This window comes from Quercus lobata, chromosome 5 (assembly GCF_001633185.2).
Source record: "Quercus lobata isolate SW786 chromosome 5, ValleyOak3.0 Primary Assembly, whole genome shotgun sequence".
NCBI classification, from domain to species: domain Eukaryota; kingdom Viridiplantae; phylum Streptophyta; class Magnoliopsida; order Fagales; family Fagaceae; genus Quercus; species Quercus lobata.
This window is the reverse complement of record NC_044908.1, coordinates 82358469-82430557: the sequence shown is the minus strand read 5'-3', so window position 1 is coordinate 82430557 and position 72089 is coordinate 82358469. Positions and strand designations below refer to the sequence as shown.

The window sequence follows — 72089 nt, the reverse complement described above, 5'->3', positions numbered from 1 at the left end:
TAATATTGGTAATTAGGTATTTGTGAAAGAAGACTTATTAGTTCTTTATTTTTTATATATATTTTATTTTAAGTATTAGTAATTATGGATTTATTAAAGGAGTAAATTAAGGCTATCGTATTTGGACTCTATAAGGAGCATAGGCGGAGGAATGAGCAAGATGAATAAAGTTATTTTTGGATTTTTTTTTTGGGTACCAATTTAAGTTTTGGAGGTTTTCTAGAATAGTTCAAAAACTTTGGGGACGGTTATAAAATTTTAACATTGAGGTGGTCGAATTCTGAAATTTGAAGATGGATCAGTAAGCAAATTTTTATTTAATTTTTTATTTTATCTCAATCACTAAAGATAAATTTTAAGTTGCTAGAAGAACCCTTGCTCTCCTAACTTTCCCACTGGTTGTATGCAATAATAAACAAAATACTTTAAGAGCAAGTATTTGAATATTCCTTGGGTATATGTAGTCCTTTTATCTCTCACAACACATACTAAGTGATTAAAGGGAGGAATTCCGTATGGGTGGCCCTAAGATGTTGATTAGAGGTATGAAATTGAGAACCTTATGAATTTTATGGATTTTGGGAATTACTAAGTTAACCCCTTGTTGTTGCCATTAGCAAGTTACATGCAGCTTATTGTTAACAATGTATAGCCCAAGATGCTATCTTTTATCATTTGAAGGTAAAGAAAGAAGCATGCGAGGAATCATTTGTGGCAAGAACTTTGTAGTTTGATAGTGTAGTTTGTTCTAATTAATAAGGAGAACTAGGGTCAAATCCTCCCTCCTCATTGTTATAATTCTCAAATTATCATCACCGAAAGAAGAGAAGAAGAAGAAAAAATAACTCGTTGGAAGATACACAGAAAAACCGAGCAAGTGAACTTCACGTTATAGGTAAATAGCTGATAGAGACAACCGGATACGGGTCAAACTCAAATGCCCTCCTCCTCAAGTTACTTGGCAATTGGTTCATCTTTTATGGTTGGTTATCTAATTTTATTTAGTTTATGTTATGTTGACGTTAGTTCTCTTAGCCCGGTCGCACTTTCAACATGCTTATTCTGTTAGTAATTCACTGCAGCCAAGTCATGTCTTTGACATCTCTCTAGTGTTCTGATTAAAATAACAATGTGAATCTATTCAAGTGTATAGTTTGTCCTTGGGCTTATGTGGCTGCCATGACAAGTTAAATTCACAAGAGCAATCAATCGGGCCCAGTTTAAGAAGATAAGTATTATTTTGGCTAGGACTTAGGTTGAACTCTTGAACTATAAATATGCCCTATACTTCATTTATTTTAAATCTGAACAAACAAATAATTCTGGACACCAGAAAAGAAAAAAGAAATATTATATAGGATTTCTAACCCAATTGACAAAAAAATATATGATCTTGAAAATTTATTGTTGCTTTATTCATGCTAAATTGCCAATTGCATGGTTTTGAAATTGCTTACTGCACATAAAAACAGAGAGAAGAATAGCATGAACCATGAAGAGTTAGTTTTTAACACAATTTAATAACAATTCAATGGGCTTTAAATTTTTTTTCTCTCCACCCTGCTGTTTCCATTGTGATTTTATTGTGTGTGGCAATGTTCTGAGTTGAGATGAATTTTGCATGAAATAAATTGATTCAACAAGATAATGACATTGCAGCAATCTCATCCTAAGGGCATGATTATTTTTAGTAAGTTTTAAAGAACACAAATCATTATTCATTCTCCGCCATATTGCAAACACGAATCTCTCATTTTTCTCCTTACCGCGCAGTACAGACCCTCAGGAATATTCTGACTCTCCAGTGGTATTTTTCTACTCCATCAACTTCACGTTAAAAATAAAATATAAAAATCTATGGCAATTAAATTTCCTTCTTATTTTGCTAATTTATTACTATTAATTTTTAAACTTTCCTTTTTCATGTTTTATGCTTCTCTATGTTAGCTGTTAAACCGTATTAGGAAACAATTCCAACTGCTGCAACAGTTGGGTGAAGTAAAGTTACTATTACACAATGACTGAGCTAAAATTTCAACGCATGGAAAATTTTTTAAATTAAATTAATCTAAAAAATATTAATCAATATTAGAATTCTAATACTAAAAATTGTCAAACTTAGGACACAATATGCTTGAGCCTGTAGGAGGCAAAAATTTGTCAAGTCAATTACAATATGCTATGTCAAAATTTAGTGAAAATTTTCAAATTTATGTCTCATTAAATTAATTAAATCAAATGATGACATATGTCATTCAAATTGACATCACATTGGCATATTAAAATTTGTCATATATCATTTGGTTCACAAGATAAAGATAAATTTTTTATTAAAATTTATGGATAATTATCTTTATTAAAATAAATAAATGAAATAAAGATAAATTTTCTATTCAAAATTGATAGATAACTATCTTTATTAAAATAAATAAATAAAAAATAGAGATAATTATTTATCTTTGTTAATTATTATCTTTATCAAAATATGATCTTTATAAAAATAGATAAATAGAGATAATTATCTCTAAGTAAAATTTGGGCCAATCAGAATCTACTACATATCTTCAAGCACATTAATTCAAAGTGGAGTGTATACTCTAAAACCACTATAAATAGAGAACATCTCCTCTCATTTTCAATGTCAAGTTTTCCAGAAGTCAAAATCCTGGAGAAATGTTGCCTTAAGAATGAATGAATAACATTCAAAGAAATTCACTTGAATCATTCTTTCAAGACTTGAAGTTCTATGGGAATCAAGCTCAAGAGCCTCCATAAACTTCAAAAGTTCTAAATCATTGAAGTTCAACGGATCAAGCCTCTAAAGCACTAAAGAATTTCAACCAAAAATTAAGAATCTTCAAAGAACTTGAAGAACATTTGAAGGACTTGAAGAACAACAAATCTCTAACAGCTAAAAGCCAGATATTCTTTGTGAAGACCATTTGATCAATCTTCCAATCATAGTGAAGAAGATTTACGTGTTCTAATATGGGCCTAAGAATGCTGCTAGGCGGTTGCGAATGCTCTTAATTGTTTTTTTTTTTGAGATTTAATGTGTGTTTGGCAAAAATTAAAAGCCAGCTTATTTTACTATTCAACTTATTTTTGCTATTATTTATGAATCCTATTTCACTTTTTGATATTATTCATAGGTTCTACTATACTATTTCAGCTAACTTTTACCTTTATCTACAATACTTTCAGTAAAAAGTTTTCAATTTCAGCAAAATAAGTGGATCCCAAACAGACCCTTAAGATCAATAAATTACTAATGAGTAATGTTACAGTCACAAAATATTTTACAACATTTTTACAAATACTGATGTGACTAATTTTAATATGGGCCTGCCATTAACATCACACTTTTGCTTACCAATAATTATTTGGAGAATGTTAAATTAAGTCACATTAGCTATTTGTAAAAATGTTGTAAAAAAATTTGTGTTTGTAGCATTATTCAATTACTAATTTTTGTTATTGAGCTTTTTATTTTTTTTTAAGTCAAGGTTGATGGTGAATTGGTTTATTGTTGAGCTTCTTTTAGGGTCTTCAAATTTTATTTTAGAGTGGTCAAAAGACTCGAAACAAAAAAATTTTAAAAATGTTGTATGAAAGTTTTTCTCCTCCAAGCGAGGGGGTTCATTTGAACCCTCTTGATACGATGTGGTGCCGCCACGGCTTTTAGAAAGCCGATTAACAAAAGAGAACCTCGTTTTTCTTTGACTTCATTCGACCATGACTTTCTTTTCCACAATCTCGCAGTTATTTTCGCATGAGAACTTTCCGAAGCCATTCGGGAGAGAATTTTGGAATTTGCTTTGCTTTGGGATGACATTTGACGTAGTTTCATCTTTCTTTGGACTGAACCCACTTTTCTCTTTTTAATTTTTATTCTTCTAAATTTCCGTGTAAAATTGTCGGAAAGGCTACATTGCTAGTTTCACCCATATTAAGTGACGTTTGCGCGGATCCACGTTCACATTTTCAGCATCTCTCATTTATTTTCTTTTCTTTTCTGTTTTTTTTTTTTTTCAACGTATAAACAATAAAATCACATGAATTTACTGTACAAGAGACAAATTTATTTTTTACACACTATTTATGTACTGTTTACGGGTCCATAGCATTATTCACATATTTAAAAATTATTTTGCGTTCAATTTTCAGTTTTTAGTTTTAGCAAAAATAAATTGTATCTAAACAGACTATAAGAAAAGGAGGGTTGCGTTTTTTTATTGGATATTGTTAATGTGTGCCCTAAGAGAATCTTTAGTAGATTAGGTAAATTTTTGTACTATTTGGAGAATGAACAATGACTTTTACCTTTTAGCTACTCATTTTTTCAAATACACTTTCCAACAGATTTTCTATCTCATTTAAATATTATTTCTTCATCTATTATTATTTTTTTAACAACTACACATCTTCCAATATTTTTTTATTCAATACCTTATTATTATAATAGAAAAAAATATTTGAAGAATGAACAGTAGCCCATCAGACTTGCTGAGCTACTGTTCATGAGCAAAAAAAAAATTTTTGGTATAGAGAGTTTGTTGGAGAGTCATTTTGTGGGTTTACTCTCTATAATAAAGAACATTTTATGTTTAGAGAGCCTATTGGAGATGCTCTAAGGGTACACAATAATTAATCATTTTTGAGAAAATTTTCTTGGGAATTGAAAAGGTATTGACAGTTTTTTTTTTAATTTCCGATAAAATATTTCCAAAAATAAATGGTTTAAACATTAACCGGACCCCTTTTTATTTTATATTTTGAGTAAGATTTAGGTACAGTACTTATGTGTTATTCCTTAGATTCTCTTCTTAAGATTTTGCCATGTAAATTTTTTCTCATGGGATACAAGTGTATTTTTTAGTTAAGTGGCCATAGGACTGAATCTTAAGAGAGGAAGCTAAAGAATAGCATCTAAGGTACTGTACCTAAGTTTTGCCTTATTTTTTGGTGGGGTTTTTATGTTCTTTTTTTTAGATTTGAGAGAGAAAGAGGAAAAAATATTTTGTATCAAATGACACCACGTCATCCGTATCAAAATCCAATAAACGAGAGACCTTTGTGCAAAAATAATTACCTACTAATACATGTCTTTCAATTATTAGTGGGTTAATTATTTTATACTAATATGTTTAACACTTATTAAATTTTGATATCACTGACATAGTATGTGGGAGAGATTTAACACTCCCGCATCCACACCATAACTTAAAAGAAAAATGGTTAGAGTATAAATGCTTGTGGAGTGTGGTGGCAAGGGTCAGGGTTCAAATCTCCAGGAGGGAGTTTCATATACATATATACTTAGATTAAGTTAGAGTAAAAATTCTATATTGTATTAAAAAAAAAAAAAAAAAGGCAAAAAGGGTCTCTCCACCTCGATTACTCGTTTGAGTTTTGAACAAACTTTCTTCATTATGAAACTCAGTATACTTCAACATGTTGAACTTTTTTTTAACGGTTTACGCATGGTTTTAAAAACCAATATGGTGAAAGAACCAAAAAATGGATTGAGTACCGGTTTTTTGGTCGAACCGGGATCCAACCGATGGTTGAACCGGTGATGTCATAAATAATTTAATTAATAATTATAAAAATAAATAAATAAGTTTTTATAACCGGTCATTTTAACGCTATTTTATATATTTAATATATATATATATATGTGTGTGTGTGTACGTGAGCGCGCTACGTCCACAATATTTTCTTAACACTTTTATAAGAAATCATATATTGGCTATTTTTTATTAGTTCTAAGTTGAACCTACTACTAAAATAAATTTTTTACCCCACCAATAAAAGCTCATAACAACCTAAAACTTAAAACTTGTTGTAAAAATATTATAAAAATATTGGGAAGATTTTTATTTTTTATTTTTATTTTTATTTTGGGTACATGTATCTCAATTTTCAACCACCTCTACCAACAAATTCTTTTTAATAACTCACTTTTTTCGCCTCTACTCATTCTCTTTTACTTTTACAATTTATCTTTCTTTATTTTTATCTTGATTTTACCTCCTCCACATGTTTACCTCCACCGAGTCTTATCTCATTTCAAATTTCAAAAAGCTAGTCTTATCTCCTAACCTTTGGTCAGTCATCACATAAATAATCGAAGAAGAAGAAGATTAGAGGAAAACAGACATTACAGAGACCACGAAGAAAAATCGAAAGCTAAGCAGAAAAGAGACTGAGATACAAGAGAGATGCATCAGATTGTGAAATTTGTTGAGAAATTATCTTAGGTGAGTGAAAAATTACAAAGAAATCTGTGTACCGTTTGTTCGGTTTAACTACGCCGGTTTTCAATTATGCTGGTTGAACCAGTGGTTTGTACTATTTATCTAGTTTTATTTTTATATTTGGTTTTAACTAATAACCAGACCGAATTAAGGTCCGGTTCGGTTGTTAAAACCATGGGTTTAAGCCCTTCATAGACGAGAAAACTAGATGGCAGTTCTTTTCCACTTCAACTAATAAATGGCCACTTTCCAGAACCCATCAATAAAATCAGTTCTTTCTTTCTGGTATAAGAAAAAGGTTGGGGACGTCTCTGTCTTCTAAGACTTGAGATCTGAGGGTCATATATTCAATTCAATCTCACACCACAAAAAGTCAAGCAAACTTAATATGTTATTCATTTTAGCTACCATAATATAATCTTAATGTGAATTAACAAAGATGCAGTGTAAATAGGACTATTGTGAGTCTTTGCCGCCAAATCCAATGACCCAACTGAACCTGAAATGGCAAAGATGCAGTATAATAAGTAGGAAAAAAGGTACTCGATTGGATTTGGATCCACCACAACACAAAAATACAGGGGAGCATTTGAAAAAAACGATGAATCATTTGTTTTTCAGTGACTTTTCGGGAGGAATAAGTATGGACACACACATATATAGCTGCATTGATTCATTGACAGCTGAGAAGAAAAAGAAAGCAACAGTCTGGCCAAATGTTGGTTTTTTTTGGCTGAATACCAACAGTTGGATTCGTGTTGAATAAAGAGGAAGATAATATTTTCTATTAATTCCATAGACACAATAATTTTAATGATTTTTTTTTTCAATTATTAATATGGTCTGATGTAATTGGGAGCAATATCATTTCTGTATGAATCCAGTGTTAGCATTACTTTTATTTTGCATCAATTATTGTTTCCAAGCTACATCATCAAGTCAGCGGTCAACCCATTTAATGTATGTAATTGGTCAATTCTCTCTTTTATTTATTTTTTGGATGAATATTCCATTCCGTACATTTGAAAATTAATCCAAATATATCTTCTAATGTTAAGATTTTTCAGAAACATTTTCACAACTTAACAAGTTTATAAAATATGACTCAAGCAATATCACATTCACATGATTGTTTTTTTGTGAGATAAAAAAAAAAAAAAAAAAAAAAAAAAAAAAAAAAAAAAAAAAGGAATCTTGGGAACAGTAGTCTCTTTCCTCCATGACAAGTTATACCCCATACTTTTGTTTTTATTTTTTGGATGAATGTTCCATTCCATCTGTTTGAAAGTTAGTCCAAATATATCTTCTAAAGTTAAGAACTTTCAAAATCATTTTTTCAATTGACTAATTTTATAAATTATGACTCAAGTAATATCACATTCACTTTTTTTTTTGGCTGAAAAAAAAAAATTATTGGTAGTACACTTTCTTCATGACGAGTTATACCCCTCCCATGCTAGATGACCTCACCAACCTTAGTATTATTGTGTCCCCGCATGACACGAACCCAAGTGCTAAGACAAGAAGGACAAGGTGCTTGACCGCCAGACCCGACCATCTTTACTATTCACACTACTCTTATTAGCCACTAATAAGTAATGACCAGTATCAATAACTATAGTTATATATTTCTTTTCCTTTTTACTTCCCCAAATATACTGCTCTGTATTATTTATTTATTTGTTGAAAACAACAATACCTACCTTCATTTTATGATGTAATCATCAAAATCCAATAGAAGATTTTGCTTTTCCAAACTTTCACTGAAGCATGGTTGCGTGGGGACCGTGGGCTATTAACAATTGGGTCCTTGTTAATGTTATGACTTCAGAGCAAAGCAACATTAGATTCAAAATTTTGAGAACTTAAAAAAAAAAAAAAAAAAAAATTGTGGGAGTGTTTAGCATAGTTTTAAAAACCAGATTAGACCAATTGGTTCAACTAATTCAAATAAGAAGCGGACACTAATTCGGTCTGATAAAAACCCCCCCATAACCAATCAAAATGGTAAAATTTGGGAACCAAGAGCTTTTTTGGTTCTTTGATTGTATCAGTTTTTAAAATCATGATAGTTAGGGATTGGTATAGGTATTATTATTAATATTATTATTATACACCAATAATAATATAAAAACACTAAAATTACTATAAAATTTATTATAAGAATGATAGAATGTTTATGATATCATTTCAATATCTAATGAATAAATATTTGAACTAATTTTATGTGATCGGTAATGAATTTTTTATGTCTCCATACTTTGCCACAATTTTTTGAAGTGAACAATTGTGAGTAGTGGACAGCTAGAAACCTGAACACTTCATTTGGAGTGTCATACAAATGTTGTAATTGTTGTGTATTATGTCAAAAATTTTAAGAATTATTTGTGTTGCAGTGTCGTACTTGTACTGGTACTCTTATTCGTGCCTGTACTTTTAGGTGGACAATCAATTTCACTTAAAGTCACTCTTTTTTTTCTCTATCATTTATAGTCGATTATATTGTAAATAGATTATATTAAAGTTATAACGTAATAGTTACTTTACTAATAGTCTGTTTGGAAGTTTAGAGAGGGAGGGGAGTAGAAGGGAGGAGAGTAGAGGGGAATGATTTCCCTCCACCTTTTTTTGATGTTTTTAAAATTAGTAAGGGGGAAGGGAGTAGTTAGCCCTTCCCCTTGTTTGGATGTTTTAAAAATTAAGATGGAGAGGAGAGGAAATGATTAAAATAGACAAATTTACCCCTATTTGAAAATCCTATTTGAAAATAAACTTGTAACATTGGTCTATGATTAATTTATCAGTTTTATAAAGTTTTGAACTTGATTATCATTTGTCCAAATCTTAGAATATGTTAGTAATTTTTTTTTTTAGAAGAATAAATAAAATTAAAAAAAATAAATTATATATCTAAAAACTAAAAAAAGAGAGTCAAAATCAGTCAAAATTGAACTGTTCTTTGAATGTTTGAAAACAAAGCATTCATATCAGTATTAATAAATACTAAACATTGACAAATTTAGTAGGTTTTTTAAAACTCCAACCAAAATCCAAATTCCCATTTCTTTTCCACATTTTCTGAGCAACCAAACACAGGCACAAGTAGAGGAAGAAAAGAAAAAAAAAATAGAAATTTCACAGAAACACAAACCAAATCCCCAAAACGCACACAACCAAAAAAAAAAGAAAAAAAAAAGCGAGATCCTAGAGAACAAAGAGCAAGCAAAGCAAGATCCTTGTCGTTGTTGGGATAGTTCTCCGAAATCAGAGGGGAAGAGTCGCCGTCGTGCTTCATCGGCGACGAAGTGGCTCGAGGCTCGATCGAGCTTGAGGGCCTGAGCTCAATCCTGATCGCCGCGAGTGTCGTGGACCTTTGGACATCGTCGCCGTCGAGTCGTGACGTCATCGCCGCCGAGTCGTGAGCATCGTGGACCTTTGGATGTCGTCGCCGCCGATTCGTGAGCGTCATGATCCTTTGGACGTTGTTGGCGACGACCCAAGACTCGGCGGCGTCTAATTTCTTGTGCTTTTTTCAGGTTGCAGCTGTGAGATTCTGAGAAAAATTTTGTGGCTTTAATTTCTGTTTGGGTGCTCTGAAAATGGAGGAAAAGGGAAAGGAATTGAAATTTGAGTATTGTGTATTTTGTTTGTTAGAAAATAAAACTCATAGTTACACTTTTGAAATAGAAAAGTATTTGTTTTTGGTGGCTTTTCCAATTCTGAATTTCTAAAATTGTAGCATTAAATTATTTATTTTCTCATGAAACAAACATAGATTATATGTTTGTAATTTTGTTAATTAAGAAAAGGTAAATTAGAGAATTCATTTGGTCAATAATTTATCTACTCTATTCTTCCTCCAAATCTCTCCAATTTGGGAGAATTAAAAATAAAAGGTTAGAGGTAGTTAAAACCCCTTCAAACCCCTCCCCCTCCTTCCTTAAAAACTTCCAAACAAGATAATTGGACTACCCCCTCCCTTTACTCTACTCCCCCTCCATTTTTTTAACTTCCAAACGACCATAAAAGTTTTCCTTAAAGAAAAAAACACTTTTTGTCATGTTATCGGTTTCTAATTTGTCGTTTAACTAGAGAAACTCGCTTTCTTTGACTTCGTCCGCGTATGGTTTTTCTTTTGCATGCGCAGTCCCGTGATCAGAGTAATTGCAATGTCTGAAGTCCAATTGTTTTAGAGCACCTCGGTTTCCAATCTCCTTTTTCTTCTATCCTGCGTTAAGCTACGTGTATATTTATTTGCCGGTAAGATTACGTCAATAGTTTTAATAGATAGATGTCTACATCTTTTAAATGAATGGGTAAATTAAATCTATTAAAATCTATAGCTTGTCCTTGCCTCTACCAAAAAAAAAAAGAAAAAACTGATGTCCATTTGGGTTAATTCTTTTAGTTTCTAGTAACTTTTTTTTTTTTTGCTAAATATGATCTATATAAAAATATAATTTTTAGTAGCTTTTATGTTAAATATTTTTTATTTTTTTAAAAAGACTAGTTTTGTTAAATTTTTTATAAAACAATGTGGTAAAAAACAAAAAACTTAGAGATAAAAGGGGTCATACTAATGTGTTTTTATTTATTATTTTTTTTTATAGTGCATGAATCTTATACCCATGTGGAAATAATGAAATACCATGCCTTCCATATATTAAGCCCATTTTGATATGATAAGAGGTACAATATACCATGTGTACTAGATAAAATTTTTTCCTTGAACATCTTGCTTGCATGAAAGAATAAACATAACCAGTTTTTATTTATTTTTTATTTAATTTTAAAAAAATTTTAAAATTTAATTTTTTTTGAGATAGTTACAACATGCTGCTAACTCCTGCAGCTCGAACTTGTTCCTACCTAGACCACCAGCTACTTTATATGTGAGGAGGTACTAATTAAGTTACAAGGCTCTTAACTTAACTATTTTATTACTTTTACTGAACGGTACATGATATATATACATAAAATAACATAAAATGACATTTGAGTTAAGAGTATCTAGTTCGTCCATTTTATATATTGATGAAGTAGAATCTTATTTCAGGGACCAAGTTAAACATAAAAAATTCTTAAGAAAAAATAATTATAACTCAAAAAATTGCCTTGTATTTTAAATTAACTTTGACTCAATTTGTGTCTTGTGTTATTTCATGGTACTAAAATAGTTTGTACCTGCTTCTTAACCGTAAAATAGATTATTTGTTTATTTATTTTGTTTTTAATATTGGCAATTATGTATTTGTGAAATAAGACATATTAGTTTTTTTTTTTATATATATATATATTTTTTTTTTTGATAATCAAACATTCAGAAACTTTCATTAAGAGGACATTAAGTCCAAACCAGCTACATCTTTGAACAACTGACATTCTAGGATGGGTGGAGTGTCCTCCACCCACACAATACTGTCATTTACAAGATTGGCATTTCTTGCCATCAAATGGGCAGCACAGTTGCCGGCCCTACAAACATGAGAAATCTGCCATTCCTGGACAATATGACTCCATCTCCAAAATCCTTCAATAATCATCTGAATCGAGCTTGGAGGAGCATAGCGACCAGCCAAAGCATCTGTCACTGTCTTCGCATCGCCTTCCACTATAACATTTCTTAAACCCAGATCTCCTGCCAGCTGAATGCCCACCTCAAACGCCTTTGCCTCCACTTCCAGCGCTCCCAAGGGTAACTCCAGCTTCTTACTCATAGCTCCCATTAGAAGACCTCTTTCATCTCTAATGACAACCCCTATTCCGCAGCTGCCCAACTCTTTAAACACTGCACCATCAACATTTACCTTATACGACCCTTCACGAGGAGGACTCCATCCAACTATTCTTGGCTTTACTATCTGTTTCGGAACATCCTGCTGCCCCTTAAACTCCTCAACCAGCACACTTGCTTCAGAGGCTATCTCCTTTGCTAGCTTTGTCTTGCCTTCAAACTTTGCTGCATTCCTATTCTTCCATATACCCCATGCTGTACACGCTAAACACTCCCACTCTATTTTCTTCCCCTCCACCCAAATTTTCCATATTACATCAATAAAGTTTTTATAAGGGTGACCCACCTTTGGCAAAACCAGCTTTGTTTCCTTCCACACAGCCTCTGCTACCCAACAATCCCATAGAGCATGTCCCGAAGATTCACACAGACCACAGAAAATGCATTTATCCTCCGTAGTCACCTTCCTCCTCCTAAGGCAAAAGTTTGTCGGTAGAATGTTCTTACATGCCCTCCACATAAAGAGTTTCACTTTGCTTGGACAATTTAAGCCCCACATAGTCTTCCAAAACTCCTTTTTTCTACTCGGGTTTGACACCTCACCCCCTGCTCCTCCACCCCTGTTTTCAATCAGCCACCTTACTGCTACCTGATAAGCACTTTTAACCAAGAAGTCACCTTTTTTCGACCAAGCCCAAATCAAAGCATCCTCCGGGAAACTAGGACTAATAGGAATACTCAAAATTGCCTCCGCTTCATGAGGTAAGAAAACTGTCTTCACAGCATTGATATCCCAGCCCCCTACTTCCCGGTCTAGGAGAGACTCCACTAGCTCGCCTTCAAAGTTTTGGGGTTTAGGACTTACCACCATGAAGGAGTTTGGGGTTGGGATCCACCTATCGGCCCATATTTTCGTTTTTTGCCCATTCCCAATATTCCACTTCAAGCCTCGCCGGAGAACTTCTTTTGCATCCATCAAACTCCTCCAAGTATACGACGGTTTCTTACCTATTTGGGCCTCAAGAAAGTTGGAGTATGGAAAATACTTAGCTTTCAAAACTCTATGGGCAAGGGACTCCGTGTTTTGGATGAGCCTCCACCCTTGTTTTGCAAGCAAAGCAAGGTTGAAAGCTTTAAGATCCTTGAAGCCCATCCCCCCCTCAGCTTTGGGTGTACACATCTTCTCCCAAGCTAGCCAAGCTAGTTTTCTTTCTTTGTCCCGTTGACCCCACCAAAAATTTCTAATCAAAGAATTGAGTTCATTGCACAAGGAATCCGGGAGTTTAAAGCAGTTCATAGTGTACATGGGAGTGGCTTGGGCAACCGCCTTAATTAGAATTTCCCGGCCAGCCATAGTTAGCAACTTCCCTTTCCAACCCGCTACTTTACGACCAACCTGGTCCAGGATACGTTGGAAGGCTTTCTTTTTTCCCCTCCCCACCAGAGGGGGCAGCCCCAGGTAACGCTCGTGTTGGTGGATAACTTGGGCCCCAAACATGTCCTTAACTCCCTCTTTAGCCTCCTCTCTTGTATTTTTACTGAAAAAGAGAGAAGTCTTCTCTCTATTTAGCTTCTGCCCTGACTCCCTTTCATACTCCTCAAGAATTTTTGTTACTCTAGTTCCTTCCTCCATAGACGCATTGCAAAAGACTATACAGTCATCAGCAAATAGCAGGTGAGAGACCACAGGAGCTTGCCTACAAACCGAAATACCTCTTGGTATCCCCCTAACTTCACCCAACCTAAGCATGGCCGAGAGGCCCTCAGCACACAACAGGAAGAGGTACGGGGAAATAGGATCCCCTTGTCGTAGACCTCGAGTAGGAACAATTCTGCCCTTTGGTTCCCCATTCATGAGCACTGAGTAAGTCACTGAATTCACACACATCATCATCAAAGAAATCCATCTCTCTTGGAAACCCAATTTGCGCATAATCACCTCCAAGTATGCCCATTCAACCCGGTCATAAGCCTTGCTCATGTCCAGTTTGATTGCCATCAGCCCCTTCTTTCCCATTCTTTTCTGATTTATACAGTGCATGGTTTCGAAGGCCACTAGGACATTATCTATAATCTGCCGCCCTGGTACAAACGCACTTTGGGCCTCACTAATGACTGCTGGTAGGACTTTCTTTAACCTAGTAGCTAAAACTTTTGATACAATTTTATATATAACATTACATAAACTTATCGGACGAAACTCCGACATCTTTTGGGGACAATCTACTTTAGGAATTAGGCAGATAAAAGTGTCATTTAAACCATTTGGCATTACACCCGTTCTAAGGATATTAAGAACACAATCTACCACCTGAGGGCCCACCACATCCCAATAAGATTGAAAGAAGATAGGGGACATACCATCCGGTCCTGGAGACTTTGTCGGATGCATTTGCTTCAGGGCACGCCTAACCTCCTCTTCTCGGAACTCTTGAAGAAGATCATCATTCATATCATCGGAAACTCTCCTTTCTAATGCTCCAAGACTACAGCCGAAATCAGTTGGATGGCTAGTACTGAAGATTTCCCGAAAATAATTCAGAATTATGTCTTCCACTTCTTCTTTATTCTCCTTCCACCTGCCTTCATTATCGAATAAGCCCTCAATCCTATTTTTCCGACGTCTATTGCTAGCCGTTGCATGAAAGAACTTTGTGTTACGGTCCCCACACTTAATCCACAATGCCCTTGATCTCTGGTTCCACATCATCTCTTCCCGGAGTGTGACTTCGTTTATCTCCTTTTTTAGGGCCTTAATTTCCTCCGCTGGTTCATGAAGAAGGTTCAACATTTCCAATTGTTGAAGGCGTGTCTGCTTTTGCTTCAGGATCTTGTTTACATTGCCAAAAACCTTCCTGTTCCAAGTCTTCAATCTATCTTGGCAACACTTTAGCCTATCCTGAATCTGCATATCCGGCCTGCAATTTAAAGGATCCCAAGCCTCTTCAATTACCTTCCTACAACCCTCCTCCCTAGTCCACATTGCTTCGAACATGAAACGTTTTCTTCCTCCCCTTCTACTAACTTGCCGCCTGAGGGACAAATTGAGCAGACAGTGATCAGACGCCGCCATTGCTCTATGATACACCTTTACCTCCCTAAACATATTCAACCACTCTTCATTTGCAACCATCCTATCTAGTCTAACTAGAGTTCGTTGCTCCCCAATTCTTCCGTTACACCAAGTATACCGCTGCCCCACAAAACCCAGATCAACCAAACCACAATCTGATAAGCATTCTCTAAACCCCTCCATTTGTCTTGCATCCCTATCTAACCATCCTAATTTCTCATCCGAATGAACTATTTCATTAAGGTCCCCAAACAAGACCCACGGAAGATCACACTGCCTTTTAAGCGATCTAATTAACTCCCAGGAAATAAATCTCATACCTACATCAGGATGACCATAGAACCCCGTTGCACGCCATGGCCTAGCTCCGATTCCTTCTCGAACCACCACATCAATATGGGAGTTTGAGCAGCTTTGGAGACACACGTTCGCCCCTTCCTTCCACATCAACACCAGCCCTCCACTTCGACCGTCGCTAGGCACCGTGATTCCCTGGGTTAACTGGAGCTTCCTCTGAAGGCCTTTTATTCTTCTCTGTTTTGCCTTGGTCTCTGACAAGAAAACCAAGAAAGGATCTACCTCTTTCACCAAATCGGTGAGAGACCGCACCGCCGCAGCTGATCCAAGGCCACGGCAGTTCCACGCCAAGATACTCATTGGGCTCGGCGGTGCTGCGCAGCAGCCACCGCCTCACCGCCATCCTTTTCATTTTCTTTTCCTGCTTCTCCAACACTCTGTTTCTCCACTTTTCTTCGTTTCCTCACCAGAACATTCTGATCGATCTCACCTAAAGGAGTCAAACACTCCCTTTTCTTTTCAGCTGGGCTTTCAACCTTTTCCTTACCTTTTGTTTGGCCTGCTCTCGCCCTACGTTTCCAGTGACCGCTGGTTGGGCTTAGTGATTCTGCAATCCAGCCCACATTCATCTCATAATTCATAACTATTGGGCCCTCATTCTTATTTCTTTCCAAGCCCACGTTCGGCCCCACTTCCCCAGTCTGTGGCCCAAACTCAAATTTAAAAGGTGGGTTCTCCTTATTTCCCGCCCCTACTACCTCGTGCCCATCCCCTTCTTTTACGTTGGTAGCCTGACTACTCATCTCACCCACTTTCACCAAAATGGATGGAGTGTCTTTTGGTGCTTCTCCAGTTTTACTGAGCATTCCATTCTGGTGAAACTCCACCTTGTTTCGCTCCCCTCTCTCTGACTTTTTTGTCGACATCTCCTCAGAACTCTCCCCGAGGATTTGCACCACAGACGCTTCCTTTTCTGACCCTCCCGCTTTACTCCTCGGCGTTTGGACCCCCGGACTCCTGTCCCCGGTGCCAATTCTTTTTCCCCTGATGTCTCCGCCGTCGTTCTTCTTAAAGAAGTGAGGATCCCAGCCCGACTTCTTCCCCGGATCTCCCCTCATCCATGCCCCATATTGGAGCTCCTCTGTTTTACCTTCATTTTCTACTCCCCTGTTCAGTGGACACTCCTTCAGATCATGCTCCAAAAGACCACATTGATAACAAAAATTCGGTAGACGCTCGTATTTGAAGAGCACCCACCTGTCCACCCCTTCCTCAACCTTTATTTTTCTTCCACGTATCAGTTTTTTTGTCACGTCTATCTTCACTCGAACACGGAGACATTTCCCCCATTGCACCCCTGAATCAGCAACATCCACCTCCAATACCTCTCCCAGACTAGCCCCTATCGCCAACCCTGTTTCTCTTGTCCTGTGTTTGAGAGGGAGATTGTAAATTTGAACCCAGAACGGGCACCACTTGAACACAATATCCTTTGGCTCTTTATCCCCTTCAAACTGCTGTAGCAACACCAGTTGTTTCTCGTAGTGCCAAGGACTCATCTCAAGAACTCTCTTCTTGTCTCTTTCATCATCAAACTCCACTAAATAAACTTCCTCTTCTATTGCCGAGATCTGGATGCTCTTATTAGGTTTCCATAACATTCTAATATTTTTTCTTAGAGCATCTAGCATGACCCCTCTCCTAGAGAGCACCTTCATGACAAGACAGTTTTTCCCCCTATCTTTTGTTGCTCTCGTACACTCCATACCCAGTATTACACTCTCTTCCTCCTCATCAGTAACCGTTAGCTTACTCCACATTATTTCTAACTCCTCCGCCATGATTCCCGACCGAAACGAACCTCTGAGCAAAGAAAGAAACTCGCCTGACCTCACCACCCAGAGAAACTGGGAAGAGGTCACTGAAACTCCCACAAGTGTAGAAACACTGAGGGACTCACACTGCTTCTACGTGCCAAACGGCGCGAGAGCACCCTTGAAGCACTCACAAGTTGAGAAAGCACAAAAATGACTCTTACTTTATATTTTATTTTAAATATGGGTAATTAGGGATTTATTAAAGGAGTAAATTAAGGGTATTGTACATTTGGACTCTATAAGGGGCATAGGTTGAGGAATGAGCAAGATGATTAATGTTATATTTGGATTTTTTGTACAAATTTAAGTTTTGGAGGTTTTCTAGAATAGTTCAAAAATTTTGGGGACATTTATAAAATTTTAACATTTGAGGTGGTCAAATTCTAAAATTTGAAGATGGATCAGTGAGCAAATTTTTAGTTAATTTTTTATTTTATCTCAATCACTAAAGATAAATTTTAAATTGTTAGACGGGCCCTGCTTCTCTAACTTTGCCATTGGTTGTATGCAATAATAAACTAAATATTTTAAAAGCAAATATCTAATTATTCCTTGGGTGTATGTAGTCCTTCTATCTTACACACACACAAAGTGATTAAAGGAAGGAATTCCGTATGGGAGGCCCTAAAATGTTGATTAGAGGTTTCAATTTGAGAACATTATGAATTTTATGAATTTTAGGAATCACTAAGTTAACCCCTTGGGGTTGCTTGTTAGCAAGTTACATGCAGATTATTGTTAACAACATATGTATAGCCCAAGATTCTATCTTTTATCATTTGAAGGTAAAGAAAGCAGCATGCGAGGAATCATTTGTGGCAAGAACTTTGTATTTTGATAGTGTAGTTTGTTCTAATTAATAAGGAGAACTAGGGTCAAATCCTCCCTCCTCATTGTTATAATTCTCAAAGTATCATCATCGAAAGAAGAGAAGAAGAAGAAAAAATAACTCGTTGGAAGATACACAGAAAAACCGAGCAAGTGAACTTCACATTATAGGTAAATAACTGATAGAGACAACCGGATACGGGTCAAACTCAAATGCCCTCCTCCTCAAGTTACTTGGCAATTGGTTCATCTTTTATGGTTGGTTATCTAATTTTATTTAGTTTATGTTATGTTGACGTTAGTTCTCTTAGCCCGGTCGCACTTTCAACATGCTTATTCTGTTAGTTATTCACTGCAGCCGAGTCATGTCTTTGACATCTCTCTAGTGTTCTGGTTAAAATAACAATGTGAATCTATTCAGGTGTATAGTTTGTCCTTGGGCTTATGTGGCTGCCATGACAAGTTAAATTCACAAGAGCAATCAATCGGGCCCAGTCTAAGAAGGTAAGTATTATTTTGGCTAGGACTAGGTTGAACTGTAAATACGCCCAACACTTCATTTATTTTAAATCTGAACAAACAAATAATTCTGGACACCAGAAAAGAAAAAATAAATATTATATAGGATTTCTGACCAAAGTGACAAAAAAATATATAATCTTGAAAATTTATTGTTGCTTTATTCATGCCAAATTGCCAATTGCATGGTTTTAAAATTGCTTACTGCACATAAAGACAGACAGAAGAATAGCACGAACCACGAAGAGTTAGTTTTTAACACAATTTAATAACAATTCAATGGTCTTTAAATTTTTTTCTCTCTCCACCCTGCTGTTTCCATTATGATTTTATTGTGTGTGGCAATGTTTTGTGTTGAGATGAATTTTGCATGAAATAAATTGATTCAACAAGCTAATGACATTGCAGCAATCTCATCCAAATGGCATGATTATTTTTAATAGGTTTTAAAGAACACAAATCATTATTCATTCTCCGCCATTTTGCAAACACCAATCTCTCATTTTTCTCCCTACCACGCAATATAGACCCAGGGACGGAGCTACACTTTGACAGGGGGGGCCATGGCCACCCCTGGATTTTGGAGAAAAAAATTTCTATAGGTATATTTAATGTTCAATTAGGCCAAAAGAATAAAATAAAATTGGTCATCATTAGTCTCTTCTTGCTTATTATTAGCCCACTCTTGGCCAGAGATGGAGCTGTGTTATGGTTAACTATCTCATATAATAAGATAAACTTGGAGATGAAGTTGAGAGAAAGAAATTTCTCATTGAATTAATAAGAAAAGTACAGCTCTGCTTGTATATGTAAAGAACAAAGCAATTGAATGAAACAAAAAAAAGCAATTAAAAACAAGCTTTTTAATTTTTACCCAAATCAAGTTCTCTGCTCTTTTTGGATTCTCAATATCAAAATTAGCCTAAATTCTCTCTCTTAATGACCAAAATATTAGACAAAAATCCTCCTATCACCATATGTAGGCTATCCTTTGCTCTGCACAAAGGTTACTCCTATGCTTGATGTTTATTCTTTCACTATCTTGATATTCGTTGAATCCATTGATGACCACAATGAATGAATTTTAGTTGTTTGTAACATTATCAGTGATGTTTATTTTCTATCTGAGTTACAAAAGTCAGTTATTGATATTAAAAAGGTTATAAAGTGGATAAAATTTGTCAAACCAAGTGTCAATAGAATTCAAAAGAAAAAACTCAGTGTCAATTGGGCTTTGAAATGTCTAACTAATGTGGCAAGAGCCTATGACAGAACAAGAGGCCAAATAACGTTAGTCTTAAAAACATACACAAATAGATGATAAAATATTAAATTGACCCAAAAAAAAAATTTCTTGAAGTTGTGATTTATTTATTTATTTTTACTTTTTTAATGTCCAAACTTCCCCCCCCCCCCCCCCAAAATCTTCCGCTCTGGCTCCATCCCTGACCCTCAGGAATATGATGTTGTCTAGCTGTTCATCATAAACATGGGAGGTAGAGCTTGAGCTTCCTTGAGTAGCATGACTTTCTTGCTTAGTATTCTTCTTGGTGTGACTCATTCTTGCATGGAGAGTGCAGATATTAATTGGACTTGGACTTAGATATGGATGCTCATCCTTGAGATAAGGCGACAGAAAGGAATACAATTTCTTGAATCAATCCGTTCAATCGTTTTTTCCAAAATGTGGAAAATATGAGAACACACATCAATCTCTACGTCAGTGATCAGATCATGCAAGAATAATGCTCGGCCGAGATTCATGTAACCGGTGCTAGATAGAGAATAGAGGTTGTTAAACATGATCATTGTGAGTAGCCTTAATTCGGGAGAAAGAGATGCCACACTTATTGACTTCCCATTGGAAGAGAATTCCAAATTATCTCCTAAAGCTTCCCGAAGAACCTCCTCATCCGGATTCAGTTCATCATATACCGGTGGTATAGGTAATATTGGCTGGTTGATGCGTAGGATTTCCGCCAAACAGAATGCAAAACTTGATTAGATTCAAGTTAGTTCCAAACTAAGTAAAAATAGCTTAAAACAGAGTATAACCAACTCAAAACAAAGCAAACAAACTAAAACAGAATGCTATAAGTGTTAAAACATGTAAACAGAAGCATAATGCATGTGTGTGCATGTGTGTGCATGAGCTGATGCATGTGAGTGTAGTAGATGATGCATAGTGTGTGCCTAGTGTGTGCATGGCATTGCATTGAGGCACAAAAAATTTAAAGTGTGTAAAACACACTCCCATTGATTAAAACATGTTAAACATGGTCAATCAAGAGTAAACCCAAGCAAAGGGACTCACTTGAGTCCAATTCAACACAAGAATGTCACTAGGACATTCTATCAAACACCTAACATGCAATAATGAGCAACACTTATGAATAATGCATAAACAAGATGAAAACTGCCTCAATACACACTTAGAATGCCACACGGGGCCAACACAGGTACAAACACAGCAAATGGGGCTAAGCTCAATCAAAATTTTGAAAACATTTTCTCAAAAATTAAGAATCCCAACCCAGTTTTCGAAAATCCCCAATTTTTAAAACCCTAAGCTAAAATCTGCAAAATTTAAGACAAAAGTGAAAGCAATGTTTAGAAAAACATACCTTGAAGTGATTTTTGCTTGAAAATGATGGGGTTTGAATAAAATGTGATTTTGGGCTGAGAGGGGTTCAAGAGAGGCAGTGCGAGGGAAAAACAAAGTGTTTGAAAAACTGTCACATCTGCTATATAAAACTGGAAACACGCATTTTTCGCGAATTAGACAGTCGTGATATTAGTCACGAGACACACTGAAGCTTTCACGAGAAGCTTTTAGTCGCAAAACAGTTGCAAGACAATCGTGATAGCCTCTATATGAAATTGAGAAATTTCTAGTTTTTGCCTAAAATCATTTTGCGAGAAGAGTTTAGTCACAAAATATTCATGAGGCAGTAGTGAGACTCTCTGTATGAAAATGTGACCTTTTAATTTACCTTAAGCACATTTCGCGGGAAGCTCTAAATTGCTAGCTTCTCACGAAACAGCCTCTGAACCAGTTTTTGAAGAAAAACACAAAAATGCATTTTGAACAAAAACTAAAAGCACGAAAGTATAAAATCACTTCCAAAACAAATAAAACACTCAAAAATCTTTTTGAGTTTGATCGTCAAGTGATTGAGCACACACATCACATTTGAACATGTACAATCACACAAATGAGATAAGCATTAATTGAATCAAAGTCTTGTGTGTTGTGGGTGAGTATCAAATGTGGAAAAGTCCTTAGACTAGAGTGAAGCTTCAATAATCAATTGAATCAAGTCATACATAACTGGTACATAGTCAAGTGAACTATCTCAATTATAGAAATGAGCGTATATGACACTCCCATATGAGAATGATTACAAAAACTTAGAAGCTTTTCATTTGGCTTTTGCATAAATCATAACATTTGATCCTTTTTGGATAATACATCTTTTTTTGAGATCGGTGCTTGAAATTTTTGATAATTCAACATTGAGAGTTAGCCTTTGGCTTTTTGAGCACCATACATTTCAAAACAAAAGTTGCTTTCCCTTTTTCCTAGTTAAATACTAGTATGTGCAACAGGCTTTTGCAGCTTAAAATCTCTTTTTCATTTTGAGATTTACATTTGGTGAGCTCTATAGCAAAAACATAAAAATAAAGGTCGGAAAATATATAGGCACAAGTCTATGCAAGTATTAAAACCATCAAGACTATTGACCAATCATTCATGACAACCTTGAAGATCTATTTACAACAATCACCCATAGTTTTCAAGATTTCCCACAAAGATATATGTGCATACAAAACAAGTTAAGCTCGTAAATGCACTACGCCATTAGTACGAAGGTATTAGGCTAAACTCACATGTGATATACAGAAAACAAGCGATCAAACTTTTTGATGATTTTTCAATTTTTATGGTTTTTGAATTTTTGAACACACTAAAAAACAGAACAAGAAAAGTAAGATAAATAAAACAAAGTACAAAGCAAAACTTGTAAAAGAAACATGCTATAAACAAAAAGCAATGCATGATATGATGCATGATCCTATGATCCTAAACATTGGAAGTATTAATGCATGGACATAGGAGGTGATTATGCATGAGTACCCTTCTTCACCCACACGTTACATGTGTTTGGGGTGATATCCCTATAGGATTAGGTATGAGTGTTGTGACCTTCAAACCTTCTGTTGAAGTTTGCCAAACAGGTGGTGAATGCATCAATCATCTTCATCACATCCATCACTCCGGAGTCACCATCTCGGCCTCTTGATTGTTCAATAGCCCAATTCATTTTGTCATCTCTTGGTCCTCTTGACCTTTGATCCCGTGCATTCTTTAATACTCTAAGCTTATGACGATTTGGTCTAGTGTATCCTTGAAGTCCACAATGATGGCAGAAGTGTTGTGTTCTTGGACCTCTTTGTGACTTTGAAAGTGATTTCCCTTTTCCTTTAGGTTTGACCATTGATTGTATAAGAGGCTTAGTCATAAACCGTTGGTCAGTCACATTCTTTTTCTTCTTCGGCTTCACTTTATCAGCATTTGTGGTAGCTACCATCGGTTCTTTGGCTTTCACAAACTTCATATCTTTGGTCACTTTGACACTTGAACTGCTCTCACCGATGTATCCTAATCCACTTTTATCAGAGAATGGCTTTTGATGAGCAAAGACTTCATCTATGTAGTTTGTATAAATTTACTCTTGTACCTTCTATTAGAAAAAAAAAAAAAAAAAAAAAAAAAAGTATCAAATTATATTTTTGGGATAATTACAGTAAACCCACCTGAGGTTAGGCCCGATAACACTATGCCTACCCGTGGTTCAAAACTTATCATTTTGCCCACCTGAGGTGCCTTCCGTTAGGGATCTGTTACCCACCTCTCCGTTTGCCGTTAGAAAAACACATTTTTAAAGAAAAACAAACATAACAAAGATCAAAAAGTTAGGACTTTTTATTCCTTAAGAACTTCTTTGAGAACAAAACACAGGAATAGCACAGATCAAATGCTATTCCTGATTAAAAGTGATATCATTGAGCATTTGTTTTTTTTTATAGATCTCTCCAACTTTTATTCAAACCAAACCAAACCCAAAAAAAAAAAAAAATTCCAAATCCCAGAAAACACAAGCCACAAATCCAGAAAAAAAATCACATCTCGCCGGCGCAATCTCACCTAACGTCGCGATCTCGCGACGGCGCGATCTCGCCTAACGTCGCGATCTCGCGACGGCGCGATCTTGCCGGCGCGATCTCGCGAAGGCGAGATCGCGACGTCGATCGCGATCGCGCCGTCGCGAGATTGCGATCGACGCTTCGCAAGATCGCGCCGTCGATCGCGATCTCGATCCGGCGCGATGTCATGAAGGCGAGATCGCGCCGTCGATCGCGATCTCGATCCGGTGCGATGTCGCAAAGGCGAGATCGCGCCGTCGATCTCGATGTCGCGAGATCGCGACTTCGATCGCGATGTCGCGAAGGCGAGATCGCGCCGTCGATCTCGATGTCGCGAGATCGCGACTTCGATCGCGATCTCGCGCCGGCGAGATCGCGACGTCGATCGCGATCTCGCCTTCGCGAGATCGCGCCGGCGAGATATGATTTTTTTCTGGATTTGTGGCTTGTGTTTTCTGGGATTTGGAATTTTTTTTTTTTTTTTTTTTGGGTTTGGTTTGGTTTGAATTTTCTGGGATTTTGAATTTTTTTTTTTTTGGGTTTGGTTTGGTTTGAATAAAAGTTGGAGAGATCCATAAAAAAAACAAATGCTCAATGATATCACTTTTAATCAGGAATAGCATTTGATCTGTGCTATTCCTGTGTTTTGTTCTCAAAGAAGTTCTTAAGGAATAAAAAGTCCTAACTTTTTGATCTTTGTTATGTTTGTTTTTCTTTAAAAATGTGTTTTTCTAACGGCAAACGGAGAGGTGGGTAACAGAGCCCTAACGGAAGGCACCTCAGGTGGGCAAAGTGATAAGTTTTGAACCACGGGTAGGCATAGTGTTATCGGGCCTAACCTCAGGTGGGTTTACTGTAATTATCCCTATATTTTTATTAAACTGAGATGGAGAAAAAGAGAGATTTGATTTGAGATCTTGAAGCACATATATATATATAAGGGAACCTTTTATGAAACTTAATAAACTATTTTAGAAAATTTTTTAGAAAAAAAGAAAAAGTAATTAACTATTTTGACAATTTTTTCAATTTCTTATAAATATTTTTTTCAAAATAGATGATTAATACCTACCTTAAAAGACACATATCACCATTTCCAGAGGAAGACATAAATACAGAGAAGGTAATAACTTGTCTGATTGGAAAACTTAAAAAGGTGGGCTAGAACTTGGGACACGTGAAGGTAAAACAAGTTTCCTTTTCTTTGGACTTATCACCCATTAATTTTTTTTTTCTTCTAATTTAATGCATTTTTATCAGCCAAATACCCATGTCACTACTTCAGCTACAAATTCTGATTGATTTTTTTTTTTTTTTTTTTTTTTTTTTGGTATAGGGTGGTGCAGTGGTGGCCGGCCTGGTGGCAGTGTCAAGCTGTGGTTGTTTTGTTTGGGTTTTATTGTCTTTGGTGGTGGCATGCAGTTGTGGTTGTATATTATGAGGGGAGAGAAAGCAGAATGGAATTGAAAGAGAAAAACTAAATATTTAAATGAAATAAAAATTAAAATATTGAGTTTGATGTGTATGCATAAAAAATATGGATAGCTAAACTATAAAAAGTAGATATTTTTTAGTTAGTTTAGCTAAAATTAGATTGATGTAAATGCTCTTATAGTTTTTTAAAACAAAGTAACAATAGATATGCAAAAGTTTCAAATAAGTATTGAGATGGATGTAATAATTAGGTAGAGAAAAGTTAAAAAGTTTACTTCACTACTCAGCAATTGGATCTCATTACATGAGTATCCCTTTAGACTTTAACTATGAATTACAAGGAGTCATTTCTTTAGTAGGTACAAAAGAATTTAAATCTATGGCATTTGTTCCATAATAACTACTATTACCATCAAGTCAAAATGACAATTGGTTTTTTGGTATAGCTAACATTTTAGTGTCCTTTAGTTCATGACCAAATGAGCGTAGGTCACTTCCTTGCTTTGTATACTTACTACTTTTATAACCACCTCTTCATGACCTACATTTTTGTGTAGTTCAGTAATTGAGACTTAGAATCCAAATCCCTTATTCAACATTAAAAGATTTTATGAATTAAGTTAACTGGAATTTACTACTATAATGAACAACCATTGTTATGGCTTTAGAGCATAGTAAATGTTAGAGACTGGAAAAATTTTAAAACCTATTTTTTTTACAATTTGTTAAAGTGATAACGTGTGATTGGAGAAATTTTTTTTTTTTTTTTTTTTAGCTGTTTGCTAATATCACTTTTACTGTAAATCACTCAGGTTATGTTAAGCAACTATTGTGAAAACGAAAAAAAGGAAAAAGTTCTACAACTTTTTGTCTTATTATATTTCTAATATCTCTACCTGAAAAGCTCGTTTTCTTTGACTTGCCCATTACTTTCTTTTCCGCAATCTCTCAACAATTTTCCCCTTGAGAAGGTCCAATGGGAGAATTTTGGATTTTGCTGAGGCACATTTTGCATGGGTAGGTTCATCTTTCTTGGGAGTTAGGAGACACACCTTTCTTAGAATCTTCCAATTGTTGTTAAAAGTACCTCTTCTTCTTTTTCTTCTTACGTTTATTCCGTGTAAATTTGTTGGTTATGGACTTAAGGATTGAGTAATACTGTACATGTCAGTCTCGTCACATCAGTATAGCTGCCACATCAGCTGCCCAGCCAGCATCATGCACAATAACTATTAAACAATTTCTTTTAGGGTCTGTTAAGATATAAGATAGAGGGAAGAAGGAGGGGGAGTGGAGAGGAGTAGATTAGAGTTAACTAAAATTAAGCTAATTTTGGGTCATATTTACTCTATTCTACTTCCCCTCTTTCTCCCTTATTTCAAACGGACCATTAGGGTAGATGTGCCCTGTCAACTATTCTCTAAAACCCTCTCAAATTTAAGGTGGAGGAACCTTGAGTTTATGAGGTCTTGGCTGCATAAAGTGACCAAGTATGTCAAGGAGCAAATGGTCACAATTGGTAACGATGGCTAACACCAATTGCTGAAAGCTGCGACGACAAATGGAAACGTATATCATGTGTTGCTGGCTTTGCTAAAACATGCATGACATAGTTTCTTAGAGATATCATGACTAAAGAGGCTCAAACCCTAAAACTTTAGTCGCAAAAAATTTAGTTTTAGCTTCTCCAATAATATATAATTTTTTAATTCCTTAATAGTAAAATAGTTTTTTTTTTTTTGCTAAAATACAATCACTATCGTGAATGTTTTTATTGTTTTTGTTAAGTTTTTAAGTTGAATAGTTGCTAGTTGGGTGAGACTAATTAGGCTTATTAAGGAGAAAGAGCGTCTAAGATTTTGGAAGAGAGCCTAATTACATAAATGAAATATATTATAACTATATATATATATATATAATTAAAAAAAAAAAAAATTGGACTAAGGGGTTCCGGGCCCCCTTAGGCCCCCACCTGGATCCGTCCCGGGTTTATATATATAGTTATCTAATATATAATCTCTACAATAGTTGTCTTGTTTTTTATATGTAAATCTGTCTTTGACCATAGAATCTCACTTTCTTTGACTTCTTCGGCGCATGACTGTCTTTTCTGCATTCCCATAGTAATTTTCCCATGAGAGTGTCCAATATGAAGTTACATATGTGAGAACTTTGGATTTTGCTGTGGCACTTTAAGGGTGGGTTCATTCATCTTTCAAGGGAGTTAAAGCCTACCTTTCTTAGATTCTTCCAATTGTTAAGAGCAAGTACCTCGTTTTCTCTCTTCTTTTCTTTCATATTTATTGCGTTAAGCTCCGTGTGAATTTGTCACCTATAAAATTTATTGTTTTGAGAAGAAGATCAGTCTGAAATTTTATTAAACGGACTAGCACATCAGCTAGAGGTAAAATTTTTGAAGGAACGTGCAAATAGATGTTTACATCGTTAAAATGCCGTATAGTACGTTTGGTTCGAGTTAACTTAGTTCGTAAAGTCTTTTATTGTAATCATCAAATTATCAATAAATAAATAAAAAATGACTTGTGAAAAATCATATATATATATATATATATATATATAAAAGATTGCAGGAAATGACGGCACAAATAAAATATGTTCAAGTCTATAGTTTTGGTCACCTATTCAAACCTAATATATATATATATATATATATATATATATATATCTTCTAATTGAGTAAGTTTCTTCTAAAGAGTGTCGACAAAGACAATACTTTTCATAAATATTTTGTCAAAAATCAAAATACACTGTAAAGTATTATAAGAAATGTTAACCGATGCTCTAAGAGCATTAGTTTAGAAAATATTTTATATAAATTTTTATGAAAAAAGAAAAAAATAATTACTTTTTTCATGGTTTTTTATATTTCTTATAAAAGTAGTATCAAAACTTTTTCTACAATGATTTATTAATAATTGTCCTAAGCGTACCTGTTAACAGGATTCAAGTATTATTAACCTCTAAAGTTTGTGCCTGGCACCTTTAGTCTCAAAGTATTATTAACCTCTAAAGTTTGTGCCTGGCACCTTTAGTCTCTATATATTGTCACTTCTTCAAGTCCCAAGATTTATTTAATTATAATTACATTGCTAAGGAGGTTGAAATGATAGTTGAGTGGTATCATCATCTTCTATGGTGCTTGATGTTTGGGTTTGAAGTCTGAACTCCATCTCCCCCTATCCCAATTTGCCTAACCAAAAGAAAAAAAAAAATCTAGGGTTTGATTAGATGTCTACATCTTGTTAGTTCCATACCTCTAACTAGCTCAAATAGTATAGTCTATTGTTATCTAATAAGGTAATTAATTTAAATTCCATTTATGCAAAAAATTAATTGATATATTAACTCAATGATAAGAATAACCAACATGAAACATGCATAACAAAGTCAAGTCCTGTCCTAACTTTGAAAGTGTTAAAAAAAAAAAAAAAAGTCTACATCTTTAAAAGACGTGTGGCACATTTTGCAAGCTTGGTTTGCAAGAAACGTCGGGACAAAGTAAATCTATTCAAGTCTATAGTTTGTTGACTCTACCCAAAAAAAAAAAAAGTCTATATAGTTTGTCCTTTGGCTTTAGTGGCTGCTATGAAAATTAAAATTACAAAAGCAATCAATCGGGCCTAGTCTAGGAAGTTAAGTACTATATTGGATAAAATTAGGTTGAACTATTTTAAATCTGAACAAACAAATTACTCTGACACCAGTAAAGAAAAAGAAGGATGATAAAAGATTTCTGACCAAGTGACCAAAAAAAAAAATATAATCTTGAAAATTTATTGTTGCTCTATTCATGTCAAATTGCCAATTGCATGGCTTTGAAATTACTTACTGCACATAAAAACAGACTGAAGAATAGCAAGACCGAAGAAGAGTTAGTTTTACCACAATTTAAAAACAATTCAATGGGCTTCTTCTTCCGTGTGTTTTGTTTTGTTTTTTCACCCTGCTGTCTCCATTATGAGTTGAGATGAATTTTGCATGAAATAAATTGATTCAACATGCTAATGACATTGCAACAATCTTATCCTTATAATGGCATGATTATTTTTAATAAGTTTTAAAGAACACAAACCATTATTCTCCACCATATTGCAAACACCAATCTCTCATTTTTCTCCTCCAGTGGTATTTTTCTACTCCATCAACTTCACGTTAAAAATAAAAATAAAAATCTGTGGCAATTAATTTTCTTCTTATTTTGTTAGTTTATTACTATTAATTTTTAAACTTGCCCTTTTCATGTTTTATGCTTCTCTATGCTGTTAAACCGTATGAGCAAGCAATTCCAACTGCTGTAGCAGTTGGTGAAGTAAAGTTACTATTACACGGTGCCAGAATCCAGGACTTCAACTCGGGGGGGAAAATTAAAAATAAAATTAATCTTAAAAATTTTAATCAATATTGATAACAAAATAAGTATTAGTTCATGTAAAATTCAAATATTAAACACGGTCAAACTTGGGATACAGTATGCTTGTGCCGAAATGAAAATTATAAAAATATAAGAGATAAGAGTAATCTATACAGTAGCTTCATGAAATACATACATGCACAAAAGATTACTACCACTAACATAGGCGCATTGAAAATGAAAATATTTTCATAGTTACACCTTATATCTCATATATGATATATTTATACGGCAAATAAATAAGTTGCAATAGAGATCTGGATTCTGGAGCTTGTTTTTATCATAAATGAATAAAATGAAGTAGTCTTACCGTTATAAAAATTAACTTCTTTTACTATGACTCAAAATAGTAGAGAAAATAATAAAACACATTTGCAGTATGAATAAATCACATGCTACTGCACATTTGCAATGAAAATAAAAGAAAATCATATATTCATTCAACATAAAACATGTATAGAATACTGTAATAAAATATCATTCTTATCAACACATATTTCATACAAAGTCTTATTAAGTGCATGAGTAGTGTCCTACAAAGTCTTATTAAGTGCATCCCCTTTCAAAGGATCCATCTGTCCCTTATTAGTAATATAATTGGCAAATGGCCAATGAATGTCTCTGCATTTCTCTCTTGAACTTGACATAAGGTTTTCCTATATTTTATCAACCTCAAAGCTTGCATGAAATTAAAAACTAATGGATATCAAGATTTTATATAAATTATAATTTCAAGTGACAATTTGCGAGATCCAATCATCAAAATTCATATATCCAAATAAATTTCTTAATATTTTCTTTTTAAGTTGTTATTCTTGCTCTCCTATATCAAATTCAAAACAACCATAATATAATTCACTTTTAGTGAATAAATAATATTTTAAGATTGATTTCTTCATTTCCTCTCTCAGAAAGCTCAACTTTTCATTATCTTTTTACCATTTAGCAAGGGTAATTTTTTTTTTTCCAAATAAAATAATGGTGGAGGCTGAATTCTTTAAATATACATTTAACACCTATTATATTCCAGTTCCCTCATTTTGCAATAGTTTCTGCAACTTTAGTCTCCATGTATTTTCTCCCTTGCTCAAACTTTTTTTTTTTTTTTTATATATAAAATTTTGATTTATCAAAACTATGATCTTTATCTTACTTTTGCTATTTCATAGTGTTAGATCATGTGTTTACATTTCTAAAATTGGCCCTAAATAATGTTTTGACGAAGAAGATATAAATGTATAAAATAATGTTTATTCAAATATTAAGATAACTGACAAAAAATTATTCATCCAAAAGTTTCCAATTTACAAAAATTTGTTAACCACTATGCATTTAACTTCATGAAATTTCATTTAAAAATCTAATAATTTGATATAGTTTTACATTAGTATTCTAAACGAATTAAAATTGAAAGGAGTAAATTTAAATTTCAGGATGACATGCTTATCGGATAAATATTAAACTTATTAACATATGCATAAACATATGTTTATGCGTTTATATCTTCTAGGTTAAAAAATTTTCCATGCCAAATTCATGAAATGTAAACATAAATTCGATACAATGTTTATACTCTGTGTGTTTAAATATACTTTTTTCCATTGCTCAAGCTAATTTGAAATTAAAAGAAATTTTGACTTATCAAAACTACGATCTCTCATTAATGCGATTACATAGTGTTAGAACATGTGTTTACATTTCAAAAATTGGTCCCAAATAATGTATTCACAAAGACATAAATATGTAAAATAATGTTTATTCACATATTAAGATAGCTAAACTTTCTTGTCAATTTGTAATCATTACAATGAATTTAGAGTCTTTAGTTTTATTGATTTGGAAATGTAACACAACAATATAGTGAAAAATTATTCATCTAGAAAATTCCAATTTTGTAGAAATTAGTTACCACTTTGGTATTTAACTTCATGACGTTTCATTTAAAAAATATAATTTTTAATATAGTTTTACATTAATTTTCTAAACTAATTAAATCGAAAGGACTAAATTTAAGGATGGCATACTAATAAGATAAATATTAAACTTATTAGCATATGAATAAACATATGTTTATGTATTTGTATCTTATACGTTTAAGCATTAATTCATGTAAAATTTATGAAATGTAAACATGCATTGGATACAATGTCATTTTTAACTATATATATATATATATATATATATATTGGTTAACGGAAATTCAACACCCTCATGATAAAATGCACAACCTTTCAAGACATAAGGAACGGAATGAATTGTGGAGATCGCATAAGAAAAATCACTTTTCTTGTCCTAACCTTGCATGAAAAATGCAGTAACTCAGGTTTTTATGTGGAATAATGAGATTTTTTTTAATAATAAAAAAAAAAAGATTTTTGATTTAGAATGGGGTTTAATTTTATAGGTTTAGTTTTTGAGTGGTATTTCTATTGTGAGGTTAATTAACTTGGGTTGGGTTTGATGAAGTGTTTTGAGACTTGTCATGTTGTGATTTTTTGGCTTTTTTTCTGTTTCAAATTTAAGGGCTTTTATTGATGAAAATGTTTTTATTTTTTATTTATTCTTAAATCTTTTCAATAGCAAAATTAAATGCTTTCTTCCAATCTACAAATGCAGAAATTTGAAAAACTCAAAGTCCATGATCAAATGCCCTTTCAATGTCTTCCTTTTTGAAATAGGTACATCCTAACAAGTAGTTTATGAGCAAAACAATTCCCAACTTCCCCCAAGGAGTTTCCAATCCGCTTTAAAAATTAAACACAAATTGTCTTTCCAAGTAGAAGAATTGCAATCGCTTTTGCAATTTGTAGTATGAATTGAGTAAAGAAGAGTAAGAGATTACTCACCTAAATTAATTTACAAAAAAAAGAAAAGAAAAGAAGTATGTCTTCTAGCTATTATTCAACACTTGCCTTACTACACTTATCATTTGGTACAACATAGAATGATTTATTTTTCTTTGTTAATTTCATTTTATTTAAAAAAAAAAAAAAAAGCATTTTAACTTATCAAAACTATGACCTTTATCTTACTTTTGCACAAAGTATTAGAATATGTGTTTACATTTCAAAAATTGACTTTAGATAATACTTTGATGAAGAGGAACTAAATGTATAAACCTAAGTTTATTCACATGCTTATGTTTATTTACATGTTAATATATTAACAACATTTGTCTTGTTAATTTGTCATCATTTCTTTTTAATTTAGAGTATTGAGTTTTATTAATTTGGAAGTGAATGCAACAATATCTCTAATGATTATTCTTAATATATATATATATAAAATACAAAAAAATAAGTTAACCACTTTGGTTTCTAACTTCATGAAGTTTCATTTACAAAAATCCAATAGTTAGAAAGCACTTCGGTCCCACCACATTGTATCCAATACATGAGGTATTTTTTCATAAACCAAGGGTTGATTTGAACCCTTTGGATACAATGTGGTGTTGCCACTGCTTTTCCAAAATGCTTAAACTTCTTGTAGTTTCCTTTCTTATCTTTTGTGCACTTTAAGCTCCATGTAAAATTTTCAGAGAGACTAACATCACTAAGTTTGAATGGATGTCCAGTTTTGAATATGTGTCCGTACATTAATGCACTGGATCAAAGCTTAACCAAAATGACAGGACAAATTGAATACCTTCAAATATATAGGTTGTACATCCTTCATTTAGTGGTATAGTATACAAAGTCTATGGAATAATATTTTATCTTTAAACATGCTTGTACGAAAGAATAAGAAATTTTAACCAGTTTATTGCTCAACTGGGTAAATGCATTTTTTTTTTTGACAAACTACACATGCAATTAGTGAATTTAAAACTTCAAGCTGTAACAGTTTTTATAGGAACATTAAAATACTATTTGAGTTAAGACTATCAAGTTCATCTGTTGAATGCAACAGTAACGAAATATTTTTCGTTGAGCTAGAGAGCTCATTATCAAGTTACGTTATGCAGTTCTGTATGTTTTTAGACCCCTGTAAAACTAGATTTTTTAACCTAATCAATTAACCAAGGGAATACTTAGGTTTATTATTCAAATCAAGGTTAAAACAAAACAGTCATAACATGCAAAGTAGCGGAAATATAAAGAACATAATGATATGATGACCAAGGAAAACCAAACTGGTAAAAAACCTGGGGAGGATTTAACCTAGCTATCCTCAAGGTAAAACAACAAATCCACTATGAAAGAATTGAAGTTTGTACAATAGAACTTAGACCACTAACATCATATTGCTAACTCGAGTAGAAAACGTACTACCATGACCTCATGATAGCTCCGAGTCCACGGACTACTTCTTTCCTTGGCCTTTGCAAAAACATAAACACTCATATTTGTGACTTTGAGATCACACTCAAAGGGTTAGCAACACAAACTCTCCTGTTTGTGACTCTAAGACTATCCTTAAAAGTTTAGATCAATAGCATTTTTGATGACTAGAGAAGGCAGCAACTTCTACAATAATATATCTTGAGATTCTTCAAGGAATAACACCAGTAGAAGACATGAAAGAGCTTTTGGGTACAAAACCCTAGATATAAAGAGACACACTCTTCTCTCTCTAAAATGCCTTATAAAAATGTTCTTAGGGTTTCCTTTATATACTAGGAGTGTTTTACTTGAAACCCAATACGTTTAAGTAGAGTTTGAGCTGAAATAGAATTCTGCAGAACCATATTTCGATCGGTCGAGCCTGTCTTTCAATCGATCGAACCATGTAGTTTCTGAACTCTTCTTTCTGCAGCTTACTTGTTCTTGAATCTTGACTTAAATCACCTTGATCATTGTTTAATAAAACCTATAGACTCTAGGATCTATATCTAGACAAGTTTGTGTTCATGATTTGCCGAATGTTCTAAACTTTTAGAACCTAACAATCTCCCCCTTGGCAATTTGTGACAAGACTTGCATACAAAATGAAATGCTCAAATACAAGAACAACCCAATACAATAAAATGCCCAATTACATCACAAATCCCAATCTAAGACTCCTAACCTAGAAGTTGCAAGAAGAGGTAGAAGGTCTTGATCAGAATGTACTTGTCTTTCTTGAAAACACTTAAAAGAATACATCACCGCATGTGTGGAAAAAAAGACATATAAACAATATGAAACACAAATATAAAAACAAAAATAAATTCTAACTCTCACCCTAAGTTAGATACATCAAAAAGTTTTTATATTCTCCTCCTTTCAAAAACAATTTTATCTCCCCATAAACAAGACATTTTAAAAACCTTTTTAAACAGGATTTGTACATTTCATTTGTTTCTCCCCCTTTTTGTCACATATTGACAAAGACAACTTAAACAAAGAGTAAACAGAAAACATATGCAACAAAAGCTAAGAGAAAATAGAGAAACAAGGAAACAAATGAAGAGCAACAACTCCCCTTAGGTTTTAAAAAACAGATTTCTCCCCTTATAAATATAGGAAAAACAAAACACGTTTTGGAAAAAAAACAGTTTTGGGGAAAATTTAGGAGGTGGGGATAAATAAAAAGACACAAACCAAACTCAAAAAAATGAGGATTCACTTGAAGAAAAATATTATATCTTTCAATTTATGCAAACTTGACACTATGTGACCCATAAACAGTTGCATGAGTAGAGAAAATATTTGCATATTGATTATCCATCATATCTCTTAAGAAAAATATTTTCTGCAGTTCACACATAAAAAATAGCATATACTAAAATGTACAGAACTCAAAAATTAATTAATTAATTTTTAGATCAAGTTGAGTACCCAATTTAGCAAAGTGTATGCATGTTATGTATGAAAACAATGAGAGATATGACTGCAAAACTGCAAGATGGATACAAAAAACAATGCAATGCATGTGAATCCTAAACATAGATGATGCATGAAAAATTTTTGGTAAAAACTTAGAAACTGAAAATTTTTCAGTTTCGATCAATCAAGCATCGATCGAGTACCAATCAAGTCAGGCAGAAAGTCATGATTAAAAATCAAAGGATTTTTGATTGGTCGAAAATCACATTCAATTAATCGAAATTTTGGAAAACTGGATTTTTTGAAAAACAGCAGAAGTTTTATGCAAAAAACACTCAATCTAAAGAATTTCATGGATGAAATGCATGAGAATGAGTTTAAATGTTTTCAAAAACACTTGAATTCAACCCAGAACTTCAAAACAAAGATTTTTAATCATCAAAAACACACTTTTTGCCAACCCTTAAACATATTTTGCATCAAACACCATAAAAAGTATAATCTTGGATGGCCAAACCAAATTCACACACAATTTCATGTACTAAGTTTAGCAAAGAATAACTTGTAAAGTGTGTGCAACTAGTAAAAGCATGAGATACATGTGAGGTGACAAGTAGATAGTAATCACTCACAATTTCTACATTATTCATCACATAAATTTGAAAGTGACTATCACCTAAGGAGTTACATCATATAACTTTCACATTTCTTAGAAAACAAGCTCGCAATCTTGTAATTTTTTCAGCCTCATAATGTACACACCATTTTATTTTATTGTGTTATCTTTATTATAGCCTAATAATGTACACACCAATTTTATTACTAAACCGAGGCTACACCTTATGTTCTTTTTGTGCATGTGCTACATTTTCTCAAGCACAAAATTTTATGATATGCACTAAGGTGTTCAGATTGGCTAGTAAACAGTGGTGAGATGGTTATTTATGTCTTTCTCATTAAGTTCAAGTCCAACAATCAAAGGCATGTGACTTCAAGATCAAGAAAAAATGATCAAAAACTATAAACATCTTCCCACACAACATGCACTACAAAACTCAAACTAGTAAAGTGCAATAAATAAGCTCATCCAAGCTAAACAAAGTACAAAGACATGTTATGTAAAGATAAAGTGGCCAACCTTGATTTCATGTCCAAGAAAAATAATGCAAAACATAAAAATCTTTTTGGTTTGAAGGCTGCTCAAAGTGATTTATGTGTAAAGTTGGAATCGAGTAACTATAGAGAATTACTGTTCAATTTTTACAAGGCTTGATCGATCGAAAATTAGACTCGAACAATCGAACCTTGTGCAGAATGTTTTTTTTTTTTTTTTGGCGAAAAGCCACTTTTAGTCTCTACATTTTCAAGCGATTCCCATTTTAGTCCCTACATTTTATTTTTACTACTTTTAGTCCCTATCTTGAAAAACGCTTCTCGTTTTGGTCCCTGCCGTTACATCAGAAACGGAAATTGCCCAACTGGCAAAAGGCATGCACTGTTTGCTTGACGTGGCCATTAAAATAATAATAAAAAATACCACATCAGCATTTAAATTAAAAAAATTTAATTTATTAATTTTAACTAAATAAAAAAAATTAAAAACAGAATTAAAAACTAAAAATTACATGAATTGAGATCTAAGTGTGTTTTGAACAAGAACACAAAACCCAAATCCAAGAACACAAACCCAAAAATTAAAAATCTCAAAATCACCATTTTCTCAAACCTAGCAATATCTTCAAATCCTAAAGCCTCATAGTAACAAATCAATCCAAAAATACAACACAACCAATCCAAACAAAAAACAACCCATCAACCACCACGTCTGAAGCAAGCCACGAACCCAAGGACAATCACAGTGACCAAACCCACCAATAAATCACAAACTGATAATGAAATTAAATAAAATTAAAATTAAAATTAAAAAAAAAAAAAAAAAAAAAAACCAAACCCTGAGATCAAGAACACAGTTTAAGATCTAAGAACAAAGAAAGAAAAAAACACCCACATACACACACTTTCTTTCCTTCACTCAAACTCACTCAAAAAAACAACACCCAGATCTAAAGTAGTGTCGATCCCGATCCAATTCATCCAGTCAGGGTGGGGCGTAGTTCGACTCATCGGCGTTGAAGATCCAAAAGGTGTTCCAAGGGTTTTTGGTGAGGAAGAGCATGAAGAAGATCACGGCAATCAGGAGAGAAGTCGATAAGGTGGAGAGGTGGATCTCGAGGGAGGAGGCACTGGAATCGATGAAGCAGGACCCGAAGGAGAGGCTGAGGGTGAACAAGACGCTGATGAGCTTGCTCTACAAGTTGGATTTGGTGAGAGGCATCAATTCGGGGGTTAGGGATTGCCGGAAGAGTGTGATCAAGAGGGCGATTGCGTTGCAGGAGTTTTTGGACACCATTGTTGCTGATGGACAAACCTTAACCCTAGGAGGTGAGGTTGATGAAGCTTCTGATTCCTCCGAAATCAGGGAAAAGGAAGGTAAAGTCTCTGAGTCTAAGGTTGAAATTTCTGGTGCTAATTGAGCTAAATTTGTATTTGAGCTAAATTTTTTGGGTTTATTTTGTGTTTGTTTCCTAAGAAAATATAGGTTTATGGGTTTGTTGGAGATTGGATTGTTTACTGGGTTTATGGGTTTGATTTGCTGGAGAATTCGGTGTTGTATGGTTGATTAGTTATTCAATTATGGACTTTGTGAAAATCACGTGGATTAGTGATTTGTTGGAGAATTCGGTGTTGAATGGTTGTTTGTTGGTTTTTTCTTTTTTTTAATAAATTTCTGGGTTTGTGTTCTTGGATGCGGGTTTGTGTTCTTGTTATTCTTGTTCAAGACACACACTTAGATCTCAATTCATCTTATTTTTAGTTTTTAATTCTTTTTTATAATTTTTTTATTTAGTTAAAATTAATAAATTAATTTTTTTAATTTAAATGTTGACGTTGCATTTTTTATTATTATTTTAATGGTCACGTCAGGCCAACAGTGCATGCCGTTTGCCAGCTGTGCAATTTCCGTTTCTGATGTAACGGTAGGGACCAAAACGAGAAACGTTTTTTAGGATAAGGACTAAAAGCAGTAAAAATAAAATGTAGGGACTAAAATAGGAATCGCCTGAAAATGTAGGGACTAAAAGTGACTTTTCGCCTTTTTTTTTTTTTTTGTGCAGAATTTCCAACTCAGCCTAAGCCCATATGACGTGTAGGGTTTTATGTTTTGCCTTAAGTATAAAAGGAAAAATCCTAGCCACGTTTTAGATGTTGTTAATATGCTATGTGTGTGAATTTTTTGTGAGATCTAGAGGTGTTTTTCTTCATACACACATAGGGTTATCAAGATCAAGATTGATGTCGAAAGCTTGGTGATTGCTTCAGTTTTTGCATAAAGAGCTTAAAGAAAAATACAAGTGGGAGTACTTGTGGTTGCTATGAATCTAAGAAAAAAGTAGTTCGTGGACTTGGAGCTGTCACGTGGTCGTGGTAGTAAGTTTTCTACTCGAGGTAGCAATAGAATGTTAGTGGTCTAAGTTGCTATTGTAAAACTTCTATTCTTTCATAGTGGATCTGTTTTACCTTGAGGATAACTAGGTTAAATCTTCCCTAGAATTTTTACCAGTTTGGTTTTCCTAGGTTATCATATCGTTGTGTTTTTTATTTTCCGCATTGTTTACATGATATGATTTACTTGTGTTAACCTAGATTTGAATAATTTACCTAAGTAATCACTTGGCTAAATAATTAGGTTAATCAATTTGTGTTTTAAGGGGTCTAAAAACGTGCATGTAGGAAAACAAATCAACATATCAGAAGTAATTTGTAGGAAGATATACACAAAAGCAGGACTAGTCAGCATTTTTATTGTTAAATAAATTGGAGAAGATAGAAATAGTGAGAACAAAAGCAAATCATTTCTTTGGTAGGTACGAAAGAATTTAAATCTATGGCGTTTGTTCCATAATAACTACTATTACTATCATGTCAAAATGTCAATTGATTTTTGGTGTAGTTAACGTTTTAGTGTCCTTTATGTAAGGTTAAATTTATTCAACCATGTGTTGGCCTTATTCAGTGTCAAGTTTGCTTGTATTTCAGCAATTAGATACCCTGTATTTAGGTGGGAATCATGTAAGGGTTGTGTGTGAGAGAGTGTGAAGAATTCAAGTGTATGAGCATTTAGAGAGGTTCTCACAATTGGATCACGCAAGTGACTCGCGACTGGCGACTCGCCAAAATGCCACATGTGTGAAGTATGTAGGAACTTGAAGGATTACAACAATTGGAGCACTACAGGATAAAAAGGACAGTCTAGCCTAGCAGTTATTTCACGACTCAAACTCACGCGACTCATCCCAGTCGCAAGTAAGTCACTAGAACACCCTGTTTTATAGAAAAATGACTTTTCACATTCCTTACGTACCTTACTATAAATACCCTTATACCCACGAAATGTAGAGAGCTTTTAGAAATAATTTTAAGAGAGAAACTTTAGAGAAAACCAAGATTGACTCATCCTCAATCTTAGACATTTGATTCTCTAAATTCCTCTACTCTTACCCTCTCTATTGACTTACCCTTGAGAGGTTCATTAGCCAAATCCTCTTCTTACCATACCCATATCTGTGAGGAGTTAATTTGGTGCTTGGGAAGTAGTTTGGAGACGACCATTTTATTTGGTTGATGCAATGGAATTATTGCAGGATCCGGAAAGTTAAAGAAGACACGGCTGGGCTTAACCTTGTTGGAGTAAGAAGGTTGGAGGGCTTAGATGCATTGGGTAGATTAGGTTTGGAGGGTCTATTACTATTCATGTATCCCAACTTTATTCTTTAGTGGATAATTTCACCGCTTAGAGGGCAACAGAGAGGTTTTCCGCCGTGTTCTTCGGTTTTCTCTTCGATAACACGTGCCAGTATTATCTTTGTGTTTGCATCTCTCTAACCCTTACTCTTGCCTTTTAATTGCTGCTGTGTTGTGATTAATTATGGTTTAAAGCTGTTTATTTATTTGGGTATTGCTTGTACTTATCATTCAGCACATTTATTGTTTTAGTATAAGCTTGTGTTTGTTAATTTGAAATTGGGGATCTTAACATTTATTAATGTTTTACACGCTAAGTGAGCTTTCAATTGGTATCTGAATTTCACATAAGAGCTTGTTTAGACCCCCAATTAAAAATTATGGCTAAATTGCTTTTACTTTAACTTATCTAAGTGCGGACCAAGAGCAAATAAAGTACTATAAACTGATAACTACTCTAGTGCATAAACATGAATAACAAACAATACAAGTAAAGCACAAGAGTAAGGGAAGAGAGATGCAACCATAAGAAAACACCAAGACGTGTCATCGAAGAGAAAACCGAAGAACTTGGTGAAAAACCTCTTCGCCGCCTTCCAAGTAGTAAATCGATCCACTAAAGAATAAGGTTGAAGTATACAAATAACAAAAGACCCTCCAAGCCTAGTTTACCCAATGAACTTGAGCCCTCCAAGCTCCTGCTACCAACGGATTTCTTGGAGTCATGTCTTCTCTAGCTTTCCGGATCCCGTAATACACCTGAAAGCATCCGCCAAGCCTCATCGGCTTCTTTTGGCAAATTCCCAAAGCTTCCCAAGCCCCAAAACACTCTCTACACTTTGAAAAAGTGTGGGTTGTGTTTGGTTACAAATCTCATCTAAAGGTATGACAATGGGAGAGGGAAGGAGAAGAGGCTAGAATGATTTCTCACTAAGGATGAATAACTCTCTCTCTAAAAGATGGGTGTGTGTGTTGTAGATACCTATCTAGGGTTTTTCTCTCTGAATGGCCTCCTTACAATTTTTTTGGGTAATGAGGGTATATATAGTGTGGGTGAAGGGAAAAAAAGTCACACTTAAAACTCCTCCAGGCAAAATGTTTCGCGAATACCTTGCAAGAAGGCCTTACCAGTGAGACACTCGCGAAACTGATAGCCTGGCATGACTCTTCAACTTCCAATCTTGTGCTTCTCATGTGGCTACTTCACAAGTTAGCTTCTCGTAAGTTTCTCGCGAAATCCACTTGATCTTCAATTAAGCTTGAGTCTTCACCAACTTAATACTAAACTCAATACAATAAAATCCCACAAAAATACAAGGAAACAAATATATGCAAGTACAATACTTTTTGTCATGGAATAAGCCAACACTAATGTTATGAGAAAAATCATAACTTAACAATATTAGAGCGGGTGCACTTGTCGGGTTTCTACATCCTAAGTGTGATCCTTGACCCTACAATGAATAGGTCTCAATCCTTAAATGCACCTCCCTTCTTTGATGGGAGCAATTACGCCTTTTGGAAAGTGCGTATGCGTGCATTCTTATGCTCTATTGATGAGAGCGTATGGGATGCCGTTGAGAATGGATGGACTAGGCCGAAGGCTACCAAATCTACTTGGGATAAGGCAACCCTTGCAACGGCCAATGCTAATAGTAAAGCTTTGAATGCTATTTTTTGTAGTGTCTAACTCAATGAATTCCACAGGATTTCACATGTTACAATTGCCAAGGAGGCATAGGAAATTTTGGAGACCACATATGATGGCACCAAAAAGGTGAAGGAGACCAAGTTACAAATGCCTTTGAAGAACTAAAGATGAGTGAAGATGAGTTGTCCGACTCCTTCTATGGGAAGTTAAATGAAGTGGTGATTGGCAAATTCAACTTGGGTGAAAAGAGGGATGATTCCGAGGTTGTGAGGAAGATCCTACGATCATTGCTAAAGAGCTTTCGTGCTAAGGTTACTGCCATCGAAGAGAGCAAAGACCTTGATGAGATTAAAATTCAAGAATTTATCGGTTCACTTCAAACTTATGAGCTATCTCTACCATCACAAAGGAAGAGTAAATCTCTTACTCTCAAGACAATCAATGAGAGAGTGGAAGCACAAGACTTCTCAAATGAGAATGAGGTTGAAAAGGAAGTGGTGTACCTTACTAAGAACTTTCGTAAGTTCTTGAAATTCAAGAAGGATGGGAAGTCTTATGAGAAGGGGAAATTCTCAAATTTCAAGAAGGATAAGAAAGACTTCAAAAAAAAGGACTCCAAAGACTCTTCTCCATCTCAAGAGGTCACGTGCTATGAGTGCAAATGGCATGGGCATGTGAAAAAAGAATGCCCCACTTATTTGAAAGCAAAGGGTAAAGTCTTTGGTGCTACCTGTAAAGTTGTGATTTACAACTAATTTTTGTTATCTTTAATTCCGTGCGAAATTTGATTGTAATTTTGTTCAATTTTTTGTACCCTGTTTTTTATGTGGGATTTCATTGTAAGGGTTGTGTGTGAGAGAGAGTGTGAAGACCCAAGGCAGATTGAAGACCAAAGAAGTTTTTGCATGTAGCTCACGAGAAGCTTTCTCGCAAAGTGAAGCATGTACTCAGCACATGACTAGAATGTGAAAAGTCATGACAGATGGTGACAGTTGGTTTTCGCAAGTGTCTCGCAGGGAATGCCTTCCCGTGAATACCCGCGAAACATTTTGTTTTGCTAATTTTTCATATCTGATACACCAGGTCTCTATCCACATTATATATACCCACATTACCCACATATGTTGAAGAGTGTTTTTCATAGAGAAAACCCTAGCCACGACCCTTGAGAGTGAGAGATTGTCGTACCCAGCATTCTCTATACAATCCATTGTGGTTTTCCTTAACTCTTACCTCTCCATTTCCAAATCCTTGAGAGGTTGATAGCCTAAACACTTACCACACCCATCTTGAATGTAGAGTAAGGTTTTGGTGTTGCTGGAAGGCATTAGAAGAAGCCATTTGTTTGGTAGATGCAATTGGGCTAAATTGCATGATCTGGAGAGCTAAAGAAGACAAGGCGCCATTAAGTCAGTTGGTAGCAGGAGCTTGGAGGGCTCGAGTACATGGGGTAGACTAGGCTTGGAAGGTCTTTTGTTATTCGTGTATCCAACTTATTCTCTAGTAGATCGATTTACCACTTGGAGGGCGGCGGAGAGGTTTTTCATCGAATTCTTCAGTTTCCTCTTCGATAACACATTGGCATGTTATCTTGTGTTTGTATTCTTCTTCCCTCTTCTTTTAACTTTCATTTTACTACTGTGATTTGATGAATATGGCTTAGAGTAGTTCTATTGTTTATTCGCTCATATTTACTCTATTCCACACTTAGTTTAAGTTTTTAAAATCAACTGAGCTGTAATTTTAATTTGGGGGTCTAATAGCTCTTGTGTTTTCACACAAATTCGAGCTCTCACTACCCTTAGTGACTCGGACAGCTCCAATTCAGATTCAAAAGAAAGTTCTGACGGAGAAGGAAAGTACTTCGCATTTATGGCAATTGCACCCATGGACTCTTCGGAAGATTAGAACACTCTAGTGGAAGAGCTTGGTGAGCACACCGAAGTGGAGTCTATGGGGGTTGGGGAGGAATCTGATGATGAAGATGAAGAATGCATCTATGAAGGAGCAAACGGATTGCAAGAATCCTATAATTCTGTTCTTGAGAAGACCGGAGAGTATGCTAGAGTGGCTAAAGCAACCATTAGAAAATTGAAGAAAGTTGAAAGATTACAAGAGCATACTCGTGGGGTATAAAGAGACAAAATGTGAAGTTGAGGTGATGAATGAAGAGTGAACTAATGCCTACTCTCGATCAAGTTTCTTGAGCTTGAGGTTATTCAAGCTAATGCAAAAGTGGAGCGGGTTGCTTCAAAGAAACTTGATGAGGTGCTTGCTTATCAGAATCCCTCTTCCAATAGAAGCAGTTTGGGATATACCGGTGAAAGTAGCTTAAGCGCTAATGTGCCCAAGGAGATGAAGTTTGTTAAAGCCAAGGAACTGGTGATTGCGACCCCTCTTGTTGAAAGTGTGAAAGTTAAGAAGAAGCCAAATGTGATTGCTCAAAAGGTCTTGACAAAACCTCCAAATCCATTTGTGGCCAAACCCAAGGCAAAAGGGAAGTTTCTACTGATGTCACAAAGAGTTCCTTAAACACAACACTTTTGCCACCTTGTGAAATTCAAGGACATACTAGGCCAAATTGCCACAAGCTTCAAGCATTGAAGAATGCGAGTCTTCAAAGGCCAAGAGGACAAGAAAATGGCAAGGGAAACCAGAAGCAATCAAAAGGATGAGAAGTCGATCTCGGTATTGGTGATGTGATGAAGATCATAGACAACATCACTTCTTGTTTCGCAAACTTCACCCCAAGGTTTGAGAATCGCAACCCAAGTACCCAATCCTCTAGGAATATCACCCTAAACGCACGTGCCGTGTGGGTAAAGAAGGGTATTCATGCATAAGCATTAGAACATGTCCATGCATCAATTCTTTCGATATGTTGTGACATTGTTTGGTTGTTTGCTTATGTTTTCATTCTAGCATGTTTTTACTTTTTTTTTTTTTTTTTTTGCTTTTAAAAGCTTTGAATGTTTGTTCTATTTTATCAATCTTTATTTGTTTTGTGTCAAAAATCCAAAAACACATAAAAAGTAGAAAATCCAAAAAGTTTGATTGACATTATTATGTTTTGTCACATGCATGTTTTGCCTTGTACCTTCGTACAAATGGCTTTGTGCATTTACGAGCTTAGCTTGTTCTTTATGCACTCATATCATTGTGGGAAAAATCTTAACATCTATGTGATTGTTGTAAATAGATTTTCAAACTTGTCTTGAATGATTAGCCAATAATTTTGTTGATCTTGAGACATGCATAGACTTGTGCCTATATATCTTTCCACTCTTTTATGTTTTTTATTATAGCTCTACAAATGTCAAATCTCAAAAAGAGATAATGAGTTGCAAAAGCCGTTTCACATACTAGTATTTGACTAGGAAAAAGGGAAAGCGACTTGTAATGAAAATGTATGATGTCCAAAAAGCCAAAGGCTTACTCTCAAAATTGAAATATCAAAAATTTCAGTCATCGATCTCAAAATGAGATGTTTTGTTCTTAAACAATCAAATGTTATGAAAGAAGCCAAAAGAAATGCTTCAATGTTATGTAATCAAGTTTTGTGGGAGGCCATATATGCATATTTCTATAATTGAGATTGATCACTCTACTTAGTGTTAATTGTATATGTCTTGGTTGAATTGATCATTGAAACTTCACATTAGACTAAGGATTATCTCACATTTGGTACCCACACACATCACACATGTTTATGTTCAATGAATGCCTTATTCAACTATGTGATTGTACTTGATTAAATGTGTTGTACATACTCAATTATATATTGATCAAACACAAAAAGATTTTTGAGTATTTTTTAGTTGTTTTGGGAAAGTGTTTTGTTTTGAAAAATTTCAAAAAATCCAAAAAATTTTACAACTCTATTTTGGCGACTCACTTGTGGGTCATGCCAGTCGCGAGGCCCCAGTCACGAGCTTACTTAGAAGCTCTCACGACTCTCTGGCAAATGAGTCCCCAGTCATGAAAAGCACTTAGAAATTTTTTTCAAAATTTTTGGGTTTTTGGCATTTTCACAACTCATTTTGGTGACTTGGTCACGAGTGGTAGCTTCAGTCGCGAGCTTACACGGAAGCTTTCATGACTCACTCGCAGTTGGACCTTCCAGTTGTGAAAAAGACTTAGACAAAATTTTCAAAATTTTGTTCAAGGGATTTTGGCAACTCGTTTTGACAACTTACTCGTTTTGACAACTTGCTCGCAGGTCAATTGAGTTGTGAAAATCGTGTGTTTTGCACAAAAAGAGTTAAATCTCAGACAGTTTTCAAAAACTTTTCAGTTTTCCTTTGCATCACGTGCACATACCTTGTCTTGTCTGCCTCTCCCTCTCCCAAAACCTATATTATCACTCACAAAACCTCCATTTTCTTCATCAATCTTGAAGAAAAGGTATGAGTTTTCTCTTATTTTCAATGTATTTTAAGTTTCTAGCCCTAGTTTTCTTGGATTTTGTGTATATGTTGAGATATGGAAATATGATTGTTGAATATGGTTTTGTTGATGTTTTGATAAGTTTGATATATGGGTTTTGTTGGTATAATGCTTATTCTACATGTGTGTTCTTCATTTTTATGCATTGTAATATGTTTTGTGTTGTGTTGTGCATACCATGTTCATGATAAAATGTCTCTTAGATGTTTTTGTGTGTCTCTTTGGATTCCGTTGAATACAAAGATTGTAGGGATAATAATGTTTCTTTGATTTTAAAATATCAAATGATTATGTATTTTTACACAGCCCTAGTTTGCACACTTTTGCATATGATGCGCACACACACACACACACAAAAACACACACACACACACGTTGACATGTTGAATGAATTATGCCATGATTCTATCATGTTTTGATGTTTTATGTCTTCACATGTCAATATATTTTTTGAATTACTCTTTAAATTCAGTTTTTAGGGTTTTAATTCAAAATTTATTGTTTTGGTACTTGCTTATCAAGTTCATTGCCATTTGTCTTTCATCTTGCTCTTTGTTATTACATGACATTTGCTTGAAGATCTCTCCCTTCAAGAAATCAGCTGTGAAAGGAGGTAGTAGCAAGGGAAAAGAACGGGTGATTAATCTTAATAACTTCTCCCCTAAGTCAAAGAAGACTCGATCATCAACAGGATTTTATGATGTCAATAAGTTTAGATTATATGTTGCATATCAAGGATGCCCCCATGTTGGTTGAAAGGGTGGTTGAACAAGCTTCTCTTCTCAATACGAACATTCCAAAATGGTTTGCCACCAAGGATTGGAACTATCTTCTATCCAACCTTGAAGATTCGTACGAAAAGATGGTAAATGAATTTTATGTAAATGCCATATTTGATGGTGATGAGCTGAAATGTTAGGTTAGAGGAAAAGACTTCACGGTTACACCCTCCTATCTTACTATCATTCTAAACATTAACCGACCAGTGTTTCTCAAACCACTGGTGTATGATGATTTGGATCCGAATGTTGAGTTGCTTCGAGATGCTTTTGGAGAGAACTTGGAGATATCTTCAAATGGGAAATCAATCGGTGTATCATCCCTCTCTCCCGAATTGAAGTTACTCACTACAATCATGTTCCACAATCTCTATCCTCTCTCAAGCACCAGGTACATGAATCTTGGTCGGGCTTTATTTCTTCATGACTTGATTATTGATGAAGAAATTGATATTTGTTCACATATCTTCCACATTTTGAGCAAGACTGTTGAGAGAATGACCACAAGGAACTACCTTCCTTTTTGTTGCCTCATTTCAAAATTTTGAAACTCAAAGGCGTTCATCCATTGGAAGATGAGTACCCTCATCCTATGCAAAGCCCAATCAACATTCGCACTCTTAATACTATCATAGGACATAGCTGAAAGGGCGTCAAGCAAGAGAGTCATACTCCTCATGATAGTTCAAGCTCTAGCTCACATCCCTATGATGAGAAATTGGACAACATAATGGCATTTGTACAAGACATCAGCACCAAGTTATTCGGACTCGCATCTATCATGCACTCTCAACACACCCGTTTTGACACAAAGTTAACATCTCTTCAAACTCAATTGGACCAAATCCAAAGGAAGCTAGAGGAAGATGAAGACTAGCTATTCCTTGACAAAAAAGGGGAGATGGTTCATGATAGGGGGAGTGTAATGATAGGGGGAGGAAGAGCTAGATCAAAGAGGGAGCAATGGAGAAATGCAATGAAGAGCAAGAGCAAGAAAAGCCTTTATATTTTTATTTTATGCTATTTATAGTCTATGTTCATATCTCATGGCTTATGTTGTGTACTTGACAATGCTTAATTATGTACCTTTTCTTTGTAGCTTTTTAGTACTTTTAGATTATGTTTGCATTATCTTTAATATTCTTATGCCCTTGTTGGATCTTGTATCCATGATGCAACTACCTTAATAAAACACATTTGCCTTATAAATAAAGTACATAGATCTTATCAAAAAAATAAAAATAAACAAATAAAGTACATAGTACAATACATTTGCAATGAAAATAAAAAACTTTCGTCACTAAAATTACATTTTCTTGTAGCGATCATATATTTATTCAAAATAACACATTGAATACTATAACATAATATCATTCTTATCGATGCATATTTCATTTCTCTTGTTAAATAAATTAAAGACCATGAAGTTCATGAGCAATGTCCTACGAAGCCTTATTAAGTGCATTCCCTTTCAAAGGACAAATTTTTCCCTTATTAGTAAAATAATTGGCAAATGGCCACCAAATATCTTTGCATTTCTCTCTTGAACTTTACATTAGATTTTCCCATATTTTATCAACCTCAAAGCTTGCATAAATAAATTAAAGGGGGTATCAAGATTTGATATAAACTATAATTTCAAGTGACAATTTGCAAAATCCATCCATCAAAATCCATCTGTATTAAAATAAATTTCGCAATCTTTTCTTTTAAGTTGTTGTTATTCTTGTTCTCCCATATCAAATAGATAATAGTTTTAGATTAATTCCTCCATTTTCTCTCTCAAAAAGCTCAACTTTTCATTCTCCTTTGACCTTTCAACAAGGGTCGCTTATTATTATCTATATATATATATATAAAACCGAAACTTTTGAAGTTCCCACGTGTAAGGTTGAATTTAATCAACCATGTGTTGGCTTTATTCCATGACAAATTTGCTTGTAATACAGCACTTAGAAACCCTGTATTTAGGTGGGAATCATGTAAGGGTAGTGTGTGAGAGAGTGTGAAGAAATGCTTAAGATTGTGCAGTGAAGTAGGGACTCACGGCTTGATCTCGCGGGAGGCTCGCGTCTTGCAAGCCGCCAAAAGTTGCACACGCGCAGAGCATGCAGGGGAGCCGAACAGTCATGCCACCTGGAGCACTACAAGACAAAAATCCAGACTGGCCATTAAGTTAGCTCGTGACTTGAACTTGCGACTCAGTCAAGTCGCGAGGTCAAGTCGCCAGCCAGCCCTATTTTTGGAAAAAACTGACTCTTCGTATTCCATTCTCACACCAGTATAAATACCCTCATTCTCACAAGATATGTGTGGCTATTCAGAAAGAAAAACCCTAAGAGAGGTTTCCTCAAAACACCCACCCAATTAGAGAGAGCTACTCATTCTTAGAGAGAAACCTTTGTAGTCTCTTCTCATTCCCTCTCTCATTGTCATACCTATTGAGAGGAGATTTCTATCCAAACACTACCCACACCAATTTAGAGTGTTGAGTGTTTTTGGAGCTTTGGGAAGCATTGGAAGATGCCAAGGATGGCGGATGCTACGGTCTAGTAGCGGAATCCGGTAAGCTAGAAAAGAAAAAGGTTCGGCGCAACCTCGTTGGAGCAAGAAGCTTGGAGGGCTTAGGTACATCGGGTAGATTAGGCTTGGAGGGTCTATTGCTGTTCATGTATCCCAACTACATTTTCTAGTGAATTATTGACTGCTTGGAGGGCGACAGAGAGGTTTTACGCCGAGGGCTTCGGTTTCCTCTTCGATAACACATCGTGTGTTGTCCTTGTGTTTGCATCTCTCTTCCCTTTATCTTTGCCTTTTATTTTCTGCTGTGGATGTGATTTATAATTGGCTTAGATTGATTTCCAATTCTGTTTATAGCTTATGTTCAATTTCCGCACACTTGTTGTTTGTCATAAAGCTTGAATTGGTTTTTTTTGTATTTGGGGGTCTAAACGTTCAAGGGTGTTTTATACACGTTTTTGAACTTTCAATTGGTATCAGAGCGGGTACACTTGTTGTGGTTTAAATACCTAAGTGTGATCCTTGACCCCTTGTGTTTATTTGCCATGGATTGTGCTTTGTATGACTCTTTGCATGATTTGGTTGGTGATGAATGTAACATGCCACGTGTTTGTGAAAATACCTCTATGAGTGTTAATCCTCATAAGTGTGATGACATGTTATTTGAATCTATGGGTGTTGTTGACAAACTCTTGAAGAAAAATGCTAAGAAGTTTCAAAAGAATTTAAGCAAGTTGTTTTGTGAAAATGATGATTTGATTGCTAAGCTCAATGAATCCAACAAATTGGTTGAGAAATATAAAAAACTTGTTGAATATTCTCTTGAAAAGCTAAAAGAGTTTGAATGTTTGAATATGGACTTGGATGCTAAACTTGTTTTGTCTAACAAACTTGTTGATGAGTTAAAATGTGAAAATGAATCTCTTAAGATGCATGCCAAGTGTTTGATTGCTGAACCTATTGTTAAAAAGGATGATAATATTTGTTGCAATCATGTTGTGGTACCCGATTTTGTGCCTAGTGTGTGTTCTACCTTAAAGGACAAATCGGTGTACATTCCTCCACATAAAAGAAATCAAAAGGTGGAGAGAAAGGCTGTTAAGTCAAAGCCTCCGTTTAGGTCTCAACCTAAGGTTTTGAATGGATCTAAGTTTGTTCCAACTTGCCACCATTGCAGTGTGATCGGTCATATAAGACCTCAATGCTCCAAGTTGAAAGGGAACAAAACAATGTTGCTAGATCTCTTCCTAAAAAGCCTAGTAGACCTAAACGCATTGTTTGTCATCATTGTGGTGCCTTTGGTTATCTAAGACCTCAATGCTCTAAGTTTCATGCTTTTAAAAGAATTAAAAGAAAAGAGAAACTTGAGCTTCATGGAAATTGTGCTAAAAAGAGTAAACCGGTTTTGAGTGAAAATAGCATGTTGTTAAAGAAAATGTTTAATGCTCTTAACTCCTTAACTATGTGCATCTCCGGTTCTCATTGTTCCAACCCTCGTCTCGCTTCTCTTGAGACACTCATTCCAAACAATCGTTCCGTTTGGATGAGGAAGGGTTCATATGGTTGAGCTTTTACTCTTTTTGGTCCTTGATCAAATTCTTTCGATTTTTATAGGACCCTTCATGCATTCAATGTCATATTTTCATGCATTTTGTGCATCTTGCATTTTTTTGTATGCATTGTTTTTTTTTTTTATCTTACTTTTATATTTCAATTTTGTGTGAGTAAAAAATCCAAAACTACATAAAAAGTGAAAAATTTAAAAAGTTTGATCGTATATGTTTGAGCACATATCACATGTGAGTTTGGCCTTGTACCTTTGTACAAATGGCTTTGTGCATTTACGAGCTTAGCTTGTTACTTTTGCACTTATATCTTTGTGAGAAAAATCTTGACATCTTTGTGTGAGTGTTGTAAATCGATCTTCAAGCTTGTCATGAATGATTTGTCAATAGTCATGTTGGTTTTGATACATGCGTAGACTTGTGCTTATATCTTTTCCCACTCTTTTATTTTTATTGCTTAAAGAGCTCAATAAATGTAAATATCAAAATGAAAAGAGATAATGAGCTGCAAAAGCCGTTGCACATACTAGTATTCGACTAGGAAAAATGGAAAGCGACTTAAATGAAATTGTATGATACCCAAAAAGCCAAAGGCTTGTTCATCAAATTGAAATATCACAAATTTCAGACATCGATTTCAAAATGAGATGTTTTGATTCAAAATGATCAAATGTTATGAATTGTAAAGAAGCCAAATGAAAAGCTTCATCATATGTAATCATTTTCTTGTGGGAGGTCATATATGCTCATTTCTATAATTGAGATAGACCACTTGACTTAGCACTAGTTGTGTATGACTTGATTGAATTGATCATTGAACCTTCACTCTAGACTAAGGACTATTCCACATTTGATACTCACACACAACACACATGCCTAATGTTCAATGAATGTCTTATTTATTTGTTAGATTGTACTTGTCCAAATGTGATGTGTGTGTGCTCAATCTTATATGGATTAATCCAAAAATATTTTTGATCATTTTATATGTTTTTGGAAGTGATTTTTATCACTCTTTGTGTTCATGTTTAGTGTTTACCTTGTTTTTCATTGTTTTACCATGTTCTGTATTGAAAAACAGGTGTCAGTGTTTTTCGCGGCTCAGCTGGCGACTCGCCAGTCGCGAAACCCCAGTCGCGAGCTCATCCAGAAACTTTTGGCGACCCACTCGCGGCTTGCTCGCGACTCACTCGTGAATCGCAAAAATTTTCGCGATTGAAACTTGCGACTTGCTGCTGGCTCGCGACTCGCGAAAATTTTCGCGACTGAACTTCGCGACTCGCCCAGTTGCGAAATGCCCAGAAACAGCTTTTTAAAGGGTTTTTTGTGGGAAACTTGTTTTAAACCTCTCCCATCCTCTCTAAAACCCCTCTTTCAATATTTTTACATCAAAATCCAACCAATCTGAATGGTTTTTTCATTCCATTAATATTTCTAAGGTAATTATAAATTCTTTTCATTATTTTTGATCTTTGGATTATGTTTTGGAGAGTTTTGTGCTCTTGGTTGGGATTTTTATCATTGGGGTTGAGAAAACTTAATTTTTGTCAAATTTCTTCATGGGATTGGTTTCTTTTGTTGATATGCATTGGATGTTGGTCCCTTGTGGCAGAAAGAACATGTATTAAGGGTGGATTTCATGATGTTCATGCATTGTTTCACATTTTTGTTCATAGTGTGCATGTTAGGTGTTTGATAAAATGCCTCTTAGACATTTTCTCGTTTGTTTGGACTCCGATGAGTACCAAACTTTGGGGTTTCTCATGTTTCCTCATTAGGAACATGTTTGGTTCATTGGTTGTGTATTTAACACACCTTGCCCCACATGTGCATTTTTCATGCATTGGTCATGCATTGCACTTAGCCACCTCTTACACACACCTTTGCTACCCTTGTCATGCATTGGTCTATACCTTGCTTCTTCATCCTAGCATGTCATGTCTGTCTTATGCTTTGTAGCATTTTACTTTGTCATGGGTTTGAGCTTCATTTTCTCATTCATCTTGTACCCCTCATGCATCATTAGCATTGTTCGTACCTTCATCTCTTGCCCTCGTTTCTTCTTGACCCTTTGTCTATTCCTGACAAAAAGGGGGAGAGTATACTCTAGAGAATATTTCAGAGTATTTTGTCATTTCTATATGACTCTTGTGCACATCCTTAGGGGGAGAAATTCTATTTCTCATGCACATTTGTAGGGGGAGAGATATTCCATAGGGGAGATGCATATACCAAGGGAGAGAAGACATTGAGATAATAAGAAAACTTTGTTTTGAACAAGCACAGGCTTTATGGTGCTTTGAGTTATGTTTTGTGGTTCTCTTCGCATCATGTTTTTGTTTTGGACATGCATACTTCCTTATGCTATTGTGCTTCATTGAATGCATGTTCGGATGATCAATTGATTTGCTATGTGATCATTGTAGTCATTTCTATATAACTGTTTTGGTGTTTGATCAAGTTACTCATATGTTTTACATCATGTTTACTTGATCGCAATTTGCTTGTTACATTATACTTGTCCTTTTATTACTTGCTTTACCTTGAGGGTCTAATGTGTTTTGTGCAAGTGTTTCAGGTTACAAGTATATATATATTCCGAGTGCATCACAGCTTCTCATCACTTTGAAGGGGAGAAACTTTATGCACTTTTAGTTTATATTGTTTAAGTTTTTATTCAATATAATGTGTTTGTACCCATATGCATTTGTAAGCTTTTAGGGTTATGTTTTTATGCATATTTGTAAGCTTTATGGTTTGAACCATGCTTTACGCAACCTTTTATACTTTGTTTAAATCAGTACTTCTATATAAATGTATTGCATTTTCTTTTAAGTACTGTCACTCTTGTACCCTTGTAGGATTGTTCCTAGATGCATATACTTAGTGTATTATGCATTGGTTGAGTGTTTGGCATGCAAGAGAATTGCATTGAGCTTGTTAGCTTGTATGTCCTAGTGTTCATTCCAAGTGTGAATGAGCATTGTGGTCACTACTTTGTAGTGATTACTTCGTTGATCAAGTCATGGTTTGTTTCTTAACTCCATCTTTGCTTGATCACATATTACTTGCTTCATATGCATTTCATACTTTTCTGCATACAATGATCATGGTGTATTGTTGTGTTTCAGGAGATTCATGTTCATATGATTCAAGAGTTGCACAGCTTCTAGATTTAGGTGTGAGTGAGTTTTGCCATTGTTCCCAAACTCACGTTTAAGTCTAGAGTCTGTTTTAGGGTGTTTTGTCATGGAATAGCCAAAGGGGGAGATTGTAAGGTTGAATTTAATCAACCATGTGTTGGCTTTATTCCATAACAAATTTGCTTGTAATACAGCACTTAGAAACCCTGTATTTAGGTGGGAATCATGTAAGGGTAGTGTGTGAGAAAGTGTGAAGAAATACTCAAGACTGTGCAGTGAAGTAGGGACTTGCGGCTTGATCTCGCGGGAGGCTCGTGGCTTGCAAGCTGCCAAAAGTTGCACACGCGCAGAGCATGCAGAGGAGCTGAACAGTCATGCCACCTAGAGCACTACAGGACCAAAATCCAGACTGGCCATTAAGTTAGCTCGCGACTTGAACTCGCGACTCAGTCAAGTCGCGAGGTCAAGTCGCTAGCCAGCCTTGTTTTTGGAAAAAACTGACTCTTCGTATTCCATTCTCACACCAGTACCCTTCATTCCCACAAGATATGTGTGGCTATTCAGAAAGAAAAACCCTAAGAGAGGTTTCCTCAAAACACCCACCCAATTAGAGAGAGCTACTCATTCTTAGAAAGAAACCTTTGTAGTCTCTTCTCATTCCCTCTCTCATTGTCATACCTATTGAGAGGAGATTTCTATCCAAACACTACCCACACCAATTTAGAGTGTTGAGTGTTTTTGGAGCTTTGGGAAGCATTGGAAGATTCCAAGGATGGCCGATGCTACGGTCTAGTAGCAGAATCCGGTAAGCTAGAAAAGAAAAAGGTTCGGCGCAACCTCGTTAGAGCAAGAAGGTTGGAGGGCTTAGGTACATCGGGTAGATTAGGCTTGGAGGGTCTATTGCTGTTCATGTATCCCAACTACATTTTCTAGTGGATTATTGACCGTTTGGAGGGCGACAGAGAGGTTTTATGCCGAGGGCTTCGGTTTCCTCTTCGATAACACATCGTGTGTTGTCCTTGTGTTTGCATCTCTCTTCCCTTTATCTTTGCCTTTTATTTTCTGCTGTGGATGTGATTTATAATTGGCTTAGATTGATTTCCAATTCTGTTTATAGCTTATGTTCATTTTCCGCACACTAGTTGTTTGTCATAAAGCTTGAATTTGGTTTTTTTTTTTTTTTTTTTTTTTTTTTTTTTTTTTTTGTATTTGGGGGTCTAAACATTCAAGGGTGTTTATACACATATTTGAACTTTCACCACGTTTTTCCACATCAACATTATTTAAAAAAATAAAACTATTAAAAAAAAAACCCTAAAAAAAAAAAAACTATTAATACATTAGTGTTATTTTTGGTGGCCGCAGTCCTCATCGTTGTTTTAACAGGTTGCAGGACCTTATGGAATTCCTCCAAACCTAGCAAGATGTGCTCTTTTCATTGTCTACCATACAGCGGTTCCTTATATTGTAGAACGAATTAGGTTCAACAGTTCCATCTCTTTGATTTCTATTTTTTACACATAATATTTTTGTAACTGTGATTAAGTTTGAGCCCGCATTGAAACTTTACTCATAGAAAGTGCCGAATTTCCTGTTTTGACAGTTCTAGAGTAGTTTCACATGCCATTGTTCTGGCTGATTCACAGTCTAATGAGCCCTACAACAATGTTGCTCCAGGAAGCAGTCATGTTCAATCTTCCACTGTGACTAATCTTCCCCCCTCCTCCACATTAGGGGTGTCTGTTTCTTTGATAAGGTTAAAAGAGAAATTCAACGGATTATGGTTGTATGCAGTTCAGAGATGGCCTACGGTATAGTTGTTATTTAGGCATCTTGCTAACTCCAGCCTTAATATATGAAAATATGATATAACCTTTTGAAACTAAGTCATGTTTTTATATGCAGTTTAATTGAATTACAACTTTTATTTTTTATTTATTCTTAAAGAAAACCCATGTCTACAAGGTATATGATGAGATTGTTCCTTTTATATAATTTTTTTTTCCATGGAACAATGTCCATTCCCTCCCCCCTCCCCTCTCTTCTAATTCCCTCTCAGTTTTAGTGCTTTGTATTCAATTTAGCTTCCTTTAATTGGGTGTTAGAGCACATAGGGAACTGCTTTTCTTATTTAAGATTTATATGTCCAGGTGCTCCCTATAGCTCGAGAATTTTTGCAATTGGTTCTTTGTGCTAACCTAATGTTCTTCTACTTTGAAGGTTATTCCTGTCTTTCAGAGTTTATTTAAGGGAGTAGAAATTCAAAATCTTAACGATTCAAAAAATTTTCTCTCTAGGCCTTTATTATCATATATCAAAATGTGCTACAGGTATTCATTATGTGTTCATTCGTTATTTGATTTTTAAATAGTTTTTATGTTTGTACTTTTTATTAAAATGAGCCGTACTCACAACCATTTATGACAATTTTGAGTCCAACCTTAGGAACAAACTCTGGTAGCCATGATATGATTCCATCGTGCAGGCTAACCCTATCATCTAAAAACTTTCCCGTGCATCGCACGGATTAGCGACTAGTTATTATTATTATTATTATTATTACAAATAATGGAAGCTGAATTTTTTTAACTATACATGAAACACCCATTACATTCCCGCGCCCTCATTTTGCAAAAGCTTTAGCAGCTTTATAGTCTTCATGTTTATAGGTATTTTTTCCCTAGCTCAAGCGAATACAGAAAAAAAAAAATCTTGAGTTATCAAAATTATGATCTTTATCTCACTTTTGTGATTACATGGTGTTGGAACATGTGTTTACATTACAAAAATTGGTCCGAAATAATGTTTTGATGAAGTAGACATAAATGTATATAATAATGTTTATTCACATATTAAGATAACTATCATATTTCTTGTAAATTTGAAATCATTACTTTTGAATTTATTTAGAATCATTAGCTTTATTGATTTGGAAGAATAACACAATACAATTATGAAAAATTATTCATCCAAAAATTCCAATTTATAGAAGTTAGTTAGCCACTTTGGTATTTAATTTCATGTAGTTTCATTAATTCAATAATTGGATAAATTTTTACATTAATATTCTAAACTAATTAAAATTGAAAGGACTAAATTTAAATTCAAGGATGACATAATGATAAAATAAATATTAAACTTAATAAAATATAAAGACACATATGTTTACACATTTATATATTTCCATTAAAACATTAACTCAGACAAAGTCATGAAATGTAAACATGCATTTGAAACAATTTCATATTAAGTTTTACATATATGTACATATGATTTTGGGTTTGGAACTGGAATTGGGTTTAATAATATGGGTTTATTTTTATTCTGAGCTTAATTTGGGTTGGGTTTGATGAAGTGTTTTCATACTTGTCTGATGTGATTTTTTTTTTTTTACTTATTTTGTGTTTCAAGTTTAAGAAAGGATATTGGGGTCGAAATTGTTTAGTTTCATATCAAAAAAATATCATTCTTAAATATTTTCAATAGCGTAGGAATTCAACAAGATAATTTCACTATTACGGAAGGCGCTTATTCCATTTATTTCAATTTTTCATTAAACGAGGTACACCCCATGCATAAGGCACATGAACAAACCCATTTTCAATTGCATCCAAAGAAAACTTCTAATCCATTTTCAGAAATAAGTACCATTTTTTTTTCCCAATTAGAAGAAGGAAGGTTTGCAATCACAAAAAAGTTTGTCTTCTATTATTCATTGCTTGCCTCTCCCCTTAACAACATAGAATGGTTTATTTTTCTTTCTTAATTTTAAAATAAAATTCATTTTGACTTATCAAAACTGTGATCATTATCTCACTATTGCAACCACATAGTGTCGGAATGTGTTTACATTTCAACAATATACTGGCCCTAGATAATATTTTGATGAAGAAAACTATATGTATAAAGGTATGTTTATTCACGTACTTATGTTTATTCACATTTTAAGATAAATAACATTTTTGTTGTCAATTCATCATCATTACTTTTGAATTTAGTGTATTGAGTTTTATTAATTTTTAAGTGTAATACAGCAACAACTCAAACGATTATTCATAAAATTTAAAAAAAAAAAAAAAAATCTAGTTCACAAAAATAAGTTAACCACTAAGGTTTCCAACTTCATGAAGTTTCATTTACAAAAATCTAGTTATGTGATATAGTGTTGCATTAATATTCTAACTAACTAAAACTGAAAGCACTAGATTCAAATTTAAGGATGACATAATGACAAGATAAATATTAAAGCTATTAACATATGAGTAAAAATATGTTTATACATTTACACCTTCTTCATTAAAACATTATCTCATGTCAAATTCTTGAAATGTATAGATACATCTAATACATTGTCCTTTTTAATTTATATATATATATATATATATATATATATATATATAATGGTTTCTTACGTTTAGAGTAATAAGGTTTTAATTACGAAAGTGGTATTAGAAATTCCACACCGTCATGATAACACAAAGAAACCGTTGTTGTTTATAAATTTTCTACCACGTGAATTATTTTTAATTTTACATTTTAAACACCAACAATTCTTTTGGATATAATGGTTCTTGTTGCCCAACATTTGATTACTTTAAATATTATATTACCTATAGCTCAAGGTCATGGCTAGCCACACAAACCATAGTTATAAAAACATTATCCACCACTAAAACTATGAGCCAAACATTATCCAAAATAGTTTGATGTAAAATACCAAATATGCAATGACATATTATCAAACTGGGTAAACTGATAGATTGCACGGGTTAATCTTTTTAACCCGCCGATAAAACCAAAAAAATACCTTGTGTATTTACTAAACTATTGAAGATTGAAAAGATAATCCGATAAAGACATAAAGTGATAAAGACTAAAAGACTAAATAGATAAAGTAAGAGTTAATCCATGAGATGAGAGTTGAGATTAAAGAGATTAACAGATAGTGATGAGACCAAAAGAGATAAAGAGATAGTGATAAAATTATAGATGCAGGTGATAAAGTGATGAACTTAAAAAAAAAAAAAAAAATAGAGACAAAAATGGAAGAATTTCTACACTAAAAGAGTCAAAATTTGTAATACTTAAATGTTAGATTGCTTTATTATCTTCTATACTTTATGCTTCTCCTTCCGCATCCATACTAGCATATTCAATATAGTGCATCATAGCTAATATTTAACACACCAAAAAAAAGTTTGAGAAAACTTTGCAATTTTATTTATAATAATCTAATTTGTCTTTGACGGCTACAAAACATATAAATACTAAGAAAGTAAAATCCAAGAACGATTAGGAAACGTCTGAAATCCTAAATCACACTAATTACGAGATTAGGTGGCAAAATACCGAATTTTACCAAAAATAATAAAATTGAGTAAAATGCAAAATCATAAATTATTGATCTTAAGGGTCATCCTAAATCAGATGGGAACTTATTCTAACTTTTAAACTAAAAATTATTAAAGAAAAAAATATTACTATAAATGATTGCATCTTAATATATTAAGAAATAATGATTTTATGAATTTATAATTTGTTAATACTACATAGATGTCTATTTAGAATTTTTTATTTTTTTTTATTATTTCTTTTTATACTCAGGCTCACACTAGCTTGAAATCCTGAGTCTGTCCCTGATTCACTCCGTTGTCATTCCTATTATCCATATATGTTGATATATATGAAAGTGACGGTATTATAAATATAAAAAATAAAAAATTGTGTGAGGCACTGCCATAGTTTTAACCTTTTTTTTTGTTTTTTTTTTTTAATATCCGCCCGTTGAATCTTGAGAGAGCGCATTGTATCCCATGAGGGAAAGAATTGGTTCTCTTTCTATATATTATTATTATTTTTATAATAAAAAATTGTTACCAAATGGCCTTTATACCATTACCCAGACGCATTTCTTCATTGACAGCTGAGCTGATTCTCATTAAGTCATAAGGATTGAAAAGGAAAGGCCAGTCGGTCTGACCAAGTGTTGGATTTTGTTGTTAAAAAAAATAAATAAATAAATAAAAAAGAGCGCAAAATAACATTTTCCAAGCAAGTTCGCCAGGAACAACATAACTTTTACGATTTGTTTTCACAATTGTTATTATGATCCCCGACGTTATTTTATTTTATTTTTTTCTCCGAAACCGACTCAAACTGCATTCATTCATTCAAAAAATTCAAATCCAAGGACAAAGCCTCAAGGGCTGGAAATGGAGGCTCTTCAAGCCATACAGAATTTTCAACATCAACAGACTTAGCAAAGCGGGCTAACATGTGTGCAATATTATCGGCACTTCCTCTAACACATTCAAACTTTATACACCGAAACCCCGCAGCAAGACAGCTAATGTCCTCATGAAGGTGACCGAGTCTGGACCAGCGAGCTCGTTGAGAAAGAATAGCCTTCATCACTGCACTATTATCTCCCTCAACAACAACATCTCTGAAACCTGCATCAACAGCAAAATCTAGAGCCTTCCTGCAAGCTAAAACTTCTGCTTCCTCGCTTGTAGACACCGAAGGGCCCGCCAGAGGAATCAGTGCTTGCAAAAACAGAGGCATCAAAGTTCACCTTGTAAACTGAACCCGATGGAGGTCTCCACCGTTGAACAGCCCCAACAGACACCGGTATGGCCAAGTGAACCTGTGAATCTTTGAACTCATCAATGTAATCCGTAGCTCTCTTAGTCAGACCCGAGGGATGCTGTATCTTACCATCATGTACCACCGTGTTCCTCTGATTCCAAATCAGCCAGCATTGCACCCAAAATAGCTCCAGTTCTTCCCTGATTAATCTATCCCTCATGTCCTCCATTAGCTGGAAAAAATCCACCTGATCACACACTCTCTTCTGCAATATACCTCGGCAACCAGCCCAAATGTCCTGAGCAACTCCACACTCCCAAAGCACATGGACCACCGTTTCTGTAGCTTGTTAACAGAGTTCACATCTAGCATCGTCCACCACTCTCCTCTTGAATAAGTTCTCTCGGGTTGGCAGGGCATTATGCCAAGCCCGCCACCCAAAAATCTTTATTTTATTTGGAATCTTGAGCTTCCACAGCATATTCCAGATCAGACCACTCATCCCCGTCCTTGAACACTCCCCCACCTCATCCTTCTCTTCAGCAATCTGCCTAGCAATGTAATAGCCCGATCTCACCGTATACTCACCACTCTTAGTGTGAAGCCAGTACAAAAATCTGGTGCATACCTCCTGCATAGTGGAATAATAAGAATTGCTTCGGCATCCTCTTTGTGAAACTTGGCGGTAATGAGTTCACGATCCCACCCCCACACATTCCAATCAATAAGCTCATTAACTCTCCACTCCCCTTCTTCCTCCAATGGTGGATGCAAAACCTTATTTGTAGGATTGTTTGGGATCCACCGATCATGGATCACGCTAATGGAAGATCCATTCCCCACTCTCCAACATCCCTTCTCAAGGATTGGTTGAGCTGCCAGTAAGCTTCACACGTAGGAGCTAAATCTATAATTTCAAGTGACAATTTGCGAGATCCAATCATCAAAATTCATATGTCCAGATAAATTTCATAATATTTTCTTTTTAAGTTGTTATTCTTGTTCTCCTATATCAGATTCAAAACAACCATAATATAATTAACTTTAAGTGAATAAATAATATTTTCAGATTGATTTCTTCGTTTCCTCTCTAAGAAAGCTCGACTATTCATTATCCTTTTACCTTTTAGCAAGGGTAACTTTTTTTTTTTTTTTTCTTTAATCTCTTTAAATATACATTTAATACCAATTATATTCCAATTCCCTCATTTTGCAATAGCTTCCGCAACTTTAGTCTCCATGTGTTTGCATGTATTTTTTCCCTTGCTCAAACTAATTTTTTTATTTTTATCAAACATTTTGATTTATCAAAACTATGATCATTAACTTACTTTTGCTATTTCATAGTGTTGGATCATGTGTTCTCATTTCAAAAATTGGTCACAGATAATGTTTTGATGAAGAAGATATAGGTGTATAAAATAATTTTTATTTAAATATTAAGATAACAAATGAATAATTATTCATACAAAAGTTTGCAATTTACAAAAATTTGTTAACCACTATGGCATTTAACTTCATGAAATTTCATTTAAAAATCTAATAATTTGATATATCTTTACATTAGTATTCTAAACTAATTAAAATTGAAAGGGGTAAATTTAAATTTCAGGATGATGTCCTTCTTGGATAAATATTAAACTTATTAACATATGAATAAACATATGTTAATGTGTTTATATCTTCTACGTTAAAAAATTATTCCATGCTAAATTCATGAAATGTAAACATAAATTCGATACAATGTTTATAGTTTGCATGTTTACATGTACTTTTTTCCATTGCTCAAGTTAATTTAAAATTAAAAGACATTTTGACTTATCAAAACTGTAATCTCTCATTAATGTGATTACATAGTGTTGGAAATGTAACACAACACTATAACGAAAAATTATTTATCTAAAAAATTACAATTTATAGAAATTAGTTAGACTTTGGTATTTAACTTCATGAAATTTCATTTTAAATATATAATTTTTAATATAGTTTTAACATTAATATTCTAAACTAATTAAAATTGAAATGACTAAATTTAAATTTAAGGATGGCATACTGATAGGATAAGTATTAAACTTATTAGCATATGAATAAACATATATTTATGTATTTATATCTTATACATTAAAGCATTAATTAATGCCAAATATATGAAATGTAAGCATACATTGGATAAAATGTCATCTTTACCTATATATTGGTTATTAGAAATTCAAAACCCTCATGATAAAGCGCACAACCTTTTAGGACATAAGGAATGGAATGAATTGCAGAAATCACATTAGAAAACTCACTTTTCTTGTCTTGACCATGAAAGATGCAGTTACTCGGGCTTTTAAGTGGAATAATGAGATTTTTTAATAATAAAAATAAAAAAAAGGATTTTGGGTTTGGAATTGGGTTTAATTTTATAGGTTTAGTTTTTGAGTGATACTTTTATTGTGAGGTTAATTAACTTGGGTTGAGTTTGATGAAATGTTTTGAAATCCATGATCACCTCTTATTTCTATGTTTCCTCTTTTAATACGAGATAAGAGTGCAAACACAGTCCTCAACATCTTCAAGGAGATTCCAATCCACTTTCAGAATTAAACACAAATTTCATTTCCAAGTAACGAGAAGAAGTTTGCAAATGCCTTTGCAATTTGTAGTATTAATTGAGTAAAGAAGAATGATAGATTACTCACCTAAATGAATTTACAGAAAAAAGAAAAAGAAAAGTATGTCGTCTAGCTATTATTCAACACTTGCCTTACTACACCTACCATTTTGTATAACATAGAATAATTTATTTTTATTTAAAAAAAAAAAAAGCATTTTAACTTATTAGAACTACAACCTTTTTTTTTTTTTGATAATTTGCAATTTTCATTAAAACTAAACAACAGAAACAGAGGGGTAATCTCCCTTACAAACAGCCTCAAGAGAGGGGGGGAATATTACCATAAGAAAAACAAAAGGGGCGGTAAGAGTTCAGTACAAACCTTGCAGCTTCATGAGCTGCAACATTGCACTTACGCTGGACCCACCTAAACTCACAAGACTCAAAACAAGAAACCAGACTATGAATATTACTAATTAAAGTGCTGATGGGCCAACTCGGAGTGAGGTCAGGTTGTGAAAGAGGGTCAAAACATAGCTTTGCATCTCCTTCGAAAATGACTGCGTTCCATCTCTCTTGAATGGCAATTTGCACTGCCCATAGAATTGCTTCAGCCTCTGCTTGAGATGGAGAACAAAGGTGATGCTCCTTACCCCAAATGGAGATGGCAATTCCCAAATAATTTCTAGCAACAGTGGCCAAAGCAGATTTTGAATTGCTTAGAGCGGCATCAACGTTGATTTTGATCCAACCTTGAGGTGGAGGAGACCAGACATCTACGGATTGTTCCACCAATGGACGGCTGCTAGGAGAGTAAACCTTTGATGCTTCCAGGAACCTGATCCGAACATTGTTCATGGCTTTATTCACATCAACTTTGCCCCCTTGAAAGATAAGGTGGTTTCTGGTCTTCCAAATCTCATCTATGATCAGAGCCATGTTAAGCGTTATAGTCCAATGTTGATCTGTGGGGATGGGAGCATGTGGTGGGTTTATGATCAACTTAATGATGTCTTCATTTGAGGTTAGAGATGCAGAGTCAAATCTAAAGCCCCAACCAACAGTGGTCCACAAAGCTTTGGCAAAAGGACAAAGAAAGAACAAATGCACATAAGTCTTCTCATCCGAATTGCACAAGCTACAGGTTGTGTCAACTTGCTGAATTCTGCGCTAAAGGTTCACCTTTGTAGGCAAGACGTTGGCACCGATCCTCCATAAGAGCATTTTGAGGCGCTCAGGGAGTTTAGCTTTCCATAAATTTTTCCAATGGGGTTGAGCTTGAACATTGTTGTTAGAATACTGAAAAGCCACCTTATGGACAGACTTAACTGAGAAGTTTCCTTTAGGATTGGGAGCCATATGAGCTTATCTTGCCTTGGGGTGATTGGGATGGGGATGGTGAGGATTGCAATGGCAGAGTCTGAATCAAAAATCTCCTTGATCATGTTCTCATCCCAAGTTTTCGATGAAGGATCGAAGAGGTGATGTGCTTTGAAGGGAAGCTGTGAGTATACCTCAATCCTCGGCCGCGGTTTGAATCCTTCAATCCATGGAATCCATGGATCCTCCTAAACACTGATCGATTTGCCATCGCCTAGTAGGTAACATGCTCCTTTCACAACCAGATTTTTTGCATCCTCAATTGCTCTCCATGTTGGGGAAGCTATTTTCTTTGGTTCCGCTCTAAGCCAATCTTCTTTAACTTTGTACTTAGTGCGAAGAACCTCCATACAAATGCTATGCTTTCCTGAGGCCACCATCCATGCCAGCTTTGCAAGGAGGCCAACATTAACTTCTTTGGTTTTTTTGAAACCCAAACCACCTGCGACTTTGGGTCGACATAGCTTGTCCCATTGTTTCCAAGCTATGAATTTACCCTCCTTCTCCTTAGGCTTCCACCAAAACCTTCTAGTCATCGAATCCAGCTTATCACAGTTTTTGGTAAGGACATGAAAAGCAGATAAAGTATGGCTAGGGATAGCTTGTGCCACTGATGTAATGAGAGTGCACCTACCCGCCCATGAAAGGGTTCTGCTCCTCCAACCTGCAAGTTTCGATTCCAACTTTTCCTGCAGAAATTTGAAGTCTTTGGATAGAGATCTGGACATGAACAAGGGTGCACCAAGGTACACTGCATCCTTTTTAAGGGATTTCATTAGGAGAAGATGCTTTATAGATCTTTTGCAATTAGCTGTGGTGTGCTTAGAGAAAAATATCCCTGATTTGGTTCTGTTAAGACTCTGGCCAGACCATTCGCAGTACTTCTCAAGACAAGAGACTAAATTTTCTGCATCTTTTCTTGTTGCCTTGGAGAATAAAACGATATCGTCGGCGTACATGACATGTGTTAGAGCCGGCCCTCTAACACTTGCTTTGGCGCCGCTAATATTGCCTAGACTCAGCTCCCTGTCTAGCATTCTTGATAAAACCTCCTGCCCTAGTATGAATAAATAAGGTGACAAGGGATCGCCTTGTCTTAAGCCTCTGGTAGATTTGAATTGATTCGACTTACCCCCATTAACCAAAACCTCAAAAGATACAGAAGATATACATGTTAGGATCCATTTGATGAAAATATGATTAAACCCAAGATTTGAGAGAACAACTTGGATAAATTTCCAATTAAATTATCATAAGCTTCTTGGAGATCAAGTTTTAAGGCCATGAATCCAGATTTTACCTTCCTTACCTTGAAGCTATGCAGCAACTCATGCACCACCACTTGGTTCTCTACAATCCACCTCCCTAGGATGAATGCAGATTGACATGGGGAGATGATTTTGTGCAAGAGAGGTCTAAGCTTTGCAACTAACAGCTTGGAAATGATCTTGTAGACCACGTTGCAGAGGCTTATAGGCCGAAAATTGTTGACTGTGGTAGGGTTGGAGGTTTTAGGAATAAGCACAATAAGGGAGCTGTTGGCTTCTTTCGGTAAGCTTCCATCAACGAAAAAAGATACTACAGCTTGGGTGATAGCTTCTCCAACAATAGGCCACAATTCTTTGTAGAATAATACAGGAAATCCGTTAGGGCCGGGAGCTTTTAAGTCCTGCATTTGGAATAGAGCTTCCTTGATTTCTTCTGGGGATGGAATTCTCTTAAGACTTATATTCCTCCTCAGTAATGCACTGAGGCATGAGATTCTCCAGTTGCGGTGGGAATGTGACTTCTTCCTCTGAGAAAAGATTTTTAAAGGAGTTGAAGAAGATTTGTCTAATCTGATTCGGACTGGTAATCCATTGCCCATCCTCAGATTTAATAGCATCAATATGGTTCCGTCTTCTTCTAATAATGGTGGACAGGTGGAAAAACTTTGTATTTCTGTCACCCTTCTTTAGCCATAATTCCCGAGATTTTTGTTTCCACAGGACCTCAGTTCTTGCAAGCCATTCAGAAAGCTCAACTTGGAGCTCTTCTTCTATTCTGCCCTTGTCATCAGAAGGAGGCTTCTTTTGGATTTCAGTTATATTTGTCATAATCTAATTTATCCTCACTTGGCAGTGCCCGAACACTTCCTTGTTCCACTTTCGGAGAGCCTCTCTTGTAGCCGTCTGTTTTTTTGTAAAGCTTGCGAAATGCTTGACCATGTGTCTCCTCATTCCAAGCTTTTTCTATTATCGAATTGCAACCATTGTCACGAATCCAAGCAGCTTCAAACCGGAACGGTCTATGGGCAAAGCTATCTTTTGGATTGGTGTCAAGCAGTATGGGGGTATGATCAGACATAATGGCTCCCATATGGGACACTACAGCTTTTGGATAGGCAAGCCTCTAGGAAATACTAGCAATGCCTCTGTCTAATCTTTTTTTAATTGCTGAACTTCCCCATTTTCCTCTCGCCCATGTGAAATCATTTCCAGAGTACCCCAAATCAATGGCTCCAAAATTGAAAATAAGCTCCTTAAGGTAATTGGTAGCTGAGGAGTCATTGCCTCTCCTTCCTCCTATGGTTTCGCTGTCATCCACGGTGTAGTTAAAATCTCCGAGACATATCCAAGGGCCTTGGTAAGCTCCTAGGAGTGCCATGAGATTCTCCCATGCTTTTTTCTTTTTGGAAGGGTATGGTGGGCTGTAGAATGCAACTAGTAACCACTCACAATTTGCATCAGATACTTTAACAGCAATCAGGTTCTTATTATACTCAACCTGCTGAATTGCAAACCCAGCTTTCCACATAACACAAATACCTCATGCAGTACCTTTAGCCTCAACAACACACAAATTAGAAAACTTTATTTCATTCATTACTTCTACCATTCTAGAGGCCGAAGCCTTTGTTTCACTGAGAAAAATAACATCTGGGCTAGTCCCCTTTATTTGAGCCTTAAAGGCTCTAACTGTCGCGGCTCTGCAAATACCACGACAGTTCCATCCTAGGATTTTCATGGAGAGGTTGGGGGCTTGATAAGGCTTGCCTCGTCGGCCGTAGAAAAATTAACAGAGCATGATTCAGAGAGAACAAGGGAAATAGAAAATCCATGTGAATAATTATGGTTGTGAATGGTAAAGTCGCAATGTTCACCATGAGGAGCTGTAGGTACCTGACTTGATGGGTGTTGCTCAACTCCAGATGTAGTGACAAAATTGGCCTTCGCAGGGTCGAGGAGATTAGCTTCAGAGACATGATCAGCGATCTTAACCCTTTTTGAGAGAATCTCTAATTCTTTTTGTGAGAGTTTTCTTTTGAGAGGAAGGGGAATCGGATTGCAAGGTTTAGCTTGAATGGAATGTGGTGTCTGGGTGTTCAACACATTGGTAGGGATTTCAGATTTGGAATGTGGAGAAAGACGTTGGCTGAGCAGAGGTTGTTGTGACAAATTGTTGATCTGGGGTAAGTCTTTATTAATTTTGGCATTTTGTTTGGGCTTGGGGGAGAGGTTTGTGTTTGGGCTAGTGACAATTGGGCCGAATCCAGGTGGGTAGAGTGGGTTTGGGTTTTCAATTTGGTCCAGACATACAAGTGGGCATAGTGGGTTTGGGTAGTGATGTTTTGGTTTTTCAATTTGATCCAGACAGATAGGTGGGCTTTTGGCATGTGGTTCGTCAGCCTTTTATGATTGGATTGGAGCGGAATGGCTGACATGTGTGGGTGAGGTTATTAGCTGATGACTACTGGCTCCTACCTCTGAGTCAGCATCTTGGGACGTGGGCAGAATTTGCGCTGTCACGTTGTTGGTACCAAGCTCTTGTCGTACAGCACAGTGGCTAGGCTCCTGTACCTTGTCCTTTTTTGATGCCGTTGCATTGCAAGCTATCACAGGAAGGGACAAATCGGAACTGGGAGGTGTCATGCCGGCGGGACAAACAGGGACAGAGGAGTTAGGAACAAGGAATAAATCCGGTGGAGAGGTGTTATTTTCTGCCCGGAGCCACGGGCCTGAGGCAGTGAAGTTATGGCCAAAAGGATTACGAATGCAAAACGTTTTGCCAACGCAAGCACGTGATTCATGGCCAATAATGCCACATCGATAACAAACATCTGCTAATTTCTCATACCTCAGACTGATTTAGAGATGAGGAAGGTTATTTCCAGGCAGGAAGATACCTGGCATTAGAGGTTGGAGTAGATCTACCTCGACTTGTATACGAATGAACCTTTTCCAGGATCCGTCTACTTCTCCAGCGTAATCAACTTCCACTACTTTTCCTGCTTTTTCTCCAAGTCTTCGAAGGTTTGTAGGTGATCTCCATAGATCGGGGAGGTCGTGGACTTGAACCCAGATGGTTGAGGTTGAGAAAGGGATTTCCTGCCATGTGAGAAATGGATTCCAATGCTTAAGAACCAGATGACCTCCTCTGATGGACCAGGGTCTCCTTCGGAATGCATTGGTCATGTCCGCCTCATGCTGAAAGCTAAACTTAAACAGCTTGTTGTCTAGTCGAGTGACCCGGACTTGAAAAGCTAGTTGCCACGCCTTATTAACCACATCTGTGACGACGGCTAAGCCTACCTCTTTAAAGGTAATGAGTTTACCTATAAGAACTCATGAAGGCTTCTCTGAGTTACATTGGTTTGGAGGGAGCTCTACGCATGCATCAATCCAAGAGCTATTTTCTGTGCGAGCAATGAGGTCTGTGACCTCCATTGCAATGCTTGAGAAAAGGGCCAGCCGGGTAGAAGATAAAGGGGAAGGTAGGAGGAGGATGGGGAAAAGGTTAAGGGAATATCGATGTACTAGACATAGGGGAGGGGTGCTACTAGAGAGCACAGGGAAGGGAACTTTTAAGGGTTAGTCTCTCGCATAGAACTACAACCTTTATCTTACTTTTGCGACCACATAGTATCAAAATATGTGTTTACATTTCAAAAATTGACCTCAGATAATACTTTGATGAAGAAGAACTAAATGTATAAACTTAAGTTTATTCATATGCTTATGTTTATTCACATGTTAATATATATAAACAACATTTGTCTTGTTAATTTGTCATCATTAATTTTTAATTTAGAGTATTGAGCTTTATTAATTTGGAAGTGAATGCAACAATATCTCTAATGATTATTCTTAAAAATAAAAAATAAAAAAATAAATCTAATACGCAAAAATAAGTTAACCACTTTGGTTTCTAACTTCATGAAGTTTCATTTACAAAAATCTAAAAGTTTCACTTTGGTTTCTAACTTTGAATGGATGTCTTTTGTTCACAAATGATATGGCTTAAGTCTAGTTTTGAACATGTGTCCGTATATTGATGCACTGGACCAAAGCTTAACCAAAACAACAAAGTCTATGGATTAATTGGAATTCACTAGAGAAAGAATTTGACAAAAAGTCTATATTTTATTAATAATTGTCTATAAAAAATATATACAGACTTAGAGACTTATTTAAGGACTTAATAAAACAAAATATGTGAAATATACTTTTCAACAATTGCAAACAGTATAGTTATTAAACCCGATCAAACATTGACCTGCTTATGAGCCGGGTCACTGGGTTACTGGTTTAACTAGTGAGTCATCCATCAAACCATAAAGTCAAATAAAAAAAATTATATATGTGTGTATATATATATATATATATATATTTTGGAAAAGAATATATGTATGTATATATACACAAACACATACATATACAAAAAAGTTTGAGAAATCATAATATAAATATTTAAATTAAAAAATAGACAAATAGCTAAATTAAACTAATCATTATAATTCACAATTAAGGTTTCACAATAATGGAGTAGTCTTTTGATGAGATAGAAGTCTGGGAGGTAAGCATACAAACAAAGAAGTGCATTTGTTTGATAATAATAATAATAATAAAAATTATGTTGTCTTCTATTTATGTTACCATATTATAATTCATAAAACAATAAAGAAATTAATAAAGTGAACTTATATATGTAATTTTACAAATTTCACAAACCCAACCAAGTGATAAAAACTCATCTAGTATACATAGGCCGTCACAAACCCGTCAGATTTAATAGGACTTGACTGGGTCTTGTGCACAAACAATCTATTTGAACAATAAAACCGGTTTATATGACAGGTCACCGATTTTCGAACCAGGTTTAATAACTATGCATTTATTATACTTTGAAAGGAGAAAGTTAATTTTTTTTTTTCTTTTTTCTGAGAAACCAAATCATTCTAATAAACACCTCGAGTGAATTCAACGTACACCGACACAATCTGAATCCACGTACGAATCCCAAAAAAAAAAATATATATTCAAAGACCATTCTCAAAGTTTGAGGGGGTCCATCATATTTGTCATGGCACAAAATTTTTTTATTTGTCCAAATGAATTAGAGCTTTGAACATACCGAATCTTACATGGGACAGTTCCAAGATGTCATTTCCTTTCAAAATCAGATTGTTTTTTCCACAGCAACGGCCCACACTCAAAAAACAATGTCCACGTTTTGCACTACCTACTTAACACGAAACAGTCTAAAAGGAATAAAATTCTCAGTGTATTCATGGCATCTTCAAAGCAAAAGGGGAAAAGAAAAAAAAAAAAATGGTTGGTGGTTTACTTGGCCCCTAGTCACATACAAAATTATTTAATTTTTTATCTTGCACAATATGATAATTATTAATCAATTTAAAACAAAAATGTATGTATCCAAAAGAAATTGTTTACTGACCCAAAAAAAAAAAAAAAAAAAGATTTATAGAATCGTTTCACGCCACAACAGTTTTTAGGATTTTGCATATGATTAAGGCAATGAATCAATATTTAAAGGTAATAGATAATGCATAAGTTTGTATATAAATATAAGGATAAATTGCAAATTACACTCCTAAAGTTTAAGGATGTTTGAATTTTACACCATGAAGTTTCAAAATTTAGATTTTACTCCTTGAAGGTTAGCGTTGTTTAGATTTTAGGTCCTAACGTTTTAGAATTTGGATTTTACCATTCTGAAATCTAGAGATTTTGGATTTTACTCCCCAAAGTTTGAAAATGTATGGATTTTACACCCTCATATTTTAAAATTTGAATTTTATCCTCTAAAGTTTAGGAGTATTTAGATTTTACACCCTGTCATTTCAGAATTTAGATTGTACCCCTTTAAAATATAGGGATGTTTGGAATTTACTCATAAAGTTTGGAAGTATTTGGATTTTACACA

The 72089-nt window shown here is 34.9% G+C and overlaps 1 protein-coding gene across 1 annotated transcript; it reads left to right on the top strand.

Annotated features, from left to right (window-relative positions):
• The first annotated feature begins 37583 nt into the window (after window positions 1–37583).
• On the top strand, window positions 37584–37943 carry LOC115991297. The gene has a single exon (XM_031115005.1). The coding sequence runs from the start codon at window positions 37584–37586 to the stop codon at window positions 37941–37943; it is 360 nt and encodes a 119-aa protein (XP_030970865.1).
• The last annotated feature ends 34146 nt before the right edge of the window (window positions 37944–72089 follow it).

Coding starts and splice junctions, on each gene's coding strand:
- LOC115991297 (XM_031115005.1), top strand. CDS start 37,584: ATGAAGAAGATCACGGCAATCAGGAGAGAAGTCGATAAGGTGGAGAGG.